This window comes from Dryas octopetala, chromosome 6, assembly GCF_963921425.1.
Source record: "Dryas octopetala chromosome 6, drDryOcto1.1, whole genome shotgun sequence".
NCBI lineage: Eukaryota > Viridiplantae > Streptophyta > Magnoliopsida > Rosales > Rosaceae > Dryas > Dryas octopetala.
In genome coordinates, this window is record NC_141371.1 from 10,873,356 (window position 1) to 10,938,502 (window position 65,147).

The following is a 65,147-nucleotide window of genomic DNA, read 5'->3' on the forward strand; positions in this document are numbered from 1 at the left end:
TTTTTTATTAATTTAAAAATTAAAATGAATTATAGTATAGTCCGGTCATGCATTAAACACAGAACAATATTATTTAGTTTATCCAGCTTTCTAATCCGATACAATACCAAACACAAGATAACACTTAGTCCAGCTTACTCCAGTCCAACACTATCCAGCACAATCTATAAGAATAGTCCAATTCAACATAGTCCAGCATACCAAACGTGGCCCCATATTATTATTAAGACAAGTCTCACACATCATGCCTCACTTTCTCTTTCTAACCTCTAATGCCAATTTAATACTCCGGCCTAACCTCTATCTATAGTACACGATATGTATGTGATCGACAGCTAGATGATACCCTAGTTTAATTCTAATACCCTGTTAATTTCTCTCAACTCTTATTATCTTGGATCAGCTAGTCGACTAATATTTCGGTGTTAATCTTCTGTTTATATTTAAGAATACATTATTTAAATTTATGTATAGTTACTATTCTAAGATAAATTTTAAACACTATACTCTAAATTCAAAACACTTAACTTTTAAATTCTAAAATAACGTGGTTAAAAACATAAACATAAGATCATCATAAAAAAGATTTGCAGAGAATCATATTCTACTGCATGCGATACATTCAACTCAAGCTGCTACATCTCAAGAATGCCTCTTATGGCCTCGATCATCATCAAAGCTTAACAAATCTTTTCATCAAAGGGGACTCGATTCAAAGTCCTTATTGATATTTTTGCCAGATGAACTTCCATACGTATAATGATGAATTGCAAATACTTGTTTAACATATATATAATATATATATATATAGGCCTCTTCTATTAAGGGATTCTTCAAATAATTTTATTTAAGGGATTATATATAGGACCCACTCTATATTGTATTTCAAAAATCATATCCGCACAAAAAAAAAAAAAGTAGAGAAATCAGAAAGATATTTAATTTTGATAAAATAAATAGATAAACAAAATATTTTTAAAAAATACTTGAAATAATAACCATTTAATTAAACGGATAAATGATTTCCGATTAACCTAATATTTTGCATAGGTCATTCTTCAATGAAGAAACGGTTTGAATCATTAAAATATAATATAAAGTAGGCCACATGCATAATTGATCTCTTAAATAAAATTCTTTAAAAAATTCCTTAACGAAAACTCCTTATATATATTGAGTATTTTACTTTCTCAATGTCAACATATAGATTTGTTCATGTGCGTGCATCGCGAAGTTAACTATGTGGAAAAAATCGTTGACAAATTAATTAATCTAGGGCACACTATCATAGGCTAATGCATTTGTCACCATCATTATATATGCTGTTGAGTTGTTGTTTGATGCTATAGCAAGTTTATTGGTCATGACGACATTATCACCTATCTAACCTTTAAAATATGTGATAGAACGCTATTCGACGATCAACCCTTAAAGAAATATCTCTCTCTGAAAAAAAAAAAGAGGGTAAAGTTGGTAATCTCTCTATTATTCACATTTCACAGCTCCTCTACAGCTAGACATACGACCCATAAACCCATAAATCCAACAAGATGTCTTAAAGGCAGCAGGGCATGATTTTGTCTCAAGTCTCGAATCTTATATACAACTTCAAGTATTCCCTTCAACTTCTAGTAGGGACCATACGTCCATGCATATGTGAAATTTTTGTATGTGACGTCTGTAGCGATGTTGTTGCTGCACTCAAATTATATCATATATATAATTATTAGTATTTAATATTCTAAACTTTAAACAATATCTTTAAAAGTTTTACACATATTATATATAATTTAAAACATTATGTCGACATGCATATATATCTTTACATGCACTCCTCAAAATTAAGCAATTCATTAGTTAATTAAAATAAACTTCCATAATTATACATCATATATAGTAATAGCGTTCTGTACATATACCACAGAGAAAAAGAAAAAAATGGATGGAAGGGAACAATTAATTATCACAACATTTGGTATCTATATTTAGATTGATCCTGCACCTGTAGAAAGATATTGTGCTATCTATGCCTTTGAATTCTCTTCTGATTGAGACATGGAACATGATTCTGGGTTCTCAACTCTCAAGAGGGGTTTGGTCTATTTCTACCTAGTTTACCCAAAAAAGTGGAGTTTGGCCATATATATAACGCGCTTCTCCAATATAAGGATGCCCTCAATCTATGCAATGCAGTTAATTACACTTTAAACCGCTGAATTTTTAAGTCATTATTTAGAGATCATCTCTATACAAAAATTAATCAAATCAGAAATTATTTGGTTATCAAAATTATTTGACTCATAAAATTGAAATGATGAAATTGTCAATCAATATTATCAATTTGGTTAATCTTTTTGTAGAACTAATCGTTAAATGAGACCCAAAATACGAACGCTTTGTATCATTACTTTCGAAACTGAAGTTTGACATCCTCACTTTTCTTAAATGAGTTCTCATTTGAAGTTCCAGACTTCATACACATGAGCATTTTCCCTATCTTAAAGAACTAGATTGTCATGGAAGGCATATTCAAATATGTCAAACGCTCCTTCACTTCTTTTTGTTTTCTTTCCGGAAAATCAAATAAACATTATTTTTGACGGTGCATATGAATGTGCAAAAGGGGTTTGAAGAGCAAGACAAAGTTTAATGATGGATCGATCACTTAAATTTGACTGATTCAATTTTCATGGCCAAATTAATGGTAGGCCTTAGAGTCGATCAGTACGTGTTGATGAGTCATAATCAAGAGGCTGCAAAATTTAGGGATCGAGGAATCAAGCTTTCCGCCTTGTTCTAATAATTAATCAACATGCAATCAACGCTGAGACTTATTTGATTCTCTAGTATGTGTTTGTTCTTGATAATGACACACACATATATAGATATGCAGCCATGCAGGTTCTCTATTAATGGTATGCTAGTCATCCATAAATTAATAACAATAAAAATTGGTCATCATCTGGATATAGTGCATGAAAGAGGCCAGGAGGAGATCGATAGCAAAGCATATATAACTAATTAATGACATTGTCAAATATTTAATTACACCCAGGAAAATGCCGGGTAATCTTGTGGATATATTTGTTTTGTCTTGCTTATGTACTAGAAATTGGATAGGAGAAATTCTTGCATACAATCATTAATGTAAATAATTTCTTTAATTTTTAAATTATTTTGAAAGGGTTTTCATGCGAAAGTTGGTAGATGAGTCCGACCACAAATTTTGATGAACGTACACACATCAAATATGTCGAAATTCCACTCAATTTAACCACTTAGGTTAATTGTCAAACAGGTACTAGAGAACGAGAAGTGAAAAGCTTTCTGAGTCGCTATTTACGCAATTCCCATTTTGTGGAAAATCGTTAGATATAAATATGTTAGACATCGATGATAAAGTGGGAGTTCGGACTTAGAGAAACTCGAGTCTTATTTCCTCTTCTTCGATTTGGGAGGTTTTTTCTTACTCTTTAAAGTAAACAAGTAAACTTCAAAGTTTGGGAAGGTAGCAAGCCAACTGGTAAATGGGCTTCTAGACAGGGGCGGAGCATATAAATTTTTTTTTGGAGGGGACAAGAATCCAAAAATATTAAGTGGGGGGGGCCATTATATAATTTTTTCTTAAAATTTTCTAAAATATGTATAGAGCTACATGTGGGTTGGGGGGGGCCAGAGCCACCTCAGGCCCACATGTAGCTCCGCCCCTGCTTCTAGATGCAGTATTTCGTTAGTGATTCTTTCAGGGCCGTTGCTCCGGGAAAAGGAAAGTCCTCAAAAAGATATATCAAAACATAATCTATTTATTTCTTTCTTGCCTTGATTGCAATGACTTTTATTTCCTTTTGATTTGAGTCCATAGAATCTCAATTATTCATAAAAATTTATCCTTAACAAGGCTAGTTCCGTCAGGCGACTAATCTTAATAAAACAGGGCTAAGCCCCACCCTTCCAAAATTTCCAGGCCAAGAGCTTACATAGTCTTTCTCTTATTAAACTGACTGACATGGGCGAGGTTGAATGTGAAAGAAGGCAATTTACTACAGAACCATTAAAATTTGGCCATCATTATACATGGTAGTTTCTAGGCTCAAGTACAATTTCATCCATGAACTAAGAGGTCTATTTTAAATTCAGTAATGCTACAGTTACCACATTTTTATACCATAATTTCATACCATCTTACATGGCATTCATACATTGGACATTAAAAATTTAAAAATAAAATCTAAAAAAGAAAAAGAAAATACATTTCCAATAAAATAATGACACATCATGTGGGATACAAATGTGGGAGAAAAAATGTGGTACAACTAGCATTATTGATTTTAAATTGGTCCATGTACTCTCAAATGTTTCAAATGAACACATAAACTAAATGAAAGCATACAAAATGGCCCATCTGTCAAATATTAGAGGGGTAATTTTGTCATTTCATCCACAAACAATATTTCTCGACGTCTGTGGCGGTGGTCTCGGGGGGGGACGAGGTGGGTGGATGAGGTTAGGTGGAGTGGGTTGGGAAGCTGGACGGGGCTAGGTGGCGGAGGAGGGAAGGGTTGGGCTGGGGGTTGGGGCGTGGGTCAGGGTGTGGCTAGGTGGTGGCGGAAGGGGTCAGGGTTGAACGTGGAGGGAAGGGGTGGGACGGGTGACTGGTGGTGAGGATGGAGGGAGGGAGGGAGGGAGGGAGGGATGGGTGGGGTGGTGCCAGGTGGAGGGTGAGGAAGTGGCTGGGTCGGGGCTGGTTGAGGTTGCTGTTGGTGGTAGGAGGGAGGTGGAGTGGCGGGGATGGTGGGGTTGGGGTGAGGGGGTGGCGCAGGGTGGGTGGGGGGAGTGGTGGGGATGGGGGAGAGGTGGAGTGGTGGAAAGGTGGGGGGAGGTGGGGTGGATGGGGCTATGTGGCGGGGGAGGGAGGGGCTGGGTGGGTGGTGGAGGGGAGTTCATATTTTTTTTTGTCTTTTTTCAGTTTTTAATTGTTTTATTTAAATATTAATATTAATTAAATATTTTTTGTGGATGAAATAATGAAATTACCCCTCCAATATTTGACAGAAGGGCCACTCTGTATGCGTTTGTTTAGTTTATGTGTTCATTTGAAACATTTGATAATATATAGACCAATTTAAAATAGACCCTATAGTTCATGGATGAAAATGTATTTGAGCCTAGTTTCTATAAGTTAAGAAGTATTGCCTCAACAATTAAATGCAAATTAATTAGGCATCTCTTTGTAGTTAGTTCTCAAAGAAGAGCGATGAGATTTATTCGGATGAATTTGGGAAATAAAGAGACAATCTTTATAAGAATTTGGCTCCTATGATGGACTAATTATAAGAGATTGTGAGAGATTGTTTTATAAGAGCCCTTAGATTAACGAAATGTACTTGGTTTGTCGGCTTGATCCTAGAATTAAAGCCTAATATGCAGCCTCCACAAACCCTATTTTATACCGTATGAGGCTATAGGGAGAACTCATTGGCGGATGAGGCCAAGAACGGAACGATGAATAAAATAGTTTTGGTGAAGTTTTTTTTAAGGATTGGTGATTTAAAATAAGTTATTGGATAATAAATGGGTATGGATGAGATTTTAATTTAATAAAAATATGCTCCATTGAATTAATTTAAAGGCTCTTATAAAATATAGCAAATTACAAATAAATCAATAAAATATTTTAAAATTTCATAATAGTCAAAATACAATTTGAATTTCCATAATGGTCATGCACATATTTATTAATTATATAATAGCCAATGGTCCCAAATTAATCCAATTTGGGTGGCTCTATACTATTTCTAGTGTTAAATTTCTATCATGCCTTTCAAAAATATTTTGACTCAATTTAAAAATGGTGACTGTGACCAAGTCTAAAACGGTAACTGTGTGACAATTTTCAATTAAAAAATGGTAATTGTATGATAGTTATCAATTAAAAAAGAGTATTTGTGTGACAATTACCATTTAAAAACATAAAAACGGTAATTGTTTCATAATTACCAATTAAAAAACAGTGTCACATAGTTACCAATTAAAAAGCGGTAACTGTCACGCAGTTACTATTTTAAAAAAGTATGTGTTGTTATTGACTTATATGTAATTAAAAAAAAAAAAAGATTGGTGATGTCAGCAACATGTCAGCACAGTGGCAAGATCTGTAAATTTCTTTTTGTTTTTGTCCAGTTGTTAATTCACATAGTTTTTCTTAATTTCATTTTGGTCAATAGTGACTATTATTTTAAAAAAGTTCAATGACTAATTTGTAATATTGAAGATATTTATTGATTTTTTGTAATTGACCCTATAAAATAGTCTCTTATGAACCATTTTGATGTCTATAATATAGGCATTTTTTTTGAGGGGGTAGAATATTATATTGGCATTTCAGAAGGAGAATAATGAAGAATTTGGTGTAGCAAAGAGAGGGAATTTGAAGGTACGAATAAGAGATTGCAAAAGTAATTTTGTACAAGGAATAGTCGGTCGAGATTTCTAAGCCAATTCTGTCTCCAATGTATTTAAACCTTTTTTTTTCTTTTTAGAAAAAGTTATGCACAATTGTTTTTTAAAAAAACTCTAGTTCTCTTAGGTCAATTCCCTCCAAACTTTCCCACACTGCTATTAACTTGACCTAGAAGACACATGTTGGATAATAGACCATCATGGACCCATTATTAATTTAGTCGGTATTGTTCTGAACTTTAGGGTGGGAATGAACTCAATGGATTCTATTTACTTGAAAACCCAAAGAAAGAGGTAGGTTTCTCATCTCATTATCTGATTTTAATTTTATAATAATAAACCATGTAGATGATTATATCCCAATTTCTAACCCATTTTTTTTAAATTTTTTAATGGATTTATTCGGAATCCAAATTTCTAATCCAACTTCCACCTCTAGTCACGAATATGATAACTTTCCCTGTACTAGTAGTTGACTTAGCATAGAATTCACTAGAGGTTAGCTGTGCTTGGGTGCCTTGGTTATAATTGGTTCTTCTTATTCATATATTCATGATGTTGTGAACACGTTTGGAGAATCTTATTGTTGCAATTCCATTGAGCTTCTAGAGTAATATAACCGTACATGAACCCTTTTTCCAGTAAAATTTGAGATACCCACTTTGCAAATATGGTGCAGTTTCATGGGAACATAGTATCATTTAGTTCTTTTTTCAGAGAGAAAAAAAAAATATATATATATGGGGGCCTATTTTACTTTTTATTTTCTTCTTTTTGGGTTGCCTATTTTCAACCGTATCCGTAATAGGAATAACCATAGATCTGTTATGTGAATTTATGCCTATGCCGGTATCTCTCATATTTAATTATGAAGACAGAGATGCCGCCATAAAAATTATTCTCCAATTCCAAATTTTTAACGATAATATAGTAACATATTGGGAATCATTAGCCCATTATCCAATTGGTTTTTGAGGGTTTTTTTTTTTTTTTTTAAAAATATTTTATTCTCTGTGATTGAGACTCAGTATGCATATTGATTCTAATCTTCTTATAGGGACACATTTTATTTACACAATTGTTTATACTGGGCAGTTGTATTTTTCTCAATGTTTTGTACTTTGGTTTTATCAATTAGCCTTGGTCATTCCTCTCCCTTTTTAGGAATAATTAAAAGGGGTTGCATAGTATTTTCTGTATATTTTTTTATTCAAATCTTACAGCTGAAGTCTAATGGAATATATATATATATATATATATATATATATTTATGAGTAGTATTTGTATGCCATAAATCTGAGTTTAACATTGCTGTTTGTGTGCCATAATTTTCAAGTCCATTGAGTGCTTTTTCTGTTTGAAAGAATTCATGAAAGAATGAAATTTGATAGAGTCTCAGATGTTGAGCAAGAATATTGAGCACAAGTACTTCTACTACTTGCAGTTGTTCTTGTTGGGGTTATTGGGATTTTTGGGATTTCAGTTTCTGTCATTTGTAAATGAACGAGCAGAAGATCGATTTCCGGGGACAAATTCATCAACAGAACCATGGACTAGTTAGTGATTGTAACTTTGAGCTTAGTAACCATTCTTCTCAATTTTTGGGTGTGCAACAACAACAGCCTTGGAACAATATGGGAATTTGGGTTCAGCAACTCACCATGGATGATGATCAGATTCAGGGAGGGTCACAGTCACAGCTACAAAATCTTGGGCCTGCAAAATCACCCAGCAGCATTATGAGCCGCTTCGAATCACCTGCCTCGGCTTTTTATGCAACTGAGCGCTGCATGAGGTTTCCACAGTATGACTCCTCTCAAGTTGGTAATCTTGCTTCACAGTTCCCTTCAGGCCAATCTTATGATGAAAGCTATTCCATGGATTCATCAGAGCAAGCACATGCGGATCCGAACTTTGACATCAGAAACACCTTGCAATCAGTTGTGAAATCGCAACCCAACAACAGCTATCAGTACTTTAAAGCCTCTGAGAAGTCTAATCAAATCCCACTCAGCAATTTGCCAGGCAATAATAATCTCTTTACACACCAACAAAATAAGTTGCATGGAGATAGAACTACTACTGCCTCAGTTAGGAGACCCTTTTCACCTCCTTATAAAGAAAATCAAGATCAAGCAGTATGTATATTCTATTCTAGAGTTCATATTTTATGGTTGTTTTTTGTGCATGGATTTAAATGCTCCAGTGCCAATCCATCAAGATATGCATTGTATTGTGGTTATGGGATAGTTTCTTGTGCACAGGGTTGTTGTAATTCATTCACTACTTCTCCGGTTACACCGCTGAGCTTCTATTCTCAGCAAGGAAAGCAGTCTCCAAAATTTTCCACTACCTATGGCGATTCTTCTTCATCTAGCCCTGCACTCTCAAGCAAAACACGAATACGATGGAATCAAGATCTTCACGAGAAGTTTGTTGAGTGTGTAAATCGTCTTGGGGGTGCTGACAGTAAGTAACTCAATATAATCTTTTGCAATTTACTAATAGGGAACAATTGATGTATGTTGATTTATTTGTTGATCCATTATAGAAGCAACACCTAAGGCAATACTGAAGATGATGGGCTTGGATGGGTTAACCATCTTTCATGTGAAAAGTCATTTGCAGGTATTAAATGCAATTCCTAAAATTCTTATTCTTGCTTCTTGTTTGCCTTTTCTAAAGTCTATTTCATTTTTTCCCCTTTTCCTTTCTATTCTTCTTGCAGAAATATCGAATAGCAAAATATATGCCAGACTCTGCAGAAGGTAAATCCTGGCTACCATTATCTCATTTAATGTATACTTGTAAGTGTTCAATTATGTATTTATGTTTAACCATTCTGCCCTTAGAAGCCTGAACTTTTTAAGCTCTCATTACAAAAATGGTGATGAATAGACTATGCATCTGTAAAGGTCTCCCTGTTGGTGGGAATGACACAGTTAGTAGTCTCCAATGAGACCATCATATAAAGTTCAAAACGCTGTTTCAATCTGAAGAAATTATATAAACCTCTTGTTCTTGTTACTACTTTCCCGATGTGGGATTCAACTCGATCACTCATCGTATTTCAATCTTCCAAATCTTCGGCTCAGATACCACTTGTTGGGGAAACTGACATATTAAGATTGTAAAGTCAATACTTAATTTGTTTTTGTGAGTTGCAATCATGTATTGGTTCCTTGTGAATATGACTTTTCTTGTTACAAATTGCAAGTTTCCTTAAAGTTTATCATACATTGCATTAGCTTGTTTTACCATTAGTTCTGATCTGAGTATTTTCTTTTGTTGCAGGAAAATCAGAGAAAAAAACTACTGTGACTGTTGAACCCCAGCTAGATGTGAAAACGTAACCCATCACTTTAAACCTGATTGTTATTCCGATTTCAGTTTATCAATATCATTTATCTGAACACATTTTTCCTTTTAGAGTTGGCCTTCATTTTGATACTCTTCTCTTAACCGCTATGTGCACCAGCCTCTTACAACCCTATGATGTGAACTTTTCTGGCAGTGGCTTGCACATCAAAGAGGCACTCCAACTGCAATTAGATGTTCAGAGGCGTCTGCATGAACAGTTAGAGGTATATACATTAGATCCATTTGGGTGGTGTCAACATTTTATGATTTCTATATATTCTTTACCTTTTGATTTTCTTGTTACCAATTTTGGTTTTCCACTGCATTAGGGTCCTTATTGGGGTCAAGAATTATGTGAACTGGTTTATAAATAACAACATAAACCAAATGATCAGTTATAGGAATTCTCAGTGCTTATGTGCCACTAAAATGAAATCTCTGAACTTAGAAGGGCTTTCATATTACAAAAGACTAATGGAATACAATACACAGTATCATGTGCCTCTGGTGTTTTGGTTTAGAGGCATAGTTCCACATTTCTAATATTTTTATAAAATTCATTTATATGCTTCTGCGGAACAGATTCAGCGAAAGTTACAGTTGCGAATTGAAGAACAAGGGAAGCAGCTCAAGATGATGTTTGACCTGCAACAAAAATCAAGTAATAGCCTGTTGAAGACTCAGAACTTGGACATCACATGCCATGAAGATGGTCCATCAAATACTCTCAGTGACATTCAGGTTTCAACCCCTGAAGATTCTGGGAGCACCCACTTTCCATCCAAGATAAGTTAGCCCAAAGAGCAAATTGTCAGTCATTCTCACACCTAAGTGCTCATGTGGTTGCAACAAAGCTCAGTCCCTTGACAGAATCAAGAACCTTACAAGCTTCTACTTGGTTAAGAAAGAAAGCAGAAACAGGAAGATGATACTAAAGACTACAATGAATTGAGTTCACTCATACATCATGCTATTTAGAGGATACGATCCTATATGTGGTTGCTGGTGGAACAAATGCTATAGAATGACTCTTGTTATTTTCACATAAAGGCTGTGTTGTAACAATGGCTTATTGTTACCATCATGTTCTCATGCTTACTTAAAAATTTTGCTCTGTGAAAATGTTTGCTGGTGTGGAATTCGATTTGAACTTTGTGGACATCACTACCCCAAAACACAAAAGCTAAACTTTAAATCCAAAACCCAAAATGGGCACACTCAAGCAGATTGAGATTCACATTGTGGATTGTCTGCAGTTAAGACGGACTATATATATAGCTTCTTAGATCAGATCCCACTTTGCATGATCCCTTTCCGTTTGAATGGCGATTTAGTTAGGATGTAGAAATTACTTAAGGCTTAGGGTTGGACACAACTTGACCGTCTTAATACAGATCAATATACATTAATGTAATTGTTACTCAGTTAATTACATTTGAAAATTGTGTTAATACTATATCTTTATAAATATATGTTTATTTCATGTTACATATGAAAAACGAATACACTAATATACAGTCACATGCACTTCAATTTTATGATTGAGTTTAGTTTATTAGTCAATTACACTAGTGTTACTTAAGGGCGGACTCAATTACAGTAGTGTTTGTTATTGAATGATAATAGCAATATTGATATTAGAGCAAGATATAAGAACAGTGGTACTTAAATGTACCATTTCAAAGTTTTTGGGATTAGCTTAAGGTGACAAAATAAGTTAAAATTAGAATAGATCAAAAGTTTGATGTCTCTAGTTATATAGATGGAAGGTTGAAGAATTTTTTCTGTGTAATCGATACACTGTCACGTAGTGTAACTAATCTAACGTATAAGGGTATTGTTAGACGACATATTTATCTCTTCTAAGATATAATATTAATAACATTCACCCATTTTATGACATATATACTGGTTACATCACGTGGCGATGTATCGGTTACACTGAAAAATCTCTCTTAAGTTTGGATCTCACAAATACTTTCCTTTTTAAAAAAAGAACAAAACAAATTCCGAATTGGATTTGAGTTGGGTTTGGATTGGGATGTTCCGGCCCAGTGTGACATTCCTAACTCGGCTAAGAAGAAAGAATATTGCCCTAACGAGAAAAACAGAAGCCTCATCTTGAAAGTCCAAAACGAACTCCTCAGCGACTCTGCTGCCGCGACAGCGAGAGAGAGAGAGAGAGAGAGAGCGTTTCCTGGCAGCTCAAGTTCAATGGAGGACATAAAGAAGCGAAAGTTAGAAGAAGCCGCGGGCTACGGTGAAGACTTCTCATCAGATTCAGAGGAACACTTGCGCTCCTTGCTTGACCCTCTCGCTAAGCCCCAGCTTGTCGATCTCCTCGCTAAACTGTGCGTCAAAAACCTTTAATTTTTCCATTTCTTTTTTTAATTTTTCAATTTGGATTTTCAATTTCAATGTATTAACAATTGGGTCGTTGAATTTGAATGTTGTTGAACTCCATGTTGCATGTGAGAGAATGCTTGCTTTGCTTGGTGTTAAAAGGGAGGGAATTGTGTGCTGTGTGATTGACCCTGTGCATGTGTGTTTGGTTGCATGTTGAGGCATAAAGAGGTTCCCAATACCCTTCAATTGCAGAGGAAATTAAGGGTGTTGCCAGTGCAGATCCTGTTCATCGAAAGCTCTTTGTTCGTGGGTTGGCCTGGAATACCTCTTCCGAAACTTTGCGTGATGTGAGTGCGTTGCTCATTGTGTTTGTTTTGCATGCCATGCTTGTCAAAACCGCATATCATTCACACCCAGTTTGTAAACAAAGATATATATGACCACTCCAGCCTTTTGTGTCGTATTTGTACTCATCATTCATTGGGAGGCCATGTTTGTTTTGGTTGTCCAGGCATTTAGTGAGCATGGAGAAATTGAGGAAGGGGCTGTCATCTCCGACAAAGCAACCGGAAAATCACGTGGCTATGGTTTCATTACTTACAAAAACATGGACTCAACCCAGCGTGCCCTCAGAGCGCCTAGCAAACTGATTGATGTAAGCATTTGCCACTTTGCAAATCTAATGTCATTCATTCTTTGTGTTATAACTCATCTTACATCTTTTCCCCCTCTCTCATGTTGTCTGTCTGTGAATAATGAATATACCCATTGAAAATAGAATTTTTTTTTTTTTTAAATTTCTTTACCATCTAGACAAAATAGGGTTGTAATAAGTTTTTGAGTATGACATGTTAACTGAATACTCGCATGGCATGCACTGTAGGTCTGCATAAGGCAACATATCTGTGAATAATAGTAAACAAGAAAAATAAGGGTGACTTGGTTGGAAAGTCTTTCATCATTTTATTTTGGTCCTTAAACTCATATGCTTTCTATTTAGATGTGGAAAAGGAATGATATTTATTGGCGTTAATTATGTATTGCTTTGTGAGAGGTTGGACGTGTGCAGTTGGAAATTTGTCAAATATTAGTAGTTTTTCTAGTTTAAAGAGCAACAATGTTATAGGGACAAAAACAATTTATAAATGGATAACATATAAGGGGGAGAACTTTCTAAAAACGGGGGCCGGGGGAGGGAGCTAGAAAAAGAAGAAAAAAAGGAAAGAAAAACTTATAAAACCATGTATTTTTAATAAAATAAACATACACGTGTTTTAGCACACATTTCAAATTACATATGTATAGGAATATGCAGACACATAGGGGGGGTGTGTTTGTTTCATTGTTTTGACACATTAGAATGAGTATGAGATTCATTTCCTACATTTGGTAAGTGCAAAATGCAAATTACTTTGGGATGACCTTTCCCATGGGTATCTAAAACTCATTAAATGGAATTCTCATTCCTTGGTTTTAATTTTATAATAAATTATAAAGATGTCTATGTCCTTGTGTTTATGTTTTTTAAACCATAAATTTCGTTCGTGTCCTGATAAAAATATTTCTATTCCTAGCTTTCGGAACATTGGAATGGGTATGAGATTCTTAGAATCCAATTCCGCAAAACAAACATAAGTTTTTTCATCCAACAACTTACCGTTTTTTCCTATTAAGGTACTTAATGTTATGTGACAGTTGTGCCCATGCGCGCTCATGTGTGTACTCCCCTAGTAATTTAGACACTATCTATGACTCTATGCCATAACTAGTAGTAAATCTTTTAGTTCAAAATGTTACTTCTTAGGCTGCCTCTGTCTGGCCATCATTTGTAAGATTTACCCTTGCAGGAACAATCTGAAAGTTAGATTAATAAGATTGTATGCATCAACCTTTTTCTTTGCTAGGAAGAATTTAAATATGAGATCTCTCCATACCCTTTTGCATTGTTTACCAGCTGACATAGGATCTGTCTTGTTTCATGACTGATTTTTTGAACTGGGGGTGTGGCTAGAAAACTTTTTTGGGGGTGGGCTAAGTTTGGGTTGAGAACCATGTGGGCTGTATGAGTTGAGTGACTGGGCAGTGGTGGGCTTTGGGCTGGGTAATGGGTGGGCTAAGTGGTGCTCATTTGAATAGGGCCAATAGACTATATGTGTAAATTTATTTTTTAGAAATTAAAGTTCAGTTGGGCTATAGCCTAGGCCGGGCCAACTAATAGTTGTGCATCTGTTTGTGAACCGTGAGGATTTTATTTCCCTTCTACATTTTCTTAAGTTACTTAAAATGTTTTATTTCCAGGGCCGCATGGCTGTTTGTAATCTAGCTTGTGAGGGGTTAACTGGGACAAGTACCACCCATGATCTTACCCAGAGGAAACTCTACATTGGGGGCTTGTCACCAAATGTCACAAGTGAGGTGCTGCTCCACTTTTTTGGAAGGCATGGTGACATAGAAGAAGGTTCAGTTGCATATGACAAAGATACAAATGAGTCACGGTATAATTAAATTTGCCTTATACATTATCTTGAAAAGATTACATTCTTTGTCTTTATTCTTTTCACTATATTTTTGCTACAACCTGTGCATTGATTGTGTTTTTCTTTTCTTTCTAGTGGGTTTGGCTTTGTTACATTCAGGACAGTGGAGGCTGCAAAGAAGGCCATAGATGATCCGCAAAAGACCCTTGGGGTGAGTGAATGATAAGCCTTGTGTGTATTTCTAGCAATCACTTTAGCTTTCTAAATGCATGATCATTTGAATATTATGAGCCTTAAGGCATTTATGCTCACAATAGTTTTCTGTTGTTGGACTTGCAAATGAATACGTATTTTTATACGATTTTGAAAACAATTAGTTTTTTTTTTTTTGCTGCGTATTTACTTGAAATTTTTCTGTTTTCAAGGTTTTTGTTCAGGTTTCTGTTTAAGAAATATATATATATATATATAAAATTGTAATGGCAACTTCCCTGTTGATTGCTGGGAATTTTATCAAATTATCCTTAATGATCAATTGATCATTGTTCATAAAATCTGATACAGTGGCTAAAAGTATAGAGGTGATAATCACTAAATGAAATTAGAAAATGGGACTGTATGCTTGGGAGTTGGGATTCGTCTGGGAAGAGGTTGCTTGAGTAGATTTGTTCATGTATGCTTTAAGAAATTATTAATAATAAGCCCTTGGCGTTAGCCAAGTGGTGAGGGAGGGTGGGAAATGGGTTAGGACTAGGATAGGTCAAGGGTTCGATTCCGCTCAATATAAACGAAAAAAAAACAATTAATAACCTGCTAGAAAATTTCCACTTCTAATTTTGATGTTTTTGAATTTATAATTTTAATGTATTATTGTTTTCCTAATACAGTGTTTGGCACTTCTTAAGGACCAGATTAGTTACCAGTTACTTGTATTGCCTCCATCATGATGGGAAATTACTGGAAAATTTCTGTAGGTAGCGACCACATGATGTAAGGTTGGGGTTCCAGGTCAAAATGCCCTCTGAACCACCTGAACTCATGTTCAGGAACCACTGAATGTTCCTTGTAACTGGACAGAATATTTGAAGATAATAATAGAGTGGAAATGGATTTTATATGGGATAGGAGTAGATTCTGGCGTCATTAATGGTCTCAGAATTTTAGGGACATATCCTTTAGTTTAATTCATCTTGATTGGGCATAACTTATGAATTAATTGTAATGTTTTTCCTATAATTTTTCTTTTTTTGTACACTTTAGCATAGACAGACACCTTATTCATGTTTTCTTGCATCTCTTTTTCGTCTTTAATAAAATTTAATGTTTCCTATTGAAAAACAAAACAAATAAAATTTTTCAGAATTTTTTGTTTTTCATTGCTTGTATAAGAAAGTTCTGAGATCATGCCACTCATAAGATTAATAGGTTACCTAGTCATTGGCAAACAAATTCTCGTAAGCATATGAAAGCAATTCTCTGATTTTCTTGTTTGCTTTGCAGGGGAGGAACATCATTGTGAAGCTTGCTGATTCCCACAAGGGTAGAACAATGCAAACGCAGTTACCCACACCAATGGTTCCAATGGCATTACCTATGGCTGGTGGATATCCACAGCCTGGAAGAGCACATGCCAGCACCACCCCTATTGGCTACAGTTATCCTCCAACTGTAGCAGCATACCCTGATTCTTCTTACCCAAGTCCTCCCACAGCTCCATACCCGGCACAATCACAAATTCCCTATCCATATTACATTGGCAAACAATGACTGATGACAGGTTTCATCATATGGTAATATTCAAGTCCCCTTTTTTTATACAACTACTACGACTACTGGTTATATTTCTAATTCTCTGTGCCATGCTTGGTTTTTCAGGCCTCTATTCTACTTTTGCACTTATGGAAAAATGTTCAGTGATAATCGGGTTGGGAATCGTAGATGGCATAAAAGCTATATTTATGTACTGGAGGTGTTTTACTAGAGAAATTTTGTTTCTTGTTGTAATAAGATTAGTCTGGAATAGTTGAAAACCTTTCATTTATTGTAGGTAGGTATAGTTTTTACTAATGTTAAAATTGGAATAATGTTTTCCTTTTTGGGGATGGAGAGACATTGTTTAATTAGTTACTACGAACTTCCATTTGCAAATGATGCAAAATTTATTTTTGAATATAGGCAGGATCTAGTGGGACAGCATTTGAGAATGCAATGGCAAAATTTTGATTATTTATTGTGATTGGGTACCTTACACTAATTATATTGACATAACCATTTGGTTTGTAATGCCAGGCTGAAGAAAGTATATGAACTTTTCTGAACTGCTCTTTCAATTTAGGGTTAATGGAACCACTTGTTCTGAATCAACTAATTCCTCCCTTACTGTACTCGTAGATATTGAGAATCCCTTTATTCATTGTTTCTGCAGTTTCCACAAATGCAAGTTGGGAAGTTTGTTTTGAATTTGAGGCAATGCTTTCTGTTCCTGAATGAGATCGAGGTGGAGGTTGCAGAGATTGGAAAGATTGTTCATTCTCACCCCCTGCTATTGGGTTCATGTGCTTTGAAAAAAACCAACAGCTTACTTCATAACATGAACACTGGGAAGAAGCGACTGTCTAGATGCATCTAGGAGAGCCACATGAATTGAACAATTGGGTTTTGGGTAGAAGAGTTGAGCCATTACCGGACTCGGGAGAGGACCCGATATCAAAGACAGAAAACTAAGTTCTTGTTAGACATGGGATTTGTAGAGAACTCAAACAAAATGAAAAAAGCATTAAAGGCATTTCGAGGCAACGGAGGGAAGCTTGACAAAAACTGTATTGTGAAAGCTGGTTTGGATTTGGAGGAAGTCTGTGAAATGATTGAAGTATGCCCTTATATTCTCAACCAGACAAAGGATGTGATAGAAATGAAGATTGAGGTTATCCCATATCGTCTTTGGTGACCTTCCCCTCATACCTTTCTCATACAATTCGAAGGGTTAAGCTTAGGGTACTCATGTACAATTGGCTTAAAGATCAAGGAACAGCAAGGCTTGCATTGAGCACTGTTGTTTCTTGCTCTGATAAATAGTTTTTGAGTAAGTATGTAAATCATTGTCCTGGTGGTCCTCAAGTTTGGCAGGATTTGAAGACTAAAATTTATTCCAAGTAGTAAAAGTCTATTGCTTCTCCTTTTAAGGTTCTGCTTTGCTTGTGATCCCAATTTGGTACTAACATACTTGGCAAATTGATCTACCAACAGTTGCAAAATCGGACACCGGGACCCTAATGGGCAGATTTGCGCCTATCACTCCGGAGCCAATAGTCATGTGTCATGTGTGTTGCATCAATTTTACATGCTTTCATTGAGCTACAATTCTCAGGTGAGATGGTACATAAGAATATATACAAGCAAAGTACATTTAAGACTAATCTCCTAATTTTGACACCTTTTATCAGAACTTCATTGTTATCTGGTTTAACTTGGGTTTCAGTGTTATACAAGGTTGCATTGATTTTACCGAAGTCATGTAATATATAAGTTGCTGCTGCATAAGGAAACTATTTGGGGTAGAGCAATGGAATGCATAGATTGAATAAGTTTTCATCTATTATCAGTTAAAATGTGTTCCAATTTATCATTTAAAATAAAATCAATTGAACAATTCAGGGAACTGGTCTGATACAACACTGATGAGAAGGAGAAATAGGCTGCATGTGGCTCATGCTTGATGCAACTTTCTAGGGTATAGGGATTGGATTTTACAGCAATCTCTGCATAAAAGCTAACAACTCAATCTACTTAAAATAAAATATAAAAAATCTCTAACTACTGAATCTATATAATAAATCAACATAAGAAGAAGATGGACGAACGGGTGGAGGAGATCTTCATAACTAGTTAAATACACTAAAATGTTCTAATTGAGCAGAAAAATGTCACAAATTGTGGATTGTAGTCTAAATGTGTAATCCACAAATGTCACGGAATTGATTTATTGGGAAATCAATTTATTTGCATAATTCTCTTTTGTTTGGTAGTCCTGAGAAAGTAAATAAGAAATTATCTTTTTATTTTCATTTTCATGTTTAGATTGTGCAGGAATTGCAAATAAAAAGTGTCAGTTTTCTAATTATACCATAATTTATTATTTCAATAGGAACGACATTTTAAAATAACAGCATGGTTAGTTTTGTCCAAAAAAGAAGCAATAAATGCTTTTCTAAGAAAGGGGAAAAACAAAACCCAAGCTTGAGCAAGGGTTTCATTTTCTTTCCAATAAGGGCATTAGATTTTCTTAGGCCAAAAATTGATTTTCTTTCCTTGTACTTACCAAACGTAGGAATATAATTAATTTATCATTCACCTCAAAGAATTGAACTAAACGGGCTCTCAATTCACTTGCAATTAGTTTTGGTGTTAGAAAATAAAATAAATTCAAAGGCTAGCTGATGTGGCATCGTCCAGATTGTTGAAAATTTTTGGACAACTGAGATTGAAAGTCTGGTGTAATCAGGCACATGCACTAATAGTCTGATAGAGGATCCACTTCCATATGATTTTGGCCTACGTTTTTTTCATAATAATGTATATACTGACATTTGGCTATAAAAAATGCATTATACTGAAACTTTGTGGCTTTTTTTTTTTTTTTTTTTTCTTCTAAAATATTTGAGAGTAGGACTAGGGGTGGGCATTTGAAACCGAAATACCGAAACCGAACCCATACCGTTCCGTACCGTGTTAATTTTGTGCCGAAAAACAATACCGATTATATACCGTACCGATATCGTACCATACCGATTCAAAATCGATATGGTATCGGTATGAAACTTTCAATACCGTAATATACCGTATCGTACCGAATTATATTTAATTTAATTATTTAATATTCTTTTAATTAGGTATCGCCATATTAGTGGCTATTTGGGCAAGTCTATATACTATAATAGACTTGCCCACAGCGAATTCCCAATCCCCTATTCTAGTATTCCCCACTCCCCAGCGACATTTGGGTAAAAAAGTTAACTAACCTAATATGTAAGAATATTAGGTTAGAGTTAGACAATTACTAGCAAATGAGTGACCATTAATATGTAAGAATAAAAGTGCAAGGGATTGACAGTATGTCTTTTTGATTGTTAAATGTTGTTTTTTGACAAAAAAAAAAGTTTAAAATATTGACACATACCGAAACCATACCGAATTTATAGAACACTGGTATAGTATGGTATCAGTTTTTAAAATGTCCATACCGTACCGATACTGTACCAAATAAAAATTTCGGTATGGTATCGGTATGAAGCTCATACCGTCTCATACCGTACCATGCCCTCCCCTAAGTAGGACAAAAGAATATTGGAAGAAGTAAGGCCCCGTTTGGGATTGCGGTGGAAGACCCAAAAGCTGCTGTGGATGACAATTCTCAATCACCTACAACAGTTTTGGTGTTTGGTAAAAAAATTAAAAACTGTTTTTTCTCACAATTCTCAACTCCCACAACAAAAACAAAAAGCAGGTTTCTAGGTGTTTTTGAAAGTTGCAGTGAATCACAGCAACAATGAATATTTTATTTTACCCATAATATCCTCATTGATTTCTATATTTTTAATTTGTTTATTTTAAATTAAAAAATATGTCTATTGTTAGTTATATTTTATATTGTAATAATTAATTATGATATTTTATTTGCACGATTAAAATTATAATATACCTAAAAAAATAATAGACATAGTTATTTAATAATGTTGTTCTTAGAAAAATTAATGCTAATAAAAATTTGTAGCCAAAAATTTAAAAAACAAGTAAAACACATTTTATTTTTACCAAACAAATAAGTGAAAGACACTTTTAGCATCATGTCTATTTTAGTAATTATACACAGTCACAGCACTTTTACATTAACATTTACCAAACACTTTGATACTATTTTTTGCACTCACAGCACTTTTGAAAACATACTTTACCAAACACTCAGCTGCTTTACTTTACAGCTGACTTTACTTCACAGCTGTTTTACCTCACAGCTGTTTTTTCACACAGCAATACCAAACTGGCCCTAAATTAAGCATTGAGTGACACTAGATGAAATTACGTATGAAAACCTCTATGACATTTATGTTGCATGACTAAATTAAGTCGTGACAATATCATTCAAAATTTAAATAAAATTAACATGATATTAGTTATCCCCAATTATCGTGTGATACCGGTCTATATGCATATATTTTCATTTTCTTTGTTTTTAATCTTGTAACACACTTAAATAATCAAATCAATTATGTTTAGCTTCTTAATATACCTGTTAATAGACGTAAATATATGAGATATTGGAAGTAATTAAAAAAGAAAGTAAAGTAAGAGTGTGCTCTTTTAACTTGTGTTTTTATCAATTATGTTTTGCCGTGATAGAGCGTTAACATATTGGAGTCCCATGTCACTCCAACCCTTAGAGAATGGGCCAAGATGTGGGCCAAGATTTAGATACATCTCATGTGAAGAAGTTCGAATGCTAATTCCTAACTGAGGAGCCAAGATTGAATCAAGACTTTAAAGACCAGACTCATGAAACCGGACGGGAACAAGTGAACAACAATGATGCATTGATGTTGACTAAATAAAGATTTTGATTAAACCATATATAGTAAATTATATTTAAATTAATAAAATATTTTAATATTATTATATAACGGTCAATGTGAATTTTCTTTTCAGTAATGCTACACTTACCATATTTTTATACCACAATTTCATATCATCTTATATGGCATTCATACATTGAACACTACAAATTAAAAAATAAAACCTAAAAAAGAAAAAGGAAATACCCTTCCAGTAAAGTAATGACACATCAAGTGAGATACAAATGTGGAAAAAAAAATATGGGACAACTAGCATTATTGTTTTCTTTTCTCATAGTGTCAATGAGTTTTGAAATTTTATTCACTTTAATCATAATCTGATGAGGTGAGAGTCAAGATCACACAATTCATGCTTATCATTTGCCCAAAATACAGATAACAGAATATCCGTGTCCAGCAATTCAACCTCTTTGGTAGTTTGGCCGTAGTCAGACACACACGTGCACAGCTTTGGTCCTTTTCAGTTAGTTCCTTGCTATTCTTACTATACGTGCCTTTACTTCCAGGCTGGCTTTGAGTATATTAGGATCATATCACCAGTGAATATCATGATCGATCGATATCGGACAAGAGTTTCGAAAATCAAAATTCAGAAATGTTGTTTTTATGCAAATTTTGCAACTCAAAGGTGACAGTTTTGTACTGTAAGGCTGACTTGGCAAAACTGTGTATATTTCAATCTATTTTTTGATGTCATGTATTTTGATGCATTGAAAAATATTAATTTACCAATTCTATTTTTTTCATTACTTATGGGAGTAGAATTACAATGTTACCCTTAATTTGATTTAGGATATAGAAATGAGGTTTAAGGTATATAAATAGAGTTTAAGGTTTAAAATTTGGGTTATGGAGCTCATGGCTTAGGATTTAGCTCTCGGGTTTTGGGTTTGTAGTAGTCAAATACAAACCTAATACAAATCTAAATCTGCATAGTAATGTATATTTATTAATCTATTGTAATTTATCTTTCTTTTTATTTTGGACAATGGTGACTAAAATAAAATTATAAAATAGTGCATTGATTAATATATAATTTTGAAAAATTTTATGGATTTAATTGTAATTTGCCCAAGTACATAAGTGGACCAACATACAATAATGAATATACAAACGAACCAATCGGGGCTTCTAGAGGAGGGTATCAACAATTGAGTTGAGTCCTGATTTTCGTTTTGAGTCCTGATTTTCGTTAGGTTGGAAGATAAACAAGAAGAGGAAAACCTATATATGATAAATATGTTATAGTTAAAGATACGTAGAGAAAAGACGCACGTAGATACTATTTGAAGGCTCAAAAATTTATAGTTGTTAAAACTTAAAAGGCAACTTGTGGAAGCAAGAAATGTGCCATCATGGGAATAAAAGTGGTACACTTGGGGACCTATAGAGATTTTCCTAGAACGTGAAATTCTTTTTCCTTCTGCAAACCAGGAGATTGGATCTAGTCATAAGAAAAATATTTAGCTGATAAATAACTCACTTCTTGGTCTTCAACCCCTTCAGTCACTATGAATGCCCCCAATCAATGCAATCATATGTGTCAATTTATCTATCTCTTGACTCGAAATGGGAGGTACAGATGCTTGACAAAACTGAAAACAACATTCGGTTTCCTCCCAATTTATCTATCCTGCTAATCATGTCTTTATTGATGGATCTTTTTGACCAGTGGTTTGTATTAGCTGGTAGTGAAGTGAGTCCGAAATAAGTCGGAGTTACATAATTGGTTGGTGGACACTACGGGTCTCTACTTATAATGCAAGATATCTTGTCAAAATTGGATGAAATCCCAAGTCTTTAATAGAAACCGAAATTCTCTCCAACATAATCCAAAAGATAAACAGAAAAAGATTCATTATTTGAGGAAAAAACAAAGGACACGCTCTAAAGAAAAAGAAACTCTACCAAATTAAATGATAAAAAAAAAATTAGAAAAGGGATCCTCTTGCCCAAATAATCCAGCTGATTATGTATCTAAAAATTTGCTTTATTTATTTTTGTCTTATAAATGGCACACTCTTGAGATTCCCTATCAAAAATCTATGAGAAATGAGAACACAAAATCAAAATTCAAAAGTTTTAATTTTACTATGAGAAACCGTTACCAAACAAATAAGATACAAAGATTCAAAATGAAATTCTCTTTCTCTGTTCTTTCCTCGACTTTTTCTCATCAACCAGAAGCACAAGCTCAAGAATTCAGGAAATTAAAAACAACCCACTAAAGACTAGTTAGCAAAACCAACAAGAAGTGCGCTTAGCATTGGGTTGTTGCATGTTACATGTTCAATACCCTATTTTTGAATTTGTAAGTTACAAATATAGTAAGTTTTTGACAACTCATTGATAGAATTTTTTTTTTGGGTCCTTTTATTAGAAGCTCAAAATGAGAAAGAAAATTAAGCTAAATCTCAGTCGGTCGAAAATTTACGTAGAAATCCAAAATGTCCACCGAACGCTCAACAAACCCACCGAGACCTCGGTGAAGCATCTGCCCAGTGCATGGCGGCTTACAGATGCGCATCTGCTTGTGCATAACAAAACCTTGCATCTGCAAGCACCGAGCATTTGCATTTGGCCTAATACTATATGCAAATATATTATCTTAGTGTTAACAATACATGGGTTAGGATCTGTATATGATCCTTCTTAAATCAATTTATGACATAATTTTGTGGCCTTTAGATCTAATAACTTTGAAGGATGAATGATAACATGAGTGTTGATTTTAAAAATTAAAAGACAATATCACTTTCTCTCTCTTCTTATTTTACGAAAAAAAGTAAAGAAAATTTTCCAAAACTCTCCTCCCTAGTTAACTTCTTTACCTTCTTTTGCAAGTAACGAGATTTAGATACAAGGTTCCGAAACCTTGTCTAGGAAGGTTTAGAAATTGAGAATCATCGTGAATCCTTAGATACAAGGAGATCCGAATGCTTTATGGAAACCTTCTCTCCCACGTACCAAACCAAACCGGAAGGACAAGGAATGAAACATTATAAAACCCATCAAAATCTTCATACATATATACTCTGTCCAGTCCAAACTTTTTTTACCAGAGTCACAGACCTCACAGTGTCACTGCCACCAATTTCATGAGAGGAGTGGTGATGATGCCTCAAAATGAGGATGCAGGGTATCGTGATGATCATTCATCATTCCCACATCGAAAACCGGGCCCTAAGCACGGCCTCAACGTCCCAAATCCTGCAGCTGCTCCTTTTTTTCCAGCACATTACCATAAACCCATTAGTCCTGTGCACCCAATTCAGCATCAACCACAATTTGATCATCATCCAAGTTCTTCCTATCATGCTCTCAATTTTGGTACAGCTTTGCAATGGCATCACCCACAAGGAGCACTCAATCCCGGAGGACTTGGGCCTACTTGGCCTTTATTGAGACCTCAGTTTTTTGGGCCTGCTCCAAAGATCATGACGCACCAAAGCTTTCCTTTGATTAATCCAATGGTTCCATTACCACCTTCAGATTTGAGGAATAGTATTGTGAAACAAATAGAGTATTATTTCAGTGATGAAAATCTGAAGACTGATTTTTACCTGATTTCATTGATGGACCACCAAGGATGGGTTCCAATATCCAAAATTGCTGACTTTAGAAGGGTGAAGAGAATGTGCACAGACTTAGAGTTCATTCTTGATTCTCTGCTGTTGGGTTCGACTAGTGTAGAAGTGCAGGGTGAGAAGATAAGGAAGCGTGGCCAATGGTCAAGGTGGATTCCACGTTCTATTAATTAGCATGGGAATTTTGCTTGGCTTGTTGCTCAAGGTTTTTAAGAATGTGCTTATATAGGGCGACTCCAAATCGATCAGTGGTGGACAAGTTTTCTTCTTCACGTCAAAATTCTCATAATAGGCACTATGAGATTCTCTTTCGAGCTACCAAACTTGGACCTTTTAATTCCTCCAAGAGCTTATTTTCTTGTGTTTTAGAAATTTTCAAGGCATTGGTAGACCTCAGGGTTATGGTCATGTAGTCTTTTGTTTTGTTAGCAAAAAAAATAAAAAGCATGGGAATTTAGAAATGTAAATTGAGTCCTCTACTTGTAATCATGATTAAGAAACTTGTGGATTCAATCGGTACCTTTGGCCTTTTTTGGGTCATTCTTCTTCAGTCGTAGGGATATATGCTATAAAAATTGGTAGTGTTCAAATTAAGTTGTTTGCGTTCTTTTCGTCCAGCAAAACAAAAAATTGAATTCACAAAGTATATCACCTCGATTTCAATTTGCCAAAGGAAAATTCTAGGGTCCTTTTAACTATAAGGGTAGATGTTGTTACTCAAAATTGACATGCTTTTGGCTTTAAAAAACAGCAGCTTTGTAACTGCAGCTGCAATTCTAGTTGGGATCAGAAATGAGGATGAGGGCTATTTGGACCATCTGGACTTTTTTTTTTTGCTAAAAGAGAAAACATGGTCAGTTAATAGTCCAAATAATTTAACGCTTAAGCAAAAATAGTTTTTTATAAATTTCTCCTTAATTTTCTTTTGCCTTTTCTATGAAAATGTCAGCCAGTTTTATAAAAGTCTTTAGATTAATTAAATGGCACATGGTAACAATTTCTCATAATTAGATAAAAGCATACACCCATGCTCATACACTATCATCTCGGAATACCAATACTCCTGGGCAACTTTTTATTTTTAGTTTTTTTGTGGATAGTTTAATCTTATGAGAGAATGAGCCTGGCCAAAAAAAAAAAAACAAATAATCTTATGAGAGAATGATCGAGAATTCGAGAGTGTGACTAATCAACCATTTTGCAACCAAAACAGCGCCAGTCAGCTGCCAGCTACTCAATCGGCATCAGTGCCAGAAACTCTGCCGCTGAAGCCTGAAGCTCTAAATTTCTTTTGGGTTCAACCTGAAGCTCACTATTCATGCCCACATCTTCATCAAAATCCCTCAAGGTAACGCTTCTCATCCCAAAGACTTGATGTTCATTTATGTTCAGCTGAATCTTGGCCTTTTAGGTTCTCTAATAACCACTAGGCTAGGAATCTCATCAAACTGGTCATGACCCACTTGCAAATACTCAGAACAGCATCTATTCTCAAATGGGTTTCTTCAAATTTTGTTGAAAACCTTCTTGGATCATCAAGATCCCCAATTCAGCCAATTGGGTCTTTCCCCAAATTCCAAAGCCCTAGACTTTACAGAACAAAAAGGGCTCCTGTAACTGGAAATTGTGAAAACGTGGATAAAACTTCGACTGCAAATTCCCAACATGCTGGTCGAATTTCTCGTGCTATTCAAAAAGAAGCACAAGCTGCATTGTTGGATTATTTGCATTATACTAGAGGCTTACACTTCTCGGATGCAGAGAATATGAGTAAAAAGGCGCCTCATTTTCTGAGGAAGCTTATAAAATGCGTTGATAATAGGAAGGGAATTTGGCGGTCAACTGCCCGGTACTTGAGGTACCACCCTATTAATGAATTTGAACCTTTCTTTGAGAGCTTGGGTTTGAAACCTTCCGAGTATTTTCCTCTTCTTCCGCGTAATTTGATGTTCTTGGCCGATGCTGGTTTGTTACTTCATAATTATGCTGTTCTGTGTCACTATGGTATTGCACATAAAAAGATAGGAAAGATTTATAAGGAAGCAACAGAAGTCTTTCAATACCATGCTAAGGTTTTGCTATCAAAACTTCAGGTATATGAAGAACTAGGCCTCGGCCGTTCCGCTTTGTGTAAGTTTATTGTTGCTAGTCCTTATCTTTTAATTGGGGATGTAAATGCAGCATTTTTAAAGGTATTGGAAAGATTGAAGAGTCTTGGATTTGAAACCAGTTGGATTCAGGGGAACTTATCGGAAAAGAATTCTTATGATTGGAGCCGGATGCTTGAAGTTCTAAGTTTTCTTAGTGAGATGGGTTTCAGCGACAAGCAGTTGGGTGAATTAATTGGCCAGCACCCAGATATTTTATTTGAGGGTTCAGGGGGAAGGACATTTTCACTTATTGGGTTCTTACTGAAATTTGGATCCAGAATGAGCCAGATATATTCAATGTTTCTGCAGTTTCCACAAATTCAAGTTATGAAATTTGTTTTGAATTTGAGGAAATGCTATTTGTTCCTAAATGAGATCGGAATGGAGGTTTCAGAGATTGGGAAGCTTATCCGTTCCTGCACTCTGCTACTGGGTTCATGTGCTTTGAAAAGAACTAACACATTACTTGCGCACTTGAATGTTGGGAAGAAGTGTCTGTCTAGATACATCCTGGAGAACCCGCAAGAACTGAAGCATTGGGTTTTGGGTAGAAAACTTAGGCCATTAGACTCAGGAGAGGACCTTAGATCAAAGACACAGAAGACTAAGTTCTTGTTAGACATAGGATTTGTAGAGAACTCAAACAACATGGAAGAAGTCCTAAAGGAATTTCCAGGAAATGCATGGGAACTTCAAGAAAGATTTGATTGTATTGTGGGATCTGGTTTGGACTGCAAGGAAGTCTGTGAAATGATTAAAGTATCCCCTCTAATTCTTAGCCTGTCAAAGGATGTTATCGCAATGAAGATTGATTTTCTTGTAAATCATTTGTGTTATCCCTTATCAACTTTGCTGATCTTCCCAAAATACCTTACCTATGGAATTAAAAGGGTCAAGCATAGGGTACTCATGTACAATTGGCTCAAAGATGAAGGAACAGTAGATCCTAGTTATGCCTTGAGCACTATTGTTTCTTGCTCAGATATATATTTTTTGCGGAAGTTTGTAAATCATCATCCTAGTGGTCCTCAAGTTTGGCAGGACTTGAAGAACAAAGTTTATTCGAATTAATCAAATATTCGTTGCTTCTCGCTCCCCTATTAAGGTTCTGCATTATTGGTTATCCCAAGTTGATGCTAACATGTTCCTTCATTTTTAACATGCTGAGATTTTATTGAGGATTAACAGTTTACAGGTGAGAACTGAGATGGCACATAGAAATAATTACAAGCAAACTAGTTAATTATGACTGCATCTCCACTTTGGCATTTGTTTGCTCATTTTCATTGTGCAAAGGGTAAATTATGTAGTTTAAAATGATTGATCCTCATAACCCTGAGAACTTATCTCCTCATTCTGACATATGTTTAACATGAGTTTCTGAGTTATAAAAGGTTGCAGTGATTTTACCAGTCATTCCAATTTTATGTTGCTGCATAAGAAAAAATTTTGGGGGTAATGAGCAATAACATGCATAGCTTGAATGAATTCCAGCTATTGTCAGTCACATACTTCCCTAACTTTTTTTCTTTTAAAAAAAATGAAATTGTTGGCCATGAATTTCCAAAAGAAATTGAAAATTTAGGAAACTGATATAAAACAGATGAAAAGGTGAATCACGATTGCATAAGTGGCTCAAGTTTTCTTATAACTTGCTACTTATATCAGTAACAAAAAAATATAACTGAATTTGTCTGACAAATCAACCAACGAAGATTGAAGTACAGATGAAGGAGATAATCACGATTAGGCTAGATGCACTAATGTATTGTTTGGATTAATTGGCTCCTTACTAGAAGTTGTATAATTAGACTCTAAAAATGTTTAAATTGTATGTTTTCACATATAAATTCGATTATTTGAAAGGGTATATTTTGTTTCCATTTTACTAATGTATCTCACTTTCGTCCTTAGATTTCGAAATGTGCAATTAAATCTTTCTTGGTATGGGATGATGAATTGACAATGTTGTTCTTAAAGTGTTTGGAGCTGGAGGAGTTGTTCTTGTTGCTGCCATAGTCGAAGCTCTTGTTACAGTTTCATCATTCATGTACCAAAACAAGCTTTTTGCAAGAGTTTCACTTGGTGAGTTGTTGCTATGTTGCTGATCATATTCTTGGTTCTACCTCATATGCCAAATGTGAAAAACTCAACCATTGTATGGGAAGTGGGCTTTGAGTTCCCACCACCAAAGAAAAAAGGAAATCAAAAGGAAAGAACATGTTCCTTCTGAACCTTTAGCAATCTGCGTTTGACTCTGAAAATAGTTAAATGCATTTTTGCAATCTTGCCCTTGGGTTCTGGAATTGCTTAGTGAAAGTCAAGGGTCGTCAACTGGCGAGCCAGGCCAGTCCACAACCAAAATATATGACCTGCAAGCTGAGGGTCCTTGGAACTTTTTAATGACACTTTAAACTAAAAATAAAAATAAATATTATATTGAAGTGGATTGCTGAACTTTATTTATTGAATCAACATGTCAATAATTACTTGGAAATGATTAGAAAAAAAATAGTTTTTCTTTTGGTACAGATGAGGACCCAAGACCCAAAACAATAAAGAAAGAAAGTATGCCTGAATCTGAATGTGACAAAAGAATAACTTTCATCAGCCGAAAGGCTATCTTGGGTCCCAATATGGGTAATGTTTAGTTTGGGCCATGTTGGGCCTTAGTTGGACTGTATTCCATTACAAACTGGGAGGGACTCTTATCCATTATGTATAAGATCATCACCCTCATAGGAAGGCACTACATTGTACATTGTAATCATTTGATTCATAGTGGAAAGTTCCCAAACACAACCCTGTGGATGTATTATGATCAAATCGATCAGACTAATTCTGTTGCAGATTTACTTGCTAAGCTTGGAAGAGATCAGATTTACTTGGGGGCACACGTTTCCTTCAATGGTAGTGGTTCCCCGAGATTGTTGTTTCCCAATTTCTTTTACTCAACAGAGATAAAAGACATTTATCCAAATTTTTTTGTGTTTTATGAAATCTAACTTAAAAATCATGGGAAAGAAGAGAAATCTAACTAAAAAATGAAGTGAAAAAGACATCGAAAGAACATAACCAATATTCAAAAATGGGGTGGTTTGAATTAAACCCTAATGTAAAATTCAAATTAAAACCTAAATTATACCCTAATTGGATAAAAAATGCTCTAAAACTAACTGGTTAGAAAATTAATATGAAGTTAACCGCTCTTTTGTGCCTACCACACGATCTCATAATCCGAACCGTTTATCTTTTAAATCCACTTCAAAGATTATCTTTGTAAAAAATTTCAAAATCAAAAGTGATTTAGCTATTTGATTATAATAACAACTATTTACATACTTTTATAAAAAACAGTGTTCGTTTATTTATTTGACCATAATTAGATGACTAAATGATTTTTGATTTAGTTGATTTTTTCCAATGATGAAGTAGGGCCTAAAAAATGGACGATTCTGATTATGAGTTAGTCATGTGGTGGACCCAAAGGAGAGGTTAGCTTTGTAATAACTTGTTAACTAGTTAGTTTAGAGTATTCCTCTTTGATTTATTTAAGAGAGACTTACAGTTCAGTCCATTTTATGAGTCTTTTTTAGACTAAGACCGGTAGTGATATATGGTTTCTAATCAAGTCATTTTATTTTTCTTCTTTGACGGCTTTATGTTAGGTTTTAACTCCGGAATTTTGGACTCTGCCCAAAATCTCGGAGTTAAAACCTAACATGCATCCTCTATAAAGCTCACTCTACACCCTAGGAGGGGAAATACCCTTCAAATCATGGAAAATACCCTTTAAATCGGAGATGACTTTATTATGAATTAAACGGATTTTCTTATAAATTAAAAGAACTTTATTGTGAATTAAAAAAAATTTCTTATAAATTCAATGACTTTATTATGAATTAAAAGAATTTTCTTATAAATTTTAAAACACCCACAATCTTCATCTAAAAACTATTTTTCTCAAAGACTCAAGTCTAATTGTCTCTTTATTTAATGAGAGCAGTTTTGCTCATCTCCTTTAACTCAGGTGTATGCTCACCTCCCATCTAAAATACTGCCACGTGTTTAAAAAACTAACCATGAGTTAACTATTGTATTTAATTATTTATGATGTTATAATGATGAGAGAGAAAAATAATTTGACAATTCCTTTCTTATTTTATTCTTATATTTTATTACTCAACTTTTTTTTATCACCCGTTAATTTCTCTTTTCTCTTTTATTTAATTATTTCTAATAATTTTTACTTCTTTTGTTTTTTTGTTCTTCTCCAGTACGCCTATAGTATTCAAAAAATTACATTCATTTTTTTGAGTCTTCTTATGTATACACATTTATCTATTTTTTTAATTAATTAAAAAATAAAAATATTCTAACAACACATTTGCAATTCGAACAAAAAACTCATTTGCAAAGTTTAATCTAAAATGTTGGCCAAACAAAAATCTAAAACAACTCATTTACATAGAAAATCCAATAAAAAAGTTACATGAGTTCAAAAAAAAAAAAATTATGTCGTTGCAACTATTCTTCTCTCTTCAAATGCTGCAACACCTTGGATTGACCTAAGAATTTGTTTGATCTGAAAAGGTCATATATGAGACAAGAAAGAAAAATTCTTAGGCAAAAAAAAAATGTGTTGTTGGATTATTTTTTTTAATTAATTAAAAAAGTAGATAAAAGGTATATACATGAGAAGACCCAAAAAAATTGGATGTGGTTTTTTGGGTACTGGAGGCATACTAGAAAAGAGCAAACAAAAAAAAAACAAAAATTATTAAATGCATGTGGTTTTTTAGATACTAGAGGCGTACTTGAGAAGAGCAAAAAAACAAAAGAAGCAAAAATTATTAGAAATAATTAAATAAAAGAGAAAATAAAAATTAATAGGTAATAAAAAAGTGGAAAAAAGTTGAGTAATAAAAAATAAGGATAAAAGTAGAGTTGTCAAATTATTTTTCTCTCTCATCATTATAATATCATAAATAATTAAATATAATAGATTAACTCATGGTTAATTTTTTAAACACATGGCAGCATTTTAGATGGGAGGTGAGCATACACCTGAGTTAAAGGAGGTGAGCAAAACTGCTCTCTTATTTAATACCTTAAATTAGATATTAGAAAAATAAAAAATAAAAAATAAATAAATTTGCCAACACAGAGGAGGTAGGAACTAGGAAGACCAATTTTGAATGGAAAATTCCTTATTCGGGAACGTTAATTTGTAAAACCCTTCGAGACTGAAACTAATTAACCGTCTGGCAACCAAAACGGTGTGAGGCAGCCACTCAATCAGCCGAAAGCAGCAGCATGACAAAAATTTGCAGTGAAAGCTCTTAATCTTGCTGGGTAGTGAACTCCCCGCATATCCATCAAAATCACAAGGTACTATTTTCGTCCCAAGACTTCATTTTCATTTCTATTCAGCTGAATGCGTTCTAGGGTCTCTAGTAATCACCAGGCTTGGACTCTCATCGAACTTGTCATGACCCATTTGCAAAAACTCAGAACAGCATCTACTCTCAAATGGGTTTCGTCAATTTTAGCTGAAAACCACCTTAGATCATCAAGAACCCCACTTCAGCCAATTGGGTCTTTCCCCAATTCCCAAACCCCTAGACTTTACAGAACAAAAGCAGTTCTTGAAAGTGAAGATTCTGAAAACTTGGATAAAACTTCCACTGCCAATGGAAAAAATGTTGCTCGAATTTCTCGAGTTATTAGAAAAGAAGCGCAAGCTGCATTCTTGGATTATTTGTATTGTACTAGAGGCTTACAGTTCATGGATGCTGAGTATATGAGTAGAAACTCACCACATTTTCTTGAGAAGCTCTTAAAAAGGGTTGATAATACAAATGAAAATGAAATTGGAGGGTCGATTGCCCGGTACTTGAGGTACCACCCTGTTAATGAGTTTGAACCTTTCTTTGAGAGTTTGGGTTTAAAACCTTCTGAGTATGCTCCTCATCTTCCGCGTAATTTGATGTTCTTGACTGATGATGGTTTGTTGCTTCATAATTATACTGTTTTGTGTTGTTATGGGATTGCACGTAATAAGATAGGAAAGATTTACAAAGAAGCGTCAGAAGTCTTTCGATATGATTTTGAGGTTCTGCACTCAAAACTTCAGGCATATGAAGAACTAGGTCTCAGCCAATCTGTTGTAATTAAGCTTATTGCTGCTAGTCCCTATCTTTTAGTCGGGGATGTAAATGCGGCATTTGTTGGGGTATTGGAAAATCTGAAGAGTTCTGGATTTGAAACTTGTTGGATTGAGGGGTATTTATCGGAAGAGGATTCTTATAATTGGAGCCGGATGCTTGAAGTTCTAAGTTTGCTTAGTGAGATGGGTTTCAGTGACAAGCAGTTGGGTGAATTAATTGGCCAGCACCCAGATATTATATTTGAGCGTTCAGGGGAAACAACATTATTACTAATTGGGTTCTTACTGAAATTTGGACCCACAATGAGCCAGATACATTCACTGTTTCTGCAGTTTCCACAAATTCATGTTATGAAATTTGCTTTGAATTTGAGGAAATCCTTTTTGTTCCTGAGTGTAATCGAGATGGAGGTTGCAGAGATTGGGAAGATTGTATGTTCTTACCCCCTGCTACTGGGTTCATGTGCTTTGAAAAAACCTAACACATTATCTGCTCAATTGAAGGTTGGGAAGAAGCGCCTGTCTCGATACATACAGGAGAACCCAGAAGAATTGAAGAATTGGGTTTTGGGTAGAAGACTTGAGCGACTTCCAGAATTGGAAGAGGGCCTTAGATTAAAGACACAGAAAACAAAGTTCTTGTTAGACAATGGATTTGTAGAAAACTCAAACAAAATGAAAGAAGCACTAAAAGTATTTAGAGGCAAGGGAGATGAGCTTCAAGAAAGATTTGATTGTATTGTGGAAGCTGGTTTAGATCGCAAGGATGTCTGTGAAATGATTAAAGTATCCCCTCAAATTCTTAACCAGAAAAGGGATGTGATAGAAATGAAGATTGATTTTTTTGTAAATCATTTGGGTTATCCCATATCATCTTTGGTGGCCTTCCCATCATATCTGTCCTATACAATTCAAAGGGTCAAGCTTAGGGTACTCATGTACAACTGGCTCAAAGGTCAAGGAACAGCAGATGGTAGGATTGCCTTGAGCACTTTTGTTTCATGCACAGAAAAAAATTTTATCAGGCTGTATGTAAATCTTCATCCTGGTGGCCCTCAAGTTTGGGAGGATTTGAAGAAGAAAATTTATTCCTAGTAATAAAATATTCTTTGCTTCCCCTTTTAAGCTTCTGTGTGTGATCCCAAGTTGGTGCTACTCACTTGTTCCTTTTTCTTTTACATAATTGGATTTTTTATGAGCATTAACAGTGCTCAGGTGATATTGCACATAATTGTACATGGAAAGTAGATTTAAGATCAGGTTGTTTTAGTGGCCAAAAACTAAAAAAAGATCAGGTTGTTTTAAGTCTCTATTCCTTTTATCCTGACAGTTTACCACTTATGTTTAACGCCGAATGCTATATGTTAAATTTGGAGCATCCAACCAAAGCCAATTGGCAATAGGTACAGTCCCATGATGTTATGTATTTAGATGCAAGGATTAGAATGCTCAGTGTGGAAATTTTACTCTCAATACATGTTTGATCAAATTGAGCCGATGTAGCATGTGTAGTCAAACTGGACCTTTCACGTGGATAAATATCCGCTTTGGTACAATATTAAAGTTGGAGCATTCAACCCAAAATTAATGTGCAAAATTAATGTGCAAAATGAGTGCGAGTGGATAGGCTTGGGATCTTAGATATGTATGATTTAGAATGCCTGATATGAGATTTTATATTCTCAACATTAAATGATTCCATCATGTTTGTAGTGATGGTATGATTTAGTAATATCTGTATTATAATGCAATTATTCCTTTCTTTTTTCACATACTGGCATTTGAGTTTTGATGGATGGCCATATTTCTCTTGGTAATTTTGGGTGCATCTCTCCATAGAGCAAATTGCATTTTCACAAACTCAGTAAAATGGTTTATCCTCATAACCCTGAAATCCTTTATTTTTAGTGTTATAAAAGTTGTAGTGATTTTAATTCAGGAAACTGATACTAAACAGATGGAATGGTGAAACAATAAGGACCGGATGACCTGCATATTTGGCTCATGCTTGATGAAAGGAAATGGCTTATATTTTTGCTTAGAATTTCACTACCACTTTATTCTTTTCCCCTGTTTTTTGAGGTCTGGAAATACAAAATCACTGTTGGGATGGTATACAATACTTTTTTTTGGAAGTGGCCTTGCCAGTAGTTGGGTTCATGCGGGCTTGTTTGTGAGTGCTTCTATAGGAAGTGCTTTTGCTCGGTAGCACTTTTATAGAAGCGCTTTTATTAGAAATTCATAGGTTTTTTTTGAAAAAAATTCAAGTGCTTCTTGTTAATATACTTAGAAGCGTTTCCGGGTGAAGCACCGGTATGCTTCTTGTTAATATACTTGGAAACGCTTCCTAAGGAAGCATCTATCTAACGGTGCTTCACCCGGAAACGCTTCTAAGTGCTTTTAGAACCTAAAAGCAGTTTTTATTTTTTTGTCAAACATAAGCAAAAGCACTTTTAAGCCTTCTAAAAATATTGTCAAACAAGCTTGTTAGATTAAAAGAGCAATGAATGTTAGCGGCCTTTTAAATAATGACCTAATCCGACTAGAACAAAAAAAAAGAGCTTCAAGTCGGATCAAAACATTAACACTCTATTATTATTATTTTTTTATTTCTTTAAATATTTTAAAAAACAAACAAGTAATGGCCGACTTTTTTTTTTTTTTCATTTTAGGGTTTAATCCTTTCTGATTCCTTTTAAAGCAATATAATTGCCACTAAAGTTTTTTTTATTAAAATTTGGTATGGTTAGGACTTGGGAGTTTTTGGATGTTATAGAATCACCCGAACAAATATGGAGTAAAAACAAAGGGAGCAAATGATCTGGATTCTGGCATATAAGATTTTTTTTATTTATATTTTACTATTAAAACCTAAATAATATTTTTGATACTCGAAAATCAGTCCAAGTTATCAATGTTGGAAATCAAACAACAAAACAATCACACACAAAAGACGGTAATGTATAGTGGTTTGTGCGATCCGATTCGGGCTATGTCTACTTCATTGTGTTTGGGTTTCACTGTGAACAAACAATGTTACAATTTACATTGAGAGAGCATGAGAACTCTCTTGAGAGAAAAATGAACGGAATCCTTCTGCTAAATGGGTGAGACACTATTTATAATAGAGAGCCCTCACCATTGCAATTTCTCAATATATCCCTAGGCCAATAACATGACACAAACAAATATGAAAAAGTCTTTGAATATATGAATGAGTGATTCTATGCGGACCATCCTAAACGAGTTTGTTAACCATCTTATCCAATTTTTTTTCTTAAATTACCTATTATGCCTTTAATGAAAGCAAACAAAAAAAATTAAAAAAACATAAACAAAACTTGACCTACACATCCGCCCTAGCCCCTCTCACCTCGGAGGTCTCTCTCGTTCTCCCTCCTTTATATCTATGTCTCTCTCTCTCTCTCTCCCCCTCTTTCTCTCCATTTCTAAGGTCGGTTGTCGTTCACCCATGGTGGTCCAATGAAGGAGGAGGAAAAGAAAAAAAGAGAATGAAAGGGAGAAAAAGAAAAAAAAGAGGGAGAGGGAGAGAGAGAGAGGGACCAGCGGCAATGTCAATGGTGAGGTTGTTGCCTGGGTGGGGTGTGGTGGTTTTTTATTTTCTATTTTTTAATTTAAAGGTATAATTAGAATTTTTAAAAAGGGTGGTCAACAAAGTAAAAAATAATTGTCAAAATAGAATGGCTTATTAGCACATCGTACAAACCCTTAAAGTTTAATCTTCTCATTTTGTTTCTCGAACTTTATAAACTCTTTCAGTAAGTCATATTCCGCCAAGTCCATCAACGATTACGATTACGTTAAAAAATCCGACGTATCGCTTATCTGGCTTATTAGCACATTGTACAAACCCTTAAAGTTTAATCTTCTCATTTTGTTACTCGAACTTTATAAACTCTTTCAGTAAGTCATATTCCGCCAAGTCCGTCAATGACTCCAATCAAAAAAGCTGACGTGACGCTTATGTAGATAAGCGACATGTTGGATTTTTTAACGTAATCGTTGACGGAATATAGAGTTTGTAAAGTTCAGGGGACAAAATGAGAATAAAAATTGCTTTCGAAGAGTATTTGCACAAATAAGCCAAATAGAATTACACTTACGAATTATGCTAAAGAATTTATATTATAAGTTAAAAATTGCCAGAGAATCAAAATTCCCCATTGCTGCTCCAAGAGTTTTTATCTTGTTTTACATTTTCTATAAATAAAAAAGGTATTAGAGCGATTGGCCAAAAAAAAAAAAAAAGGTATTAGAGCAATTTAATATTTTTGTACTAAAAAGGAAAAAAATAATAGAGATCGACAACCCAAAAGGAAAAGGCTGACTGGCTGAGAGTCTGAGACTAACCAGAGTTGGCCTAAAAAAGCAACAATAATAATAATAAATAATAATTCTAAAACCCTTTGGGGAAAAAAGTTCTAAAACCCTTCTGGTAGACTGAGACGACCGCGACGGTTTTGCAACCACAATCCTGTTTGAATGTTTGTAAGGCAGCCCCTCAATCAGCATCAGTACAAGAAACTCCCTCAGCTGAAGCTCAAAATCTTGCTGAGTAGTGAGCTCGTGCCTATCAATATTCATGAAAATCCCGAGGTAATATTATCATCCCAAAGACTTGATATTCATTTCTATTCAGCTGAATCTTGGTCCCTTTAGGTTCTCTAGTAATCACTTGGCTTGGAATCTCATCAAACTGGTCATGACCCATTTGCGGAGACTCAGAACAGCATCTATTCTCAATTGGGTTTCTTCAAATTTTTTTGAAAACTACCTTAGATCCCGAAGAGTCCCATTTCAGCCAATTGGGTCTTTCCCCATTGCCCAAAGCCCTAGACTTTACAGAACAAAAAGAGCTCCTGATACTCAAAATTTTGATAAACCTTCTACTTCTAATGGCAAAACTACTAGTCGAATTCGTTCCATTAAAAAACAAGCGCAAGCTGCATTGATGGATTATTTGCAATGTACTAGAGGCTTACAGTTCATGGATGCAGAGAATATGAGTAAAAACTCACCGCATTTTCTTGAGAAACTTTTAAAGTGGGTTGATATTGAAAAAGAAATTCTTATAAAAAAAGATTATGAAAAAGAAATTGGGCGGTCAATTGGGCGGTACTTGCGTTACCACCCTATTAATGAATTTGAACCTTTCTTTGAGAGCTTGGGCTTGGAACCTTCTGAATATGTTCCTCTTCTTCCCCGAAATTTGATGTATTTGACTGATGATGAGTTGATGCTTCATAATTATACTGTTTTATGTAATTATGGTATTGCACGTAACAAGATGGGAAATATCTATAAGGTAGCAGCAGAAGTCTTTCAATATGATTATGAGGTTTTGCGGTCAAAACTTCAAGCTTTTGAAAAACTAGGTTTTAGCCAATCTACTTTAGGTAAGTTTATTGTGGCTAACCCTTATCTTTTAATTGGGGATGTAAATGCTGCATTTGTCAAGGTTTTGGAAAAATTGAAGAGTATTGGACTTGAAACCAATTGGGTTTGGGAGAATTTTTCTGAAAATATTGATTATAATTGGAGCCGGATGCTTGAAGTTCTAGGTTTGTTTAGTGAGATGGGTTGCAGCAATGAGCAGTTGGGTGAAACAATTGGCCGGCACCCAGATATTTTAGGGGAAAGGACATTTTCACTAATTGGGTTCTTACTGAAAGTTGGATCCACAAAGAGACAGTTGTGTTCAATATTTTTACAATTTCCACAAATTCCAGTTGTGAAATTTGTTTCAAATTTGAGACAATGCATTATGTTCCTGAATGAGATTGACATGGAGATTGCAGAAATTTGTAAGATTGTCCATTCTCACCCCCTGCTGCTGGGTTCGTGTTCTCTGAAAAAAACTAACAGCTTACTCTCTAACTTGAACATTGGGAAGAAACGATTATGTAGATATATCCAGGAGAACCCACAAGAATTGAAGAATTGGGTTTTGGGTAAAAGAGTGGAGCCATTTCCAGACTCAGGAGAGGACCTTAGATCAAAGACAGAGAAGACCAAGTTCTTGTTATACATAGGATTTGTAGACAACTCAAACAACATGAAGGAAGCGCTAAAGGCGTTTCGAGGCAAGGGAGGGGAGCTTCAGGAAAGATTTGATTGTATTGTGAAAGCTGGTTTGGATAAGGAGGATGTCTGCAAAATGGTTAAGGCAAACCCTCAAATTCTTAACCAGACAAAGGATGTGATTAAAATGAAGATTGATTTTCTTGTAAATCAATTGGGTTATCCCATATCTTCCTTGGTGACCTTCCCAGGATATCTTATACATAAAATTCAAAGGGTCAAGCTTAGGGTATTCATGTTCAATTGGCTCAAAGATCATGGAGTAGCTGATCCTGCGCTTGCCTTGAGCACTGTTATTTCATGCTCAGATACATATTTTATGAAAAATTATGTAATTCGTCATCCTACTGGTCCTAAAGCTTGGCAGGATTTGAAGAACACAATTTATTCCGAGCACAAAGATATTCATTGCTTCTCCTGTTGAGGCTCTGCATTGGTGGATTTCCTGTTTCTTTTACATGCTGAGATGTTTATTGAGCACTAACGGGGCAGATGACACATGAGAATAAATACAAGCAAAGTTCATTTAACACCAGGTTGTTGTGTATGTTTAGTGTGTATATTTCCAGTTGTGAGTAATTCACCATTCATGTTCTACATAGAATGCTAAATGAGTCCATGTTTATAATGATAAAATTATTTATTAATTTTCTCTTTAATATTAATGCAATTTTATGTGCAAGTTTCTCTTGATCTTGTTAATTATGAATGCATTCCCCCACTTTAGCATAGCCAATTGCCCTTCCTGACTTCCAATTTGATACTGTTTCTATTTTTTTTTTTTTTTCGGTCAGGCACATTTGATACTAGTTCAGTTTTATAAGAGTTGCAATGGTTTTACCCGAGTTAAGAAGATCAAGAGAAATTTTACCATCAGAACAGAAAAGGAAATTTTTTGAGTTATTAAGCAATGGCATGCACTGTCTGAATGAAATTTCAGCTATCATCAGTCAAATTACTTACCAACTTTGTTCTTTAATTTCGAAATTCTTGGCCTATGAAACAAAGGCAATCACCTTTTTGCATATTCGCATCCTTAGGCCTTCCACTATGCCACCTGAAAATGTGACCTAAAACCCATTTTGGGTCACAAATGGCTCACACCCTAACACTATGGGCCGGAAAATGTGACACAAATGAGGGAGTAACCCAAAGTGTAACCCAAATCTGAGTCTCAATGTGAGCCAAAATGGCTGTGACCCAAAATCAACAGAGGCCCACCCACGTGAGGAGAGAGAAGCAGCTGTTGGTGAAAAGTTAGTGGGCCCTGCCTGCTTTTCTTGTTGGCTGAACAAAAGGGAATCAAATGGGTGCTTTGCTGGCTAGTTTTCTCGTGGGCTGTGCCTGACTTTGCTGGCTAGTCACCAACGGTCCAGATTAAATGACCGTTGGTGATCAATGGCTGCCATTGTGTCTTTTTTTTTTTTTTAGATGGGCCGGTTAGAAATCAAAGGCCTAGATTAATGGACCGTTGATTATCAACGGTCCAGATCGCCCAATTTTTTTTTTTTTTAACAAATAATTAATAAATCATTTAAAATAGAAATAGTAGGGGTGGGCATTAATACCGAAAATACCGAAACCGTCCCGTTCCGTCTCGTTCCGTCCCGATCAATCCCGTCCCGAAATTTTGTTCCTTCATCCCGTCCCGTTCCCATCCCGTCCCGTTCTTAAATGGGACGGGAACGGTTCTGATGTTTGAAAACCATCTCGTCGCGTACCGTCCCGAATTAATTATATTTTATTTATTATTATTTTTATTTTTATTTTTTTCTCTTTCTAACCATTTAATTATTATTTAAAATTTTAAAACTCTCTGTCTGTCTCTCTCTCTCTCTCTCTCTCTCCCCAACCCCACCCGTGACTTTTTCTTTCCTTCTCTCTTCCTTTTTCTTTTTTCTCCCTTCCTTCTCCCTTCCTTCTCTCTCCAGCCCGTGCCTTCACTTCTCTCTTCCTTCTTCTTCTTTCTTCTTCTTTCTCCCTTCCTTCTCTCTCCAGCCCGTGCCTTCACTTTCTTTTCTTCTCTTCATTTCTCTTCCTTCTCACTTCCTCCATCTCTCTCTCGCGACTAGCACCTGTCCAGCCACCTTAAACTCGAGCCACCAAACCATTTCCAGGCCGTGCGCGACCCAGCCCAGTCACCCACCTCGCCGTCCGGCCACTTTCCCAGCCACCCAGCCACCTATTTTTCTTCTTTTCTTCTTTTTATTTGGGATCGGGTTGGTACCGAACCCGTACCGAATTGGTTTGGTCCGGGACGAGACGGTACCAGAGCTCCAAAACGCCCACCCCCGTCCCGTACCGATCCCGAATCCAAAGCATGAGATGGGAACGGGATGAGGTTAGTCCCGTCCCCTCCCGTCCCGTGCCCACCCCTAAGAAATAGTAACCGAAAAATTGCCAAAAAATTTCAAAATTTTTTTTTAAAAATTCCCCAAACCCTCCAACAGCTATATTCTCAAACGGGTCTATATATATCATACAATACTCATAGTTTTTCATCACAAATTACAACCTTTGTTTACCAAATTTGCACAAATTTATTTTTTCTTTGTCATGGCTCCTAGAGGAAATGCTTGGGTGGTAGTTGAAGATGAAGCCCTAGTGATGGCATACCTAGAGAGGTCTCCCGACGGTTGTCTTGGTGCCCAAAATAGAGCCGCCGTGCTTTGAGAACAAATTTATCAAATTTTCAAGCGTAACATAGGGGGTGAAACCATTAGTAAGGTTGGCGGTGTTAAAACACGATTCAAAGATATTGCGCGTGATTGCAACAAATTTTATGCTTGCTTATTGAAGGCCGAGCGAATGCGCGCAAGCGGTGTAAATGATGCCAATGTGGTAAGTTTTTATGCATTTATATATTTGTATAATTATTTTTTGTTTTATCAAATTATCAAGCATATTTATATATTTGTATGATTATTATATGTTATGTTTATAAATGAAACATATTTATATAATGGTATTACTATTTTTTGTTTTGTTTATGTATCAAACATATTTATATATATTTGTATGATTATTTTTTGTTTTGTTTATAAATGTAGCATATTTATATAATGATATTATTATATTTTATTTTGTTTATCTATCAAGCATATTTATATATTTGTATGATTATGGATTTTGTTTTGTTTATAAATGTAGCAAATTTGCTATTTGTTTAAGTCATGTTTGCATTTCCACAAGCAAATTTATATATTTTTATTTTTATTTTATTATTGTAGTTTACGCAAGCACTTGAAGGCTTTCGAAACAAAACTGGATTCAAGTTTCCATGGTGCACATTTGGGAACAAATAAAGGAAAGTATAAAGTACGTTGCGGTTCATGCTCCTGTTTGGTTTAGTGATTCAGAGACCCCCGCCACCGACGATGCTGACACTCTCGCCGATGATGATCCCGAGAAGGCCGATCCAGTCATACCACTTGGTGAGGACGAAAACTCACCACCATTCAAACCAATAGGTTCATCGCGGCCAAGGCCACCAGGGAGAAACCATGCAAAACGGGCCAAGGCAGCCGAGCCAGTCCAAACTCATATGGTTGAGGCAGTAGATCATTATAATGAAAATTCAAAGATTTTCATACAAACGAGACTTGACAGGGAGCGTGCAAGGAGTGAAAGAGACGCCGCAAAGGAAGCAAGAGAAAGGGTGAGGATTGAGAAGCAGCTAGAATGGAAAGAACAAAATATTATGGGCCAAGACCTCTCCAAAATGAATGATGGGCAACGAATGTATTGACAGCAAAAGATGGCTGAAGTCATTGCAAAGAAGCAAATGCGTGCTAACCACAGTTCGGAGTGCACTCCATCTGGATACTATCCGGATCTTTCCAACCTCAATCATTCAAACCAGGGGTACCCGCCTAATAATTAGAATGAGACCTTGCTCTTTAATTGGGTTTTTTATTTTGAATGTTAATCTCGTTTTAAATTATGTTAGCTCTTTAATTGTATCCTTTAATTTGAATGTCAATCTTGTTTTAAGTCATAGTTTGCTATTTATTTAAGTCATGTTTGCATTTCCACCCAACATTGGATTCTCACTTATTGTGGTACAACTCCTATAAATGCATGCATGCTCTACATTAGATAAGACTGATGCATGCTATCATTACTGTAGATGAAAACGACTCAATCAAAGTGCATGAAATGACTACACCATCATAAAGCAAATGAATGTGGACTATTCATTCCTTATCTCAAATGCATGTGGTTTTAATATAAATACCACTATATTTACTATGTTACATTCAATCTTATTTCAGGATCATTTCACATTCCATAAACACTAAAATAAATCCTTTGTATGTGTATTCATCCTCATCCTTGTCTTTGGACTCTGATGCTGAATAGGATAGGGAAGAGGATGGAAGAGAGATGATGGGTCAGTTGATTGTGTCAATGGGTCATACCGTCGTCGCCGATACTCCAAGGCATGGAGGTACTTCTTCAAGTCGTCAGTACACACACCGGAATCGAGAAGCCTCCCATAAATCAAAGTGCATGAAATGACTACACCATCATAAAGCAAATGAATGTGGAGCATTCATTCCTTATCTCAAATGCATGTGGTTTCAATATAAATACCACTATATTTACCATGTTACATTCAATCTTATTTCAGGATCATTTCTCATTCCATAAACACTAAAATGAATCCTTTGTATGTGTATTCATCCTCCTCCTTGTCCTTGGACTCTGATGCTGAATAGGATAAGGAAGAGGATAGAAAAGAGATGGTGGGTCAGTTGATTGTGTCAATAGGTCATACCGTCGTCGCCGGTACACCAAGGCATGGAGGTACTTCTTCAAGTCGTCAGTACACACACCGGAATCGAGAAGCCTCCCACGAACGTCTCATGAACAACTACTGCATCCCCTCTCCAATCGAGGACACCGTAACTTTCCGCAGGCGATATTTTTACCGTATGCACCAACCGCTATTCAATAAAATTCTCGAAGCGGTTTGCCTTCAGGATGAGTATTTCCGTCCAATAGTTGACACCATCGGTAAAGTGGGTTGCACACCTCCCCAAAAGGTGACTACGGCACTGCGGGTGATGGCATATGACATTCCATATGATTTGGTCTCAGAGTCAATGACCATTAGCTAAACCACTATACGACAATCATTCTTGAAGTTCATGAGAGCCATCACTGACGTCTTCGGACCAGAGTATCTCAGGAGGCCTACCTCGACCGATTTGAGAAAGCTTTTGCGAAAGGGGAGCCGTAGAGGATTTCCAAGTATGATTGGTAGCTTGGATTGCAGGCATTGGGTATGGCAAAATTGCCCAATGGCCGAATAAGCTGTTTACTGGGGGCATTATCGTGTCCCAACAGTTATCCTTTAAGTCGTTGCCGGGTATGACATATGGATATGGCATGCAAATTTTGGTATACCTGGGTCGAATAATGATATCAATGTGCTGGACTGTTCGCATCTCTTTGATGATGGGTGAAATTCACTGTGAATGGGATAGACTACACCATTCCATACTTTCTTGCAGATGGGATCTACCCTCAATGGTCAACTCTTAACATTACATTGCACAGTCCCGTTCTTCCCCACCATAAGTTGCCGCTCGACAGAAGGGATACAAGAAGGATGTGGAGAGGGCGTTCGGAATTTTAAAAGCCCGATGACATATTATAAAACGACATGCTCGTTATTGACATCCGATTGAGCTTGGGTATATTATGAAGGCGTGCATAATATTGCACAATATGATCGTGGAGGATGAACGCCCTGAGGATGACTGTAGGGATGACCCAATAGACCTAGAAGCGAGCACTAGAAGAGCAGAAGCTGAATACGAAGGTGTAGAACCATGTCCGACCGGTGCTGCTCTATCATCATTACCTGAGATGAATATTCGTAAGAATTTGCTTAGGGACCAAAATGTCAATGAATCTCTAAAAACCAATTTGATTGAGCACATCTGGATCCGAGAGGGGAACCCACCACTTGCCCCAACCTATTGAATCATCGTGTTGTTTTTGTTTTTAGTCATCGTGTTGTTCTTGTTTTTTCTTAAAATCATCGTGTTGTTCTTGTTTTTTATGGTTGTTGAAGTCCTGATGTTGTAAGATTATGTTGTCTAATTTATAAAATTTTCTTATTTTAAATATATTCAATATTGACCTTATTTTAAAGATCTCATTAAAATAAAACCAATAGAATAATTTTTATTATACTTTAAATTATAAATTATAAATTAAATATCACTTAATCATATTAGTCATATTTTAAATATGTATAAAACACTATGACCCAAAATGGGTCACAGCACCATTGCAATGAGAATTGGGTCACAGCACTATTTGTAACCCAAAATGGGTTTTGGGTCACAAAAAATGGGTTTACCATAGTGGAAGGCCTTACCATCCACACAAAAGCAGGTGATTTCAGCATAACATGGAAGAGTTGAGGTCAGCTCTGGCCTTATGGAAGAAAAGCGCAAACAGGCTGAGGTCCTTATTTATGTAATTTCATAAATTAAAATGTAATTTCATATTCTATTATAATTTAAATTGACCAATAAAGACATATTAATTAATAAATAAAAAATTTCTTTTCAGCTAAACCCATCCTCCATCCCCACAAGCAGCAATGGCCTAGCCCACGCTACCTTCTCTTAGCCCGTCAATGGACGATGTTTTTCTTTTCACTCTTTCCTGTATTGAACCTTTAAGTATGATAGATTATAGTATTGCAAATAAATTAATACACCAAGATTATATGGCTTTCAGGTTATATGGCTTTCAGTTTAGCAAATAGATTATATGGCTTTCAGGTTTCTGATTCCTTCACAAGATTAATACAAAGAAAAAGAGGGTGGAGCGATCTGCAGATCGTAGAGTCATGATGTTTGACTGCTTTTTTATAAAAAGACAAAGAAAAAAAAGGAAGTAGGAAGGAGGAGGAGGTATTTTATTTATTTAATGAAAATACCTTAATGTTGGGTAATGGTGGTGATGGTGTTGGGTGGTGGTGGTGGTGGTAGCCTGTTAGGTGTGTTTGTTGGGTATAGAGAGTAGAAATAGGTTGGGTATAGTGTTAAGTTTTAATAAGGATATTTTTGAAAAGTTGTTGGGTGTAGTAATAAATTTTTATAATTTTAATTTTGGAATTGGGTGTAAAGAGTGTGGTAAAAATATAAATAAAATAAGAATTAATGGGTCATTTAATTAGAAGTCCAAAATGAGAAAGAAAGTTAGGCCAAATCTCAGTCGGTCCAAAACTTAAGTAGAAACTCAAATTGTTCATCGAGCACTCAATGAAACACCATTAAGCATTTGTCAGATGCACGAAGGTGCATCTGCAAGCTAAAACATGCATTTACAACCTAAAACATGTAATCTAAAAACTAAAAACATGCATCTGCAACCTAAAAAAGGCATCTGCAAACTACCGAGCTCTCGAAAAGCTATCGAGTGCTAAAATATGTCATCTGCAAACTAAAAAGATGTCATCTGCAAACTAAAAAGATGCATCTGCAGCCTAAAAAAGGCATCTACAAGCTATCGACCTCTCGAAAAGCTACCGAGTGCTCGGTAATGCATTTTTCCGTCTCCGCCTGCACGCACATGAACAAATTGGGTGAGAACTTAATTTTTTAATTGGTAGGGTTTGTAGTTAAAAATTTTTAAAAAACTGGGTTTATAAATAATTTATTATAAATTAATTGGTTCTAAATAGCGGCACTCATCCTACTATAGGAGAGAAAAACTTGAGTGAGATGGTTATACCACGTCATCATTATGCTGACGTGGTGAGTCCAACCATTCATGAAAAATTATGATGTATTCAAACCTGAGTGGGGAGTGGGATTTGGATGAGATGTGGTATAAACATCCTAGACTTGGCAAACAAGTCGTGTTTTGCGGGTTCGGGTCAAATCCAACACAACCCGTTAGTGTTGACGGGTGTACCCGACACGATCCGAAAAAATAACGGGTATACATGACCCAACCCGTTATAAATAATTTAAATAATAAAAAAAACTACCATTCCCCCTCTCCTTGATCTAGCCTTTCCCCCTCCAACAATCCCCTCTCCCCCCTCTGGTGATCCCCCTCGCCCTTAGCGATCCCTCCCCCCTCCTGCCCCCCCCCAACAATTCGCTCTGCAGCCTTTTTCCCTCTCCCAACCCAACCCCTACCCCCTCAAGTGGTGCGCCCCTATCCCCTCCCACAACCACCCATGCATGCCCAGGCAAAAAGAGCTACAGAGAACATAGAGAGAGAAAGCTAGAGATAGCACATATAGGAAATTAGAGATGGAGAGAGAAAGAGAGAGAGAGACAAAGATAAAGGAGGTGCCTGTAAAGTGTGAATGAAATGAGGTTTGGTCTGATCATGTTTGGTTAGGGACTTAGGGTTTCTTAATATATGAAACGGGTAACTTGTGAATTGACACGACCCAACCCGTTATTTTAATGGGTCACTAATGAGTGACATTGATATGAACCTAACCCAATAACCTCGAATCCGAACTTGTAAATTTACGTGTCTTTTCGTGTCGTGTGTGTTTTTTTCCAGGTTTAGACCATCCCTTCAAAGTTTTTCTATGCAGACGATTTCAAATGACCTCTATGCTCAAAAAAGCTTTCCACCCAAAAGCACAACGTTGCCAATTAAGAAGCCTTTTACAAAAAAAAAAAAAAAAAACATAAAGTAAAAGAAACAATGAGGTATTCCAAAATCAGCGCATGCCAAAGAATAAAATCATATTTTCATTTGATATTTTCGTATTTCCACATGAAAAAAGGACTTGTACGTTTGTTATTGAGACTTAACACTCTGTATTGAAAACATGGAAAAAAATTTCCTTGCACTTGAGATTGTGTGCAAGAGTGATGCGTTTATGAAAATAAAGTCATACTAAAGACACCAACTATTATCAAAAAAATTTATGACATAACCATTTTGTTAATGCACAAAATTCGTCAAGCTATCAATGACAATCATCAAACCAGCAAACGACAATCACACAAACAACACAAGGATGTATAATGGTTCACTCAACCTAATTGGATCCGGGCTACGTCCACAATCAAAGATTTCTGAGAGATTACATAAGAGCCATAGAGGAAGCATTGTGAGCTTTTCCCCTACTAAAGAGGTGGAGGACCTTATTTATAATAGATGATGTTGATGCAAAATTCCGTAAGAGAGATGCAACAACTTAGAGGTGGTGACTTGGCTGATCCAAAGCCTTGCTGGATGATGATGTGAGATCTTTCTGTAAGGGAAACAAGATCAAAGGAGATGGACCGGTGTGGTACCAGCCAAACACGCTCCGATGATGAAGTCAGTGATGGTGTTTGATGGTAGGTGAGGAAGAACAAAGGATGAACTTGGGAGAATAGGAAGAACAAGGCAAATGTTCTGGGTTTATTCTCAGCAAGTTGGGTATGCTTTTGGGTGAGTGGGAATTTTTTGTAAGTGTTTGTCTGGTGAGGAGTTGATAGCTAGATTGGATTTTTTTGCACATATGAGTTGGTATATATAGGCAAAGGAGATTGTGATGAGTAAGTTACCTGCATGTGACTGGCTGGTTGAGAAAGATCCACGAGTTCGGTCGTGAACAGTGGCATGCACAGCTACCCACCTCCTTTGCATTCAATGCTACATTGAATGCAAGTATGGAAGATCCAGGTGAACTCCCTCAGTAGTCATGAATGTAGGCTGGATTGTCTCTTTTGTCAGAAGACCTTTGTCAGGTGCCTTTAAGTGTGGCGGTTCATCCCAACGTGATCTTCCTGGGAATGGCGGCGGAGAGCCGAGCCGACCCGAACACATGTTCTTATGCGTATACATGAAGCCCATGTGTGATCGGATCAGACATGGGATTTCCAGACCGAGCCGGTCCAGTAGATAGGGGTCCCTCCGAGCCCTAACTGGCCGACGCCAGAACTCGAAAGGAGATTATTTCTGTGCCGAGCCAAGCCGAACCGGAATGACCGTGGAAAGATGGACACTCAATCCCTTGGAAGATCATCGGTTCGGCTCGGACTGGGCATGGAGGACTCGGCATGGAGACCCGATCTGAGCTGGCGGAGGAAGTGCTGAGCAGTGATGATGTGGAGGTCAAAGTCTGACCACTGAGAAGTCAAACATTGAAGTCAGGTCTGACCAGCCACGTGTCCAGCCCTGATTGGCTGTTGGATCGGTGTGGGTTTATCCACAAACAGATGACAAGACCCTCACCTTTACAATTACCTTTCATTGGCAATAACAAAACCAAGGCCTAATTATGGCATAAATAGTAAATAAGGTATACAATCTAAGGCTCAATATTAGCTAGAGCACAACATGACTCAAAACGGGTATCTACACATTCCTCCCAACAATTTTTTTGTTACCATCCCTTATTAGAATTACATAATGAAATGCTTTTTATATAATAGTTCTTCTAAGAAAAGCATCTAGTAACTATCATGTGCTTTTTTAAAAAGCAATTAAATGTTTTTTTTTTACCTCAAAAGTTATATACATATATATATATATACACACACACACATATATACATGCCTTTTTTATTGAGGGATTCCTTATTTAAAAGTAAATAAGAAATCTCTTGTGGGACTCACTACACATTGTATATATTTTAGAATTGTACTTTCAAAAAATATTCTTTTGTGATTAGAAACCTCGTTAGCATTACTAAAAACACTCCAAGCATACCTCTTTTTAAAGAAAAATGGAACAATTTTTACTCCTTGGTGAAGCATCGTAATCCTTAAACCCCTATTTCTTGTCAAAATCAGGGTGTTTGTGTTGATACAAAAGAAAGAAATCCATTGTCAACAATTATTTATGTTTATAGACTTTTTTTCTACATTTTTTCTATTTTTCTATCAAATACTCCTCAAAAGGTAACTCCTCGTAATGATAAAAGAGTTATTTTTGGTAGAAGTTAGGTTGCCAATTTTTAACACAACTTGAATTAATTACAATTTTAATGAGTTAATGCAACCTACTTACACGAATAATAAACCGATTATATTTGTTTCAACTTTCAACAAGCCAACTCGGGTGCGAATGTTCGCACATAGCTCCAAGCGCTCGGTGACCATTGCCGAGCGCTCAGTAGTGTATAATGTTTTTGTGTCGAGCGCTCAGATTTTGGGTTTACTTCACCCAAAATCTTAGAGTTAAATTCCAACATAATGCCTCTATAAATTACATCTTAGGATGGTATAGGGTGAACCCATCGGCCTATACCTTAAAAAATGGGCGGAGAAAGTAGCGTTGTGTGCTGCAAGAAACGATCGCTTATTTTAAAAAAATTTCACCAAGCTCTTAGTGGCATTACTGAGCGCTTGATATCAAGTACAACAGTGAACTTTTGTACTTGAACGACTTCTTTAATTTTAAATGTAAATTACTCAAATAATAGGACAAACCTATTTATTGGTATTGCTAAGCTTTTTCTTTTTCCATTTCTTCATTTGATGTTGTACATATCCTTGTAAAATCAAAAAGTTAGTTTTCTTTAACTTGGTTTTATTAGAGTGCAGATTGATTGAATGGAGTTTTAGTTCTTGGAAACTTATAAAAAAGATAAAGAAGTTTCGTTTTTTTGAGTTTCCTACGACCTACTAATCTAAACATGACACCATTAAAAATAGGGTAATGTTGGGTGAATCAGATTTTGGTATCATTTTGTGTATTATCTCTCTAATAGAGGTGAGACCCACCAATACAAATAGGTCTCACCTCTATTAGAAGAGAAATTATTATGTGTAATCGATATACCGTTACGTGGTGTAACTAATCTAACGTATCATAATATGAGTAAATGTTATTAATATCATATCATACTAATATAAATATATCGTCTAACAGTGTCGGCTCAAGCATAAGGCAAGCAAGGCATATGCCTAGGGCCTCATGTTGAGGGAGGCCTCATATTGAAAGTATTTGACACACTATTAAAAAAAACTTTAAATATTTATAATTAGTCAGTTAGGCCTCATAATTCAGAAAGGAGCTTTCTACTTTTTTGTTATTGGTAATAATTATGTCTAGTAGGAAATTTGAATCTGTATATGAAAAACTAAAAAAAAAAAAAAAAAGCCTTATAATTTAAGATTGTTTTAAAAAAATATTTTTAAATAATATATTTAGAAGGCCTCTGTGTAATTTCGCCTTAAGCCTCACTTTTTATTGAGCCGCCACTGCCGTTTAATAATACCCTTAAACGTTGAATTGATTACATCGCGTAGCAGTGTATCGGATACACCTAATAATTTTTCTTATTAGAGATGGTACCAAAATGTGGTACACTTAAAATTATTGTTAAAAATAAGGTCAGATTAATGTCAACTAAACTTAGGACGATTAGATTGGAGTAAACTATTCAAAACCCTCTAATTAGAGCTTAGTTATTTCAAAACCTCCACCCTTATTAAAACTAATTCAAAACCCCCTATTAGTCACTTAAATTCTCCCAAAACCCCTTGGTCAACTAATATCCACCTATGTTTGACCCACATTTTTTTAAATATTCCTATTATAACCTTGTTATTCAAAATCAGTTTTTTTTTTTTAATTTCTCTCATCCTCACGCTCTTTCTCTCTCTCTCTCTCTCTCTCTCTCTCTCTCTCTCTCTCTCTCTCTCTCATTCCCGCACCTTTTCTGTTCTCTCTCCTCCATGCGCGGCTATCGCCGGCGCGTGTGGCGTCGTCTGGAAACGGTTGCCGGCAAGACCACCATCATCAGCTTCGTCTTTCTCTCCTCTTCCTCCTTCTGTTATCACTTGCCCCGAATCAAGCCCAAACAGCCCAGATCGCCGCGACTACAATCGGTGGTGCTCGCTGGCAATCTGCCTTTTTCAGCGGAGTTGGAATGCCGGACCACCCAAGTCTTCTTCCTCTCGACGTCCTGAGCACGATGGTGTGCTCGGATTCTCCATCCGATCAGCCACGGCGGCAGATCGAAGCCACAAAGGCCGCGGCTTCTCCGCCGGCGATCTGCCTTTTCCGGCAGCCATTTCCAACAAGTCAAGTACCTATCTTCTTCACCTCGTTGTGCTCTTCAATTATATGTATTTGGATGGGTCCAATTGTTGAAGAAACAAGAAAACTCAAATCAAACCTCACGACCACTGCGGCTGCTCGCCGCGAGTGGTGGCGATTAAAACCTTATTTTATTAGTGCGTGAAAATTCAGTTTCTTGGATAGAGAACTTTAAGCCTACATTTATTGATTAAACAGTTTCAGTTCGTGAAACATGAGTTTTAAATGAAATTATGGTTCTGAAATATGATCAATCAAATTTGTAGGTAGAAACAGATTGAGGCAGTGGCGACTGTCATGTACTCATCGTGCATGAGGTGATCGGACGACGTTGTATTGTTGGCTACTTCTCTCATCTCAATGGCTTGTTGTATTGTTGTTTTTTTTTATAAGGTTGCTGTGTTCTTTTTAGTGAAACAGAATTCAGTAAAGGTGTAACTGTTTTAGTGAAGTGTAATTGTTTTAGTAAAGGTGTAATTGTTTTTTAATTAAGGTGTAATTGCATTTTAGTTAAGGTGTAATTGTTTCATCACTTAATTCAGTTTCAGTAAGTGAATTCATAACTGAATTCTTGAAATTCAGTTTCAGTGTAATGAAATTCAATTTCAGTGTTTGATTTTAGTTTAGCGAAATATTGAGTTTTAGCAAAAACTTCAATTCCAGAAAAAAAAAAAAAAAAAAAAAACAGTTTTACCAAAATTCAGTTACAGTGATGTCAGCGTGCGTCAGCACGTGTCAGCATGCGTCAGCGCGCGTCAGAAGGGTAATTTAAGATTATAAGTTATTGGGGGTTTTGAAAGAGTTTCTAGATGGGTGGGGGTTTAGGCAAATTTTTTTGGTGATTAGGGAGTTTAAAATTAAGCACTAATTAGATTGTCACTTAGCATGAGTGTTTATTTTTTTATTTTAAGAATATAAGTATCAGTGCCAGATATAAAACTGTTCATTATTTCAACCACATACGAAAAAAAAAAAAACAGTTCATTATTTAATAGTTAACACATATTTGCACTTTTGCTAATTTCCCATATGACCCTTTTGCAGAGGAGGAAAATTAAAACTTTTACCACTTTCTTACCAAATTTCGTCTCTTCGCTTCCTCTATTCAAGTTATTTCTCTCTGCCTCCTCTCTTTAGCTAAGCTCTCAAAAGCTTAGTATTGCTTTTGATTAATCTCTTCAAGCCTCAATCTTTGTGCTAACGTTTCTCTTTAATCACATCATTTTCTGATCTGGGTCTTCATTACTTCTCATTCAGATCATAGTTTCCAATTTTGTTTTTAGCCTCTGCTACTGCACTGTTGGAAAAACTAGTAATAGAAACAAACCCATTTGGTTCTTTTGGTTTTTGTTAGTTTCTTGATTGGTCTAATCAGATTATGAGAAATGGGTTTTGTGAATAAGATGCAGAAAGTGAATAGTTGTTGCTTTGAGGTCAGCTCCATTCTTCTTTGCTTCTCTCTCTTCTCTATGTCGCATATCTACTTTGTAATGCTTTGGTTTTCTCATATTAATGCTTTGTTTTCTTTTGTTGAAATAAATGGTTGGAAGAAGAAAAGGAATTTACTTTTGTCAATCATTTTATCAATTATGGATTTCTCATTGTTTGGGACCTGAAAAATCAAAGTAGTCTACTTGGGTTGGGCTAGTTCATCATAATCTGAAAACAGCATATATCGTAAGGTTCAAATTTTTCTTGCAGATTTTTAGCAGCCAAACTTGTGATTATTGATTTAGATTGTTGAAAGTGAAGCCAGAATGGTTTGTCATTGGTCTTTGATTGCAAAATGGGTTGGTCTTTCTTGTTTGTCTGCAGATTTTAATTATACATTTTCCAGGCTGAATATTGTTTACAAAGGGTATCTCTGGTTTGTGATACACTGCTACTGATATTATACTTTCTTTGTTTCGTTTTTGTCATTAGAATCTTCTGGCATGATTAAGATGCATTTTTGTTTTGAACATTAAAAACTTTAGAGCTGAAGGATGGAACCTGCATTTTCCTTTTTTCTCAATTGAATTTCTCATAAACCAAAGAGAATGTAAGTAATTAAAGATTTGTTGGTTTGCATGATCAAATTTAACTTTTTGTTTTTGTTTGTAGTTCTTGTTGCTCTTAGTAGGGTTTAAGATATGCCCGTTTACTTAGTTTTATCTCAAAACCAATGTCATAATTAATTTCATCGTTTGCCTGATATGGATTTGCTTCAATAGTTCAATCCTCTTCTGCTTGTGGATATGCCTTATATTGGTTTTCTGTCCTATAAACTTTGCAGGTTGCATATGTTCATTCAGTTACTCAAATGTAATTTTTGCTTATGAAACATTTTTTTTTTTTTTTTTGCAGAAATTTCTTTAGTTGCTTGAAATTTTCTTCACAAGGTTTTTGTACTATGGGTAGAGGTAGAGGAAAAGGGAAGAAACAAAACGTTATTGCCGCTCGTGAAGAACTTGGAAGTGGTGAAGAGGAAAAGATTCCAGCAAACAGGAGAAGAGGAAGGCCACAAAAACCATTGAAGGACGATATTGGAGAAGGAGAAGAAGCTCAGAAGACAGAAGATGGTGAGGATGCAAAAAGTCATATTTCTAGCAAAGACATGAAAAACCAATCTGGCATGGAGAATGGAAGGAAAAGGAAGAAGTCTGCTCAGGTCAAAGAAAATATCATTTCAATCAAAGAGGATACCAGCATTGAAACTAAATCAAGCCTTGATGATTCAACAAAGTCTGTTGGATTCCGACAAAATGGGAGCAGGCGGAAAAACAAGCCTCGCCGGGCTGCTGAAGCTGGTGTTGAGTGCAAATGAGTTCAGTTTAGCCATTGTGATGGTTGCACACCTTCTTTTCCATCAGTGGATAAATCAAAAGCATGTAGAAAAGCTTTGGTGGTTCACCTCTCATTCCTTATATTGCCTTTGTTATATGTTTTATGTTTTTTATAATTCCTGAGTTCCTTCTTTTGCAAATGGATGATTTTGGTTGTGAGGTTTTGGAAAAATATATTTGCTTGTATCATGCTATTTGTTCTATTATTAGCCAGATACATGTTTTCCCTTAGCTCTAAAAAATTTCTCTGACAACCTTCATTTTACTTCAACTTAGATGAAATGCCTTATTTTCTTTCCTTTTATTCATTTTTTCATTCCTGAAAAGGGATATAGACTTGGGTATATGAGTGGTCTTTCACATTATCCAAAATCCAGCAGTAGTTTGCACTAGTGCTTTGATGCAGGCAGCTCAAGGAATGAAACTGAAGACTTATAGATGGAAATAGACCTGTATACCTGAAGTGTTGAATAAAGATATGACCCTTGTAATGGATAACAAGTCTTGAATGGTTTTTGTTGGGCAATATTCCTTGACATGTGGACTAAAGAAATGGCCCCTGTAATGGAGTGCCATGGCATAATCTTTAACTCTTTAACACAAATTGGATTAGATCGGACACTGATAACTTCTTATGAACATGTGAACAGATGCCTTTGGTGTTGGGAGTTCTTGCAGTTGATAACTGAGGATACTCAACAAAAAAAAAAATCAGGTAAGTTGTGAGGGTTGCATATTCTATTTTTAGTTTAGAATTCTAACTCGACGTAATTATGTTGCCAATGCTAGAGTCATAGAAGGCATTTGCATGGTGGAATGGTTAAAATATATTATTTGATGCATACGATGCTATGGTCATTCCTACTAGAATATATATATGCTTTTCCTTTCCATTAATGGCAGCAAACAATTGAAGGTTGGTTAGACAATTAGCATTTAGTTTTTGTTTTCTTCAGCCATGCTTATGGTTCTTAATTTTGTTTGTGTGTGTGTGCGTGTGTGTTTTACTTTGTTTTAATACACTGACAAATAAAGAAAAGCAACATCTACAAAATAGAATTTTGTGCATACCCTTTTTGGTGTCTGTTCAATGAATAGAATGGTTGAGGTGCCCGAGTGAGATTTATAAAGTTGATGAATACTTTGTACATGCAAGAAGAACCTAAACATGATATCATTCATGTGCATATTGTTTGGTGATCCAAATAAAGCTGAAGCTTAGGTAACAAGTTGGCTTCGATCAGTTTGGCTTTGGTTAAGTGTGTTCAGGATCCTATGTTTTGTTCACTTTAGGTTTGATTTTACACAAGTCAAGCTTAGGAGTTGTGCCTCCTATCTGCATGATATACAGTGTGTAGGAATTTATAGTCAACACCAAGTGTTTGGATGAAAGTTTGGCATTGTTGTACTCCTCTTTGTATGTTTAAAAGCGCCAATGTGTGTGCCATATAGCTTGCAGATCAGAGTATAGGGAGAAATAATGAGTTTCACTTTTGACAGCTTGTCCGTATGTTTGTGTCTTCTTCCACTCCATTTTATAAATCAGGGGATGTATATTTCTTCATTTATAGACTCAAAAATTTGTGACCCAAAAAAGTGGGGCCTTAGAAGCTGTCTGGAATTTAGCGTGAAGTTGTGTTTCTACATTTTTCCATACTTGATATCATGTTGAATTTGATCATCAAGAATCAATAGTAATTGTGTCGGTTTATAACTCTAGTGGTAGAACACTTTATCCTCGCACTCAGGGCAAGAGTTCGACTCTCATACTCCAAAGAAAAAAAAAACAAATACTCCAAGAGATGGGTTGGACATGCATCCTTTCTCACACATGCAGTATTCAGTGCCTAATATAAAGTGTGGGATCCAATCAACAGTAGGTTTTACATTCTTAGTTATAACATGTACAAAAATCTACCACAACATATAGCCTTTTTAGTCGAGTATATTGGGATATATGTACAAGTAAAAGAGTGATGGATTCATAATATTTTTGGCTCGTTAGGGGTTAGGGAAGGATGTGTGAGCAAATACCAAACTATTAGTGTCAAATTATGTTGCTAATACTCTAATATCGGACCAGTGTTGTAGAATAACCCGTACGCAGTTAAGTAAACAATGGTCTGCTCTATTTTCGGTACAGCTGTCAACGCCAGTGCCGTTCAAAACTTCAATTGATTCTTTCTTTGCGTTTTTTTTTTTAACCCCAAAAATTCACCTGTTTAATATTTTTTAGCTAAAGAATATAAATTGTTTTTTCCCAAGCATTTATAAACTTCCTTCATGCCTTCAGCCAAGTCACAATAGTGTGTATTGAACTATACAATGTTGCTAGTTGCTTTTGCAAGGTGGTAATGTGGTATGGTGACCCATATGGTCTCTGGTCAAATTGTTCCATCTCTAGAAAGTAGTGTAATGGTCTTTGAATACAATACATGTGTCATTTTAGATTAGCTTTATTCTTGTTTGTGAAACATTGGGTTTTATTATCAATAATGTTAGAAATACCACATTTTGGTATCACATTATATACAGATACCAACTCTACGTGGTAACAGAGGTGGTACTGCCTTACTATAAAAATGGAACCCAGAACATCACCCATAAACCTAACTTAGTTAAGTAGCATGAGGTAAATGAGGTGAAGGTAGAGATTCTGAACTTAAACCTTAATTAAGAACAAAAAAAGATTCTACAAAATAAGTGGGTAACAAACTAACAATTGATGGTTGTTATCGTGCGGAAATCGGTTGATGACTCTATATATCTTTACAGGCTCACACACCACACATACTAATATTCTCTCAATTTAGTCACCTGTGCATGCTGAAAATGAGTACAGGGTTGTTTACATAAAGACATTAAAATTAATGTGTGAAGTTCTTTTTTTATATACCAATTAAACGAATGATTTCTTACTTAACTGATATGCCGTTAGAATGTTAGATTAAAAATGATTTTAATACAGCCATTTTTTTTTTAACATGTATGTGACTTTTTTGCTCATTTCGTAATCTGTACATGAGGAGAAAACTTTGCATGCAACAAGTATATATATCCATACTCTAACAATATAACAATATTTTTTTGCATACTAATTATGTAACTATTAATTGTAAGAGAAATTGTCCATACTCTCATTACATGCACGTTTTTCTCGTTTGAGATTTAAGAGTGACCCCAAATGTAAATGTGCTGGGCTCATTCAATAATTCCTAGTGGCTTTTAGCTGGAGACATTAACTAAAGTCAGGTAACCAAATAAAAACTTTTCTGACTCTTCTTGAACCCAATTGGGTTATGGTATTCCTTGGTCTAATCTGAAGTCCAAGCAAGTTGGTGTTTATGGTATTCCCTGGTCTTTATTGTTTCTCACTGACCTTTGGTTTTGTTGGAAGTGGAGGTGTAGATGTGTTTTCTGATTTTCTCTGATAATTTTGAGTTTCCTGCCTCTCCCCACTCTGTCCTGTAATAAGGTTGAGTCTCCTGCTCCAAAAAAACTAGGTAACCAAATAAGTTTCTGACTGAATTTAAAATGTTGTCTGCTTACAATTAAGGAGCATGAGATCTTTTTCGTTCAGGAGTTGATGCTGGGGTACCATCTGATCAACTCTGTATTTTCTGGGATACAAGAAGAAAAAGTTGAGCTGTGGACTTCAAGTTCTGGTTTTTTACTAATGTAGTGTGTAGAAACATATGCAAAGCTTTTAAGGGAATATTCATGCACAAATTAGTATAAGATTTTAAAACTTATTCCTGATTAAATCAGTTCCATAGTATAGCTACTAGCCAGAATAATAATAATAATATTATTATTATTATTACAGCTTCTAATCAGAATAAGCAAGGCAAGCATTATTAATTGCAGCATTCTTTAAATTAATGCTATAAGAATTAAACCATTTCCAGCATTTTATCCTAGTTATTATGGAATTTCCATATTGCTATATATCAACAACCATTTCCCCCATTATTTATACAATCCAAACACATTATAATGAAACTTTTATTTTTTGTTTATAGCACTCAAATATATCATAGAAGTGTTTTACAGCACTTAAAAAATGCCATAAAATAATTTCTTGTGGTGTTTCAGAAATGTTTTTAAAAGTTTTTATGCTAAAGACACTTAATATCATTTCTATAAGAAAGAAAACCGATTCACGAGAGAGTTATTTCATGGGGCATGCTCTATGGAGAATCATCAAACAATGAGGTGAGACATATAAGATGCTTTTTGTAATATATTTTTTACCCAAAGATTGGGCATGGCTCATTTAGGATGATAATGATAAAGTATTTTTGTCCCCAAGTTTTACCACATAATCTAAATATAGCAAGAGAAAGAGAAAAGACAGCTATAACAACTAGTAACTAACCCCTTTATAATGCCCTAATGAGGAAGCAATGCTTCTACAGTTTGTAGTATATAATTATATATAGTATGGATTGATACTTTACTGCCCAACTGCTGTTAACATATTAGGCCTAAGGTCCATTGCCTTCAAGGACCAGTCACCTGCCACACCATTAAAAATTAATTACTCACCATTAAGGCATAAACCAAATAATCATTCTAGCTTCTTTCTATGTTTATTTTTTGTCATCTTTCTTGCTGTTAGGTGAAAGACAGCAGCTGGCTCATACCAGAATGTGAAAAAGTCTAAAGCTGACAATCTCTATGCCAAAACTTCAAGGGGGTCTTTCTTTTTCTTTTTTTTCCAATAATGCTAGTGTATTAGTGAATTTAGTGTACCGTTTTTTGTTCTAGCCTTCCTATCTAGCCTTGTGGTTAAAAGTACTTGCACCACTGAGACACAAGGTCTTGGGTTCGAATTTTGGTATCTGAAAAGTAGAGTGTACCAATGTAAATTAATTAAATTTAGAGTGAATTTGAATGTAAATAAATGAAATATTGTTAATCTAATAACTACTTTTTTTAAAAGGATTTTTTAATGAAAAGTAGGCTGGTTTGTAAAGGGATAATAATAATAATGGGTATAAACAATGGATTCAGATCCTTTAGTTGTTTGTTTTCTGTTTGATTTTGCTTAACTTTTAATCTTAGTTATAATTTTATAAATTCAAGAATATATGAATAAACAAAATAAATTTGTAACACTTTTGGTGTCTATTGAGTCACATGTATGAATTTATAAATTTTAAATTTATAATATATAACTAGGATTAAAATAAGTGGAAGTTGTACAACATAATGGAAAGGCCAAATGACACTTTTGGTTCCTATATTTTCGTAAAATTTTCAGTTTGGTCATATTCTTTTAATTTTTGCAATTTTAGTTTTGTACTTTTAATACGATAGCAATTAAGTCCAAATCTTAATCTTGTTTAAATTGATGATGAAAATTTCGACGTGCATTGCATTGCAATAGAGTGATATTTTAGATATCTTATTCCACCTAGATGCTTATATAAGCTCATTTCAGACATCATGTACTTTCAATACGATAACAATTAAGTCTAAATCGTTAACCTCATTTAAATTGATGATGAAAATTTCAACGTACATTGCAAGTAAGTGACATTTCAGATATCTTACTTCACCTGGATGCTTAAATAAGCCCATATATGCCCTTATAAGCAATCAGTAAAGAAAAATAAGAAGTTTTAACGTCAAACTAAATATGTTAAATGACGAGTAGAGACTTTAATATGCATCTAGGTGGACTAAAATATTTGAAATGACACTCATGTGTGAAGCACGTGCTTCCACGTCGAAATATTTCGTCAACAATTTAAAATTTAAACAATGTTAACTATTTAGACTTAATTGCTGTCATATCAAAAATATAAAGACCAAAGTGAAAATCCTATGAAAGTATAGGGACCAAAAATGTCATTTATCCTAATGAAAATTCATTATCAATAACCTTCCTGAAAAGGGGGAGAAACCGAGAAAGTTAGGGATTCATCCAAGTCCAACCAAAATACCAATTTGGTAAACAAACCAAACTAACAAACTGCAAGCCAAGTTACCAACCTTGGAACTCTTTTTGGCCATCAGGTTTGCCTTTTCCAAAAACAGCTCTTATCTCAAGTAATGTAACTGGAAATGGAAAGCAAACAGTTGACAGGCCTCAGGTTTCTTCAGAGTAAGATTCTTGCTTCTAAGATATTTGCAAAGCACTGGCAGAGTGGCAGATATAAAAAAAGAATCAAAGTACTGAATGTCATGCCAACACCCACAAAAATATCACATCTTTCTCTCCATAGTCTTCAAATTCCAATAAATGCTAAGTTTGAAAATGGAAACCACTCAATGCTGAGTAGATTGACACATCAAGAGACAGTTCTACCCTTCTTCAATGTAGTAGTAGAAATAAACTTGCACATTGGTTTTCTCATTGGAACACTAGGAGCTTTGGTAACAGGAAACTAACGGGACACTCAAGGCTCAGTACAAAGACAGTTCTACCCTTCTTGGAGGAAGGAACTTGCACCTTAATTGGTTTGTTTAATTAATTTGAAGCTTAGCAAGAGTAAAGCTAATCATGCTTCAAAAAATTTAGCCTGTGAAAAATCAACATTTTCATAAACCGAATTCAGTGGAAATTGGAAAAGAATGTCTGATAAGATTTATGAGAATGTTGGTAATAGATTATAGACTTTATGCATATTTATTGCATCAATTAATTTCACAATTTATGATTGAAAATTTTTAACAAAATATTTAAATTTTATGAAAGAGGATATTTAGGATGAGAAATATATAGGTACTTCTATTGTTTAGCAATCCCTTTTGGCACTCCTACATTGCAAGAGTGCAAATAGCAAAATTATAATAACAACATTCTCAATCTACTAGAAGTCTAGAAGCTCCTACTACCCTTCAAATATTCTTCAACAACAAGTCTTATTACAAAGCTTGGACGAGATTCAAATATTCTTCAACTTTGAACATATTTATTTCCTTATGTTGTAGTTGATAAGTTTAGATATAATATTGTCATAGGAATTGGATTTAATTTTGTGTAAAGAAAAAAAAATATTCAAGACCAACTTTGGTGCTTGGAGGAAATTAACAATGATTTGGATGAAGAAGGGCCTTGTGTGGACCATATCCTTAACCCAAGATTGCCATATTGAATCTTATGTTTGGTAAATAGTAATTTAAACATGAAATCCCCCATGGATATTATCTAGTTGAATATTGTCCCCCATGGACCATATATGATTTGAAACAATGTGAAATATATATCCACACATAATGACGCTCCTCCAACACGGGAATTGTTAACAACAGCTATAGCCATTTTTTTTTTTTTAACCTTTTTCGGTGAAAAGGTAAACAGTCATTTTGACCAAAGAATAATAAAGCTGGCATGTGAGTATGTGAGGACATTCCCCTCATAACCCTTTTACTCAACTAGGACAACATAATCCCATAATTATAAATAGGGAAAATTTTCTAAATAGGACACGTACTTATGGGTCAATTTTATTTCAGAATATATATTTAGGATTGTGTTAATGAAGGACATTAATTTATTTTTTGTATTAAAGAAGGACAATTCTTCACTTATGTTACTAACTCCATTAAAATTGAGGGTAAAATTGTCATTTTGATTAAAAACAATTTTAATTCAATTTTTTAATTAAAAATAGTAAAACTAAAAACTAAAAAGATTAGTACTAAAAATATTTAAATAAAAAAAAGTAAAACTAAAAAAGTTTAAAATTAGAAAAAATTAAAACTAAAAATAAATTGAAAAATATTAAAATAAAAAAAATATTAAAACCAAAAAAAAATAAAAAATGAGGTGCAGATCGCACCCACTCCCCACCCAGCTCGACACCGACCCTCCCCACCCACCCCCTCCTAGGCGGCAGCCCTACCCGCTGGCCCTGCCCACCCTGCCCATTCTCTCTCTTCATCTCTCCCTTCATTCCTCTCTTTATTTCTTTCTATCTTTATTTCTCTTTCTCTCTCTTCATTTCTGTGTCACCGGCGGGTGGGTTGGGCAGGGCAAGGTGGGGTGGGGAAGGGAGGTGCAACAGCAGGGTAGGGAGGGGTGGGCAGAAAGCATAAGGGAGAGAAAAAGAGGATAGAGAGAGAGAATGAGAGGAATGTGGGAGAGATGAAGAAAGAGAAGGGGGAAGGTGGGCAGCACCGGCCGGTAGGGCTGCGCCGAGAAGTGGGTAGGTGGGGAAGGCTGGTGGTCGGGCTGGGTGAGGAGGGGGTGCGATTTGCACCTCCTTTTCTTCTTTTTTCATTTTTCATTTTTTTTAGTTTTAATCTTTTTTATTTTTAGTTTTAAATTTAATTATTTTTAATATAAAATGACAATTTTACCCTTAATTTTAACGGATTTAGTAACAGAAATAAGAGATTGTCCTTCTTTGATACAAAACATAAATTAATAGTCTTCATCAAGACAACCTTAAATATATGTCATGAAATAAAATTAATTGATAAATATGTGTCCTATTTAGAAAATTATCCCTTATAAATATTCGACTAGCACTTGCACTGCGTGTTGTAATTTTATTTCTGCTAAGCAAGCCAATTGCATTGCATTGCGTACAGTACATGTTTTTGTTTTTGTTTTTCTTTGATGGAATAATTGCAGGCACATGTTATAGTATCAATGTGGAGGCTAGGCCCTACTTTTAAGTACAATATCAAAGCTTTACTCTAATTTGTGGTGGTGACCCTTTTAAGGAAACAACATAAGTGTGTGTGACCCACAGAAAGAAACTGGTAACCAAACACAAGATCATATATTGCTTATTAAAGTACTGTGCACACATACATTATTTGTTTCCAATTAAAACCCATCTTCTTTCATAAGCTTTAATTAACCAACTACCTTGTAACAACTAACAACCAACTACAGTCTAATTACCTTTCATCTTGTACTTGTACCTAAAAGAAAAAATAAAGAGCAGGAGACTAAAAATAAATAAATACCCCTAGCTCAAAACCACATTGTTTTGGCCAGGCTACAAACTGAAAAAAACAAAAAACAAAAAACAAAAAACAAAAAACAAAAAAAAAAACAAAAACAAAAAAAAAAGGGATGCTCTCTCTGTTCCCACTCTTGCTTTTTATCAAGCACTTGGTGAGTGACTGAAAAACGAGGGGTCACCAGCCAGGGGTTGGCAGCGTCCCCGTCCAAAGGTTCGCAAGGTCATCAGTGACTCAGAAAGGTGATTCAAGGCTTCATGCTCCAGCATTCTAGGGGTCGCCTAACCCCTTGCCTTCCTTAGTGGATCCGCCACTAGATTCCATGAGAAAAGTTTAGGTTTCAAGTTTTATAGGAACAATTTAAGGGTGTGTTTCGGCCGGATCGGATCGGAAATAGGGTGTTCCAATTCCAATTCAAAAAATTTTGGAATGAAATTTATGTTCCAATTTCCATTCCAAAAAATCGGAATTTCAACATCTCATTCCGATTCAGAATTTTCGGATTTCTCGGAATTTTCGGAATTTTCGGAATATAACATTTTCGGAACTTTCGGATAAACATTTGAAATTTTTGAATAAAAAATCGGAATTTTCACATTTTCATAATATTTTTTAGAACATGTTTGGATTTTTTTTTAGAATAATGATGAAATTAACAAACAAACAAAAATTAAAAGACAATAGATTATGATGCATTTCAATATTTATATTAAAATGTAATTAAAATATATGTCCAATTTAAAAAGAAAATTCAAAATATTAATTTAAATAACATTTAGAATCATATCATCTCATACCATTACCATAAAAAAATCTAGAAAAGAAGGAAAAAAAAAAAAGATGCAATTTAGCAAGTTTTTCATTGCTAGATTATGTATGTTAAGAAATAAATTATGTATGATATATATTGTATATGTTTAATGGTATATATTATATATTATAACATACATAATATATAAGAGAAATAAATGTCACTATGAATGTATAATAGGCTTAATAGCACATATCTTAGAGGTGGGGGATTAATCTTTGAAGCTCATCCAACATTGTTAGAATAAATGTCATTAGTAGATACATGTT

General features: G+C 35.3%; 6 protein-coding genes across 8 annotated transcripts; all 6 read left to right on the forward strand.

The window, feature by feature from the left end:
• The first annotated feature begins 7,765 nt into the window (after positions 1 to 7,765).
• LOC147282317 (myb-like HTH transcriptional regulator family protein) lies at positions 7,766 to 10,818 on the forward strand. 2 transcript variants are annotated; one of them, XM_086247327.1, is made up of 7 exons: positions 7,766 to 8,597; positions 8,724 to 8,928; positions 9,011 to 9,087; positions 9,188 to 9,227; positions 9,754 to 9,808; positions 9,938 to 10,043; positions 10,402 to 10,818. In XM_086247327.1, exons 1-7 carry the CDS (start codon positions 7,959 to 7,961, stop codon positions 10,612 to 10,614), a joined length of 1,335 nt encoding a protein of 444 aa, XP_086103453.1. In that variant the 5' UTR covers positions 7,766 to 7,958; the 3' UTR covers positions 10,615 to 10,818. The 2 variants fall into 2 exon arrangements, with proteins under 2 accessions (XP_086103453.1, XP_086103454.1); XM_086247328.1 differs by having other exon boundaries at positions 9,974 to 10,043.
• A 1,109-nt stretch (positions 10,819 to 11,927) lies between these two features.
• On the forward strand, positions 11,928 to 16,868 carry LOC147282318 (UBP1-associated protein 2C-like). Its single transcript, XM_086248876.1, has 7 exons — positions 11,928 to 12,170; positions 12,392 to 12,512; positions 12,677 to 12,820; positions 14,464 to 14,660; positions 14,778 to 14,853; positions 16,143 to 16,432; positions 16,518 to 16,868. Exons 1-6 carry the CDS (start codon positions 12,034 to 12,036, stop codon positions 16,407 to 16,409), a joined length of 942 nt encoding a protein of 313 aa, XP_086105002.1. The 5' UTR covers positions 11,928 to 12,033; the 3' UTR covers positions 16,410 to 16,432; positions 16,518 to 16,868.
• A 9,327-nt stretch (positions 16,869 to 26,195) lies between these two features.
• LOC147282319 (transcription termination factor MTEF18, mitochondrial-like) lies at positions 26,196 to 28,098 on the forward strand. Its single transcript, XM_086247965.1, has one exon. The coding sequence runs from the start codon at positions 26,310 to 26,312 to the stop codon at positions 28,074 to 28,076; it is 1,767 nt and encodes a 588-aa protein (XP_086104091.1). The 5' UTR covers positions 26,196 to 26,309; the 3' UTR covers positions 28,077 to 28,098.
• Positions 28,099 to 32,252: 4,154 nt separating this feature from the next.
• LOC147282320 (transcription termination factor MTEF18, mitochondrial-like) lies at positions 32,253 to 34,333 on the forward strand. The gene has a single exon (XM_086248093.1). The coding sequence runs from the start codon at positions 32,443 to 32,445 to the stop codon at positions 34,267 to 34,269; it is 1,827 nt and encodes a 608-aa protein (XP_086104219.1). The 5' UTR covers positions 32,253 to 32,442; the 3' UTR covers positions 34,270 to 34,333.
• A 3,564-nt stretch (positions 34,334 to 37,897) lies between these two features.
• On the forward strand, positions 37,898 to 39,781 carry LOC147282321 (transcription termination factor MTEF18, mitochondrial-like). Its single transcript, XM_086249035.1, has one exon. The coding sequence runs from the start codon at positions 37,898 to 37,900 to the stop codon at positions 39,698 to 39,700; it is 1,803 nt and encodes a 600-aa protein (XP_086105161.1). The 3' UTR covers positions 39,701 to 39,781.
• A 13,619-nt stretch (positions 39,782 to 53,400) lies between these two features.
• Positions 53,401 to 55,899, forward strand: LOC147282322 (rho GTPase-activating gacO-like protein). 2 transcript variants are annotated; one of them, XR_015122950.1, is made up of 3 exons: positions 53,401 to 53,747; positions 54,661 to 55,198; positions 55,790 to 55,899. XR_015122950.1 is itself a non-coding variant. In XM_086248566.1 (2 exons), the coding sequence occupies exon 2, from the start codon at positions 54,707 to 54,709 to the stop codon at positions 55,118 to 55,120; it is 414 nt and encodes a 137-aa protein (XP_086104692.1). In that variant the 5' UTR covers positions 53,401 to 53,747; positions 54,661 to 54,706; the 3' UTR covers positions 55,121 to 55,393. The 2 variants fall into 2 exon arrangements, 1 of the variants encoding a protein (XP_086104692.1); XM_086248566.1 differs by lacking the exon at positions 55,790 to 55,899 and having other exon boundaries at positions 54,661 to 55,393.
• Positions 55,900 to 65,147: the final 9,248 nt, after the last annotated feature.

Excerpts from the sequence above, each read along its gene's own strand:
- LOC147282320 (XM_086248093.1), top strand. The coding sequence starts at position 32,443 with ATGCGTTCTAGGGTCTCTAGTAATCACCAGGCTTGGACTCTCATCGAA.
- LOC147282318 (XM_086248876.1), top strand. The coding sequence starts at position 12,034 with ATGGAGGACATAAAGAAGCGAAAGTTAGAAGAAGCCGCGGGCTACGGT. Across the intron at positions 12,513-12,676 it reads CTTCCGAAACTTTGCGTGAT|GCATTTAGTGAGCATGGAGA; the intron begins GTGAGTGCGTTG and ends TTGGTTGTCCAG. Across the intron at positions 14,854-16,142 it reads ATCCGCAAAAGACCCTTGGG|GGGAGGAACATCATTGTGAA; the intron begins GTGAGTGAATGA and ends TTTGCTTTGCAG.
- LOC147282321 (XM_086249035.1), top strand. The coding sequence starts at position 37,898 with ATGACCCATTTGCGGAGACTCAGAACAGCATCTATTCTCAATTGGGTT.
- LOC147282319 (XM_086247965.1), top strand. The coding sequence starts at position 26,310 with ATGACCCACTTGCAAATACTCAGAACAGCATCTATTCTCAAATGGGTT.
- LOC147282317 (XM_086247327.1), top strand. The coding sequence starts at position 7,959 with ATGAACGAGCAGAAGATCGATTTCCGGGGACAAATTCATCAACAGAAC. Across the intron at positions 8,598-8,723 it reads AAGAAAATCAAGATCAAGCA|GGTTGTTGTAATTCATTCAC; the intron begins GTATGTATATTC and ends TCTTGTGCACAG. Across the intron at positions 9,088-9,187 it reads ATGTGAAAAGTCATTTGCAG|AAATATCGAATAGCAAAATA; the intron begins GTATTAAATGCA and ends TTCTTCTTGCAG.
- LOC147282322 (XM_086248566.1), top strand. The coding sequence starts at position 54,707 with ATGGGTAGAGGTAGAGGAAAAGGGAAGAAACAAAACGTTATTGCCGCT.